At 36.4% G+C, this 72,089-nt stretch overlaps 4 protein-coding genes across 9 annotated transcripts; 3 read left to right on the forward strand and 1 right to left on the reverse strand.

Annotated features, from left to right (window-relative positions):
- Nucleotides 1-20,890: 20,890 nt before the first annotated feature.
- On the reverse strand, nucleotides 20,891-39,216 carry LOC109172845 (putative late blight resistance protein homolog R1A-3). 3 transcript variants are annotated; one of them, XM_019322068.1, is made up of 4 exons: nucleotides 38,872-39,215; nucleotides 35,366-38,067; nucleotides 21,629-21,811; nucleotides 20,891-21,514 (listed from the first exon to the last, which is right to left on the reverse strand). In XM_019322068.1, the coding sequence occupies exons 2-4, from the start codon at nucleotides 38,036-38,038 to the stop codon at nucleotides 21,302-21,304; spliced, it is 3,069 nt and encodes a 1,022-aa protein (XP_019177613.1). In that variant the 5' UTR covers nucleotides 38,039-38,067; nucleotides 38,872-39,215; the 3' UTR covers nucleotides 20,891-21,301. The 3 variants fall into 3 exon arrangements, with proteins under 3 accessions (XP_019177613.1, XP_019177614.1, XP_019177615.1); XM_019322069.1 differs by lacking the exon at nucleotides 38,872-39,215 and having other exon boundaries at nucleotides 35,366-38,334; XM_019322070.1 differs by lacking the exons at nucleotides 20,891-21,514; nucleotides 21,629-21,811 and adding an exon at nucleotides 34,929-35,255 and having other exon boundaries at nucleotides 38,872-39,216.
- Nucleotides 29,631-55,071, forward strand: LOC109172848 (54S ribosomal protein L24, mitochondrial). Of its 3 annotated transcripts, none has more exons than XM_019322080.1 (3): nucleotides 29,631-29,655; nucleotides 51,459-51,679; nucleotides 54,303-55,071. In XM_019322080.1, the coding sequence occupies exons 2-3, from the start codon at nucleotides 51,480-51,482 to the stop codon at nucleotides 54,766-54,768; spliced, it is 666 nt and encodes a 221-aa protein (XP_019177625.1). In that variant the 5' UTR covers nucleotides 29,631-29,655; nucleotides 51,459-51,479; the 3' UTR covers nucleotides 54,769-55,071. The 3 variants fall into 3 exon arrangements, with proteins under 3 accessions (XP_019177625.1, XP_019177626.1, XP_019177624.1); XM_019322081.1 differs by lacking the exon at nucleotides 29,631-29,655 and adding an exon at nucleotides 48,240-48,249; XM_019322079.1 differs by lacking the exon at nucleotides 29,631-29,655 and having other exon boundaries at nucleotides 51,353-51,679.
- On the forward strand, nucleotides 44,505-49,249 carry LOC109172846 (serine/threonine-protein kinase AFC3). 2 transcript variants are annotated; one of them, XM_019322072.1, is made up of 12 exons: nucleotides 44,505-44,857; nucleotides 44,955-45,087; nucleotides 45,994-46,020; nucleotides 46,105-46,258; nucleotides 46,354-46,402; nucleotides 46,806-46,920; nucleotides 47,068-47,159; nucleotides 47,258-47,399; nucleotides 48,091-48,155; nucleotides 48,296-48,393; nucleotides 48,484-48,586; nucleotides 48,945-49,246. In XM_019322072.1, exons 1-12 carry the CDS (start codon nucleotides 44,744-44,746, stop codon nucleotides 49,080-49,082), a joined length of 1,230 nt encoding a protein of 409 aa, XP_019177617.1. In that variant the 5' UTR covers nucleotides 44,505-44,743; the 3' UTR covers nucleotides 49,083-49,246. The 2 variants fall into 2 exon arrangements, with proteins under 2 accessions (XP_019177617.1, XP_019177616.1); XM_019322071.1 differs by having other exon boundaries at nucleotides 44,506-44,857; nucleotides 47,255-47,399; nucleotides 48,945-49,249.
- Nucleotides 55,072-61,247: 6,176 nt separating the features above from the next.
- Nucleotides 61,248-64,829, forward strand: LOC109172854 (FRIGIDA-like protein 4a). Its single transcript, XM_019322097.1, has 4 exons — nucleotides 61,248-61,797; nucleotides 62,562-62,941; nucleotides 63,133-63,308; nucleotides 63,775-64,829. The coding sequence occupies exons 1-4, from the start codon at nucleotides 61,316-61,318 to the stop codon at nucleotides 64,651-64,653; spliced, it is 1,917 nt and encodes a 638-aa protein (XP_019177642.1). The 5' UTR covers nucleotides 61,248-61,315; the 3' UTR covers nucleotides 64,654-64,829.
- Nucleotides 64,830-72,089: the final 7,260 nt, after the last annotated feature.

The following is a 72,089-nucleotide window of genomic DNA, read 5'->3' on the forward strand; positions in this document are numbered from 1 at the left end:
AGTAGTTGTAGCTCAATGAAAGTATTTTTGAAATTCTTTTGTCATTATCATATCTATCAACTCTACCCAAAGTTTCCTCAACATCTCTCCATATTTCTAGCGACTCTTCTGTTGTCGCTAAAAGTTCGGCAATTACAACAACTTCTAGTGGTAATCCACTGCAACCAAAAACAATCCTTTTCCCAATCGTCCAAAGTTTGCTCCACATCTCTCTATATTCCACAGATGGAACCCATTTGCTTTGCCCAAACACTTTCCTTGAAAATAATTCCCATAGATTCTCTATAGTTTGATACTTCACATGGTAGGGATCTGCACTTAAGTATTTAGCCACCTTTGTGAACCGAGTAGTTAGTAAGATTCGGCTTCCATTAAAATTATCTGGAAAATATCCTTTGATGGCATCCCATGCAGCAGTGGTCCATAAATCATCCAAGAAAATTAAATACTTCTTGCCCATCAAGCTTGTGCATAATTGTTCAGCTATTTGAGCATCATCTATGTTGTAGATTTCACTTGTTATTGGTGAAATACAACGCAATAGACCAATGAGAATCTCTTTGAGGTTAGGAACCTGAGACAAAACTACCCACGCTCGAATGTCAAAGCTAGCAATAGTAATTGGATGTCTATAGACTCTTTTGGCTAATGTAGTTTTTCCTATGCCTCCTTCCGCAACGAGAGGGATAACTTGTAGTTGGCAATTTATATCCTACACCACGGCGCGCGTTGCACTATGCACCCAGATGCAAAACGACGTCGTTTTAATTTTTTTTTTTTTGAAATTTCCCGCCCCAGTGAATGACAGTAGTTTTTTCTTTAAAAAAAACCCGTTGTTCAAGAATGTACATAATGTTATACTAGAATACACATAATTGTATACATGAATGTACATAATTATATAACAAAATATACATACTCTTTTTAAAAGATAATACACATAATCTAACATAATACATAATAAACATAAACTTTTAACATAATACACATCAACTATTAACATAATACACACAAATTTTCTGATTCGGATGTACATAATTGTATAAAAAGAATGTACATAATTGTATAAAAAATGTACATAACTGTATGAACCAATACACATAACTGTATAAACAAATACACATAACTGTGTGAACAAATACACATAATCCCAGCAACTTCCTACCGTGCCTCCCAAAACGACGTCGTTTTGGGAGGCGCGCGGCGCACAGTGCTATGTGCGCCGTGGTGTAGGGTATAACGATTGCTTGTAGTTTTAGCACAGGGTTTTCAACATATTTCCGAAACTTGTGAATATTACTATTCCTCAAAATGGTGAATACTGATCTCATAAAGTGTGAATAACATAGGCGGTTAACTATCGTCGCTATATCACTGTGGAATCCTACAATTACTTCATTCTCAGGCTCTAAAGCACTTTGGTAGGTATCCCAAACCGTAATGTTCTTTTCCTCATCAGGGTCTAAAGCAGTTCCTTTTTTTATCATCAGCAACCATTCTTCAACTTCCTCAATTTCTCTTACCATTATTTTCAAGGTCCCACGAAGATGCCCACATTTAGCTTCCGAATAGACTAGTCCCAGTTTAGATTTTACTTCATACTTGTCATATATTCCAGCAACTTTATGTTCAAACCAGCCATTCCGCATTTTCTTCTCACACCCCTCCTCCAAAAATGCTTGCAGAATGCAGAGCTTGGCAGACAGCAACTTGATGGTTTCGAGCAGCCACACCTTCATTCCTCCGGCATCAAAAATCAAAAGTAGTTTGGGCTCCATAAGGTCTTGCTCTACTATTTTGATTAGAGTGGTTACAGCATCTAAAGCCATTCTATTGAACTTCTCTAAAGTGTTTCTGGAATTCCATCAATTATAGAGCAAGAAATTAAATAATGGAATGATTATAACAGATCAGAGATGATTGTGCATGCAATGCAAGATGGGTATGGTTAAAATCTAATATACTCATACTACTGGAAATTCTAAAATTTCCGACCACCTAAAAGTGATCTTAAATCAAGTCGAAAGCCTTGTTCCGACCACTTTTGGTGTCCGGAAAAACTTTTGTTGCTATTTCCGACCATTTTTGCTTTCGATTTGATTTAAGATCACTTTTAGGTGGTCAGAAATTCCATAATTTCCAGCAGTGTCAGCAAAACCATTGCATCTTTGAGCGAGCTAGTTTCTAAACTTCACGTGGTTCAACCAAAAAATGCAAAGTTTGTTACCATTACAAGTTTTAAATTTGTTTTTCAATTGTTTGTATGCTGAGGGGCTATTATATTTAAATTTCAATTGCATATAGAATCTGCTATATATTGTTTGTATGAAAATGTTTTATATTACAAATGAAAACATTTTCATAGCATTGTGTGCAATTTGACCAGCATGACACACAATACTATTTGTGCATTCGTGTTGTAGCTTTTGTGCATTTATGAAAAGTTTCAAAGGACTCACAAGAGGATGTAGTCTCACTAGAACATTAGCCTATATATATATATATATATATATATATATATATATATATAGTTATCACACAATGAAAATGAGATAAATGTAACGTTTATCCGTTACTATTATTATAACATTAGGATAAGTTATGATAATATTCAGTATTTGATATGTGGTGCAACACTAATAACCTAACAACTAGACTACCATTATGATTAGGAGTCTAGTTAGGGTTTAGGAGACCTAAAGACAATCAACCACAATGATGGCCAGTGGTTATATAAGGTCACTAGTCCTCTCACTGCTCACATTACATACCTCATACACCATCTAGAGAGAGCTGAGTAAAGTGAGAGACAAAGCACTTATCATCTCTGCAGCAGTCCGGATCGCTCAACCGTAAGAAGAACTATGGCTGGAGGTTAGTACGATCCTATTATCACATATAAGATTATGCATGTGATATTTTAGTCTAACAGTTGGTATCAGTTGCCTGTATAATCTCTGCCTAATTTGTTTAATTGCTTAAATATTTGCACATTTATATATTTTGTTATATAATTGAGATACATGTGTAAATATTCTTGAGTATGCAATTAAATTTGCTGGACTGCTGAAAATAATTTTCCGCATTAAGAATTAATTAAAAAAAATTATTATTGGATAATTATTTTGGCCTACTGCTTCGCCATTTTTTCTCATGCCGACATCCATTTTTTCTGTTGGCGCTGCTTACGGTAGAAAATTGAAGAAGATGATGATGTTATGTTAATGGGCCAGGTCTGGCCAAATTTGGGCTAGACCTGGGCTCATTAAGAAAAAAAGAAAATTATATTTTTTTTTAATCTGGGCCTGTTATGGTTTTGGATCAAACCTGAATTGATATTTGGACTACATCAATTCATTCAGATTAACATCTTCATCATATTTGGACTTCTTCTAATTAAATTATCCAATTGAAATTTTTTTATTAAGTCTATTATTAAATTATTATTCAACTTTGAATAATTATTCAGTTTTAATTTTTCAGTTGAATTTTAATTTAATAATGTTTTTCAATTTAATTGTGGAGTATTTGTGAGTAATATGCATAATCTGAGCATGCTATGTATCTCTTTATTGCAATAATTATTTGACTGTTATAATTATATGCCTAGAAAAGCATGCTCATTAAGAAAATTTTAGAGCCTTTTAGGTCTAAATTATATGTTATGCATGATTTAGTGCCTTTTAGGTGAATTAGTGCCTTTCAGGTTAGATTATGCATATTATTACTCACTCTTCAGTTATTACTCCACTCGTTCTCTTAGAAAGTACCTAAAGCACATAAAGTACATAAACAATTCGTAGTTTACCCTATTCAAAGCCTTATCCATAGGTGAAACTACTCTTTAGATCTATCAAACGATTTTACTTCAAAAATGAGAACACATGAATTAGGGAAGTTTCTTGGGGAGGAATACTAGTTCTATGGCCCTGGCTTAAACGCCTTGTTGCTACTAGTCTCCTTGCGACGCTACTCTGTCTAAGGAGTTGGTATTTAACCGAGCTTCGTCTCGACCAACTTTCCTGGGAGTATACCTAAAGATTGACTATCATATTTTGGTTTAATCTGTTTGTTTATTAGGTTTTCTTGCTAATGTGATTATGTTCTTTGGTTAATTAAAGAGTAGCCACATCATCTTTAATTTTTCCAAAATTACATATTAAGTTTTACTCACATAAAGTTAATGCAAGAATATTGTAATTCACTCTGCGTGATATGGCAAAATTTAGCCCACAGGCAATTTTGTTATATTTGTAGGGTTAATTAGGATGAAATACCATACTATGATCATAATTTGCCCATAGGGATTATGTATCGGCATATAGTTTTGGTAGTTTTGTCATTAAGGGTGGAAAAATTAAAATCGCACCCATTCCGTTTCCACCATTCAGTTTTGGTAAATTCATTATGCGTAAAAATTTAGCCCACAGGCAATTTTTATGGCATCCGAATTTATCTTTCGCATAATTTTACATTGGTAATATTATGTACTTCAGTATCTCTCTCTAATTTTGTGCCTCGAAAATATTCTAACCAAGCATTAATCATTATTCTTTACAGCAACTCATCCTGTCACTCAAGTTCCAGCTATTAAAATTCCAATCCTTAATGAAGAAAATCACAAGGAGTGGAAAGATGCAATTCTCAGACAATTAAGATTATTAGAGTTGGATTACGTTGTTCTCAATGAGGAACCCCCTGAGGTTACTGAAGAAAGCACTGGCGAAGCCAAGCAGCTTCGCGCTCGATGGGAGAAATCCAATCGATTATGTGTGGTCTTCATTAAGTCACGAATTTCCACAAAAATTCGTTTTTGCTTTGAGGACATTAAGAAAGCGAAACATTTGCTCAAAGCTATCGATGATAACTTCATTGAATCAAAGAAAGTTTTGGCAATGACTCTAATCATGAAGTTGAGAAATTTGCGTCTTTCCACTGTCAAGGGAACGCGTGAACACATTATGCAACTCAGGGATATTGTGGCTCAATTAAAGGAGTTGGAAATCATTCTACCAGATGATTATTTGGTGCTTTTTGCACTTGATACCCTTCCTCAGGAGTACAATCCTTTTAAGATTTCCTACATCACACATAAAGAGGATTGGTCTATCAATGAGTTGATAACCATGTGTGCAATGGAGGAACAAAGGCTTGTGGCTAAGCTTGGGTATGTTCCATCTTCTTTTGTTTGTTTCAAATCTAATATGTCAAAGTTAATACTAATTCTTGGTGGATTGACTCTGGTTCAACAATCCACATTGCAAACTCTTTGCGGGATTTGACAAAATTGAGACAACCGACGGGAACTGAGTGTAGCATCTTCTCTGGAAACAAGATTGCGTCACCAGTTGAAGCTGTCGAAGTTTGCAATTTAGTTTTGGACAATGGTTTTGTAATGATATTAGAAAAGACATTTTATGTTCCTAGTTTTTCTAGGAACTTAGTTTCAATATCTAGACTTGTACCCTTCGGTTATTCTTTTGAATTTAATACCAATAATATCAAGTTATTTCGTTATTCTACTTGTGTTGGTACTGGTACATTGTCTAATGGTCTTTTCCGTCTTAAATTAAAGAATGATTCAATTTACAATTCTTTACATGTTCAAAACGGCACCAAACGGTGTAGTATTAACGACAATTCCTCAATGTTGTGGCATCGGAGATTAGGTCATATCTCCCTTGAGCGTATTAAAAGGTTGGTAAAGGATGGAGTACTTTATACTCTAGACTATACTGACTTTGAGACTTGCGTTGACTACATTAAGGGTAAGCAGGCAAACAAGTCAAAGAAAGGTGCCAATAGGAGTTCAATGTTGTTGGAAATTATTCATACTGACATATGTTGTCCTGATATGACAATACCTGGTCAGAAATATTTCATCACCTTTATTGATGACCTCTCAAGATTTTCCTATGTGTATTTACTTCATCATAAACATGAAGCATTGGATGCCTTTAAATCATTTAAAGCTGAAGTTGAAAACCAATGTAACAGGAAAATACACATAGTAATTAGGTCTGATAGGGGTGGTGAATACTATGGTAGATACACTGAGAATGGACAAGCACCTGGTCCCTTTGCTAAGTTTCTTCAAGAGCATGGGATTGTTGCCCAATACACCGTGCCTGGTTCTCCAGACCAAAATGGTGTAGCTGAAAAAAGAAACCGGACCCTTCTGGATATGGTGCGGAGTATGCTTAGCAACTCTAAGCTTCCTAAGTCGTTGTGGGATGAAGCGCTTAAGACAGCAACGTATATATTAAACCGTGTTCCAACCAAGGCTGTCCCTAAGACACCGTTTGAGTTATTTAAAGGTTGGAAACCGAGTTTGCAACATATGCGTGTTTAGGGATGCCCGTCTGAGGTGAGGATATATAACCCACACGAGAAGAAACTTGATCCAAGGACGATTAGTTCTTTCTTTATTGGATATGCACAATCTTCTAAGGGTTATAGGTTCTATTGTCCATCTCATACTACTAGGATAGTGGAATCAAGGAATGCTAAATTTCTTGAAGATGACTTGATTAGTGGGAGTGATCGGTTTAAGGACTTAGTTCCTTCCTTCGATCATATTGACTCTCAACCTTCTACGTCATCTGGTGGGGTTGTACTTATCCGTAGTGCTCCTTTAGTTCTGCCTGCAGATATACCACCTACCGTCCAGATTCCACAAACTGTTGAGGATCAACCTTTGAAAGAACCATTTCAGGACTTACAGCAACCGCCTGAACTAGATTTCGAACCAATGGTTGAACCAACTCAGGATATACAGCAAGATTCTGAGCCAATGCAGACTGAACCAATTCAAGAACTGCCACCAGTTCCTGAAGAGGTAGTTGACCTGCAGCCTGTGCAAGGCAGTGGAGGTCCAACATTAAGACGGTCTACTCGGATAAAGCGATCAACAGTTCCTAGTTATCCTAGTTATTATGTTTCGTATCTACAAGAATCTGACATAGGGGCTGAAAATGATTCTGAAACATTCTCTCAAGCCACAAATTGTGCACAGTCTGACTTATGGTTAGAAGCCATGAAAGATGAAATGAATTCCATGAAGGACAATGGAGTTTGGGATCTTGTTGAGTTGCCTAATGGGGCCAAGGCCGTTGGTTGTAAATGGGTCTTTAAGGCTAAAAGAAAGTCATTAGGCAACATTGAGAGATACAAGGCCCGGCTTGTTGCCAAGGGATTTACTCAAAAAGAAGGAATCGATTACAAGGAGTGCATTTCTCCTGTATCAAAGAAAGATTCACTTCGGGTCATTCTGGCATTAGTTGCACATTTCAATCTTGTGTTGCAACAAATGGATGGGAAAACTGCTTTCCTAAATGGTGATCTAGAAGAGGAGGTTAATATGAAACAACCTGAAGGTTTCTCTTCTAGGGGTGGTGAGCATTTAGTATGTAAGCTTAAGAAATCCATATACGGTTTAAAACAAGCCTCCCGTCAATGGTACATCAAATTCGATGGGGTAATTTCTTCATTTGGTTTTGTTGAAAATCCCTCAGATAACTGTATATACCAGAAGGTGAGTGGGAGTAAAATTTGCTTTCTTGTTTTATATGTGGATGACATCTTACTTGCCACCAATGATAAGGGGATGCTTCGTGATGTGAAACAATTTCTTTCTAAAAACTTTGATATGAAGGATATGGGTGATGCCTCTTATGTTATTGGCATTAAAATTCAGAGAGATAGGTCCCGGGGTATACTGGGTTTATCTCAAGAAACCTATATAAACAAAGTTTTAGAGAGATTTCATATGCAAAATTGTTCACCAAACGCTGCTCCCATATCTAAGGGGGATAGATTCAGTTTGGACCAATGTCCGAAAAATGATTTGGAGAAGGAATCCATGGAGAACATCCCTTATGCTGCAGCAGTTGGATGTCTTGGATATATTCAAGTCTGTACGAGGCCGGATATTGCTTTTGCGGTTGGAATGCTAGGGCGTTACCAACACAATCCGGGGTTGGACCATTGGAGCGCTGTAAAGAAGGTTCTAAGGTATCTCAAAGGAACCAAAGGTTACAAGCTTGGGTTTAGGTAGACGGACAATTTAGATCTTGTCGGTTATTCAGACGCGGACTTTGCTGGCTGTGTTGATTCTCGAAAATCAACTTCAGGGTGCGTCTTCATTATGGCCGGTGGGGCTATCTCATGGAGAAGTGTTAAACAGTCCTTAATAGCTACTTCTACCATGGAAGCCGAGTTCGTTTCCTGTTTCGAGGCTACTTCACAGGGTGTTTGGCTAAAGAATTTTATCTCTGGGCTTAGAATTGTGGATTCTATATCTAAGCCATTGAAAGTTTAATGTGACAACTCAGCTGCAGTCTTCCTAGCTAAGACCACAAAAGTGGGAGTCGAATTAAGTACATCGACATCAAGTTCTTAGCAATTAGGAATCGTGTCAAAAATAAAGTTGTATTCTTTGAACACATTCATACTGAGTTGGTGTTAGCAGATCCCTTGACTACATGCATGCCTTCAGTTAAATTCAAGGATCTGGTTCAGAAAATGGGACTTTCATACTTTTGATTTGTATATACATTCAGTTTCAATAATAAAATTCTTTGGCATTAAGACATTTTCTCAATTAAGTGTGTACACCTTCATTTGCTTCATATTGATGAGAAAATGTACTTCAGAGACTTGGAATAAACATAAGGTTTATTTCGTTGGGTTTTGTTTCCTAATTAAGTGCTCAATGGCAGTTTGCATTTGATCATAATGGATACTACTCGTGCTAATGAGAACATATCATTATGGTTGGTGTTTTTCTGTTATTGAGTGGTAGTGCTTGCACCAAGTGGGAGAATGTAACGTTTATCCGTTACTATTATTATAACATTAGGATAAGTTATGATAATATTCAGTATTTGATATGTGGTGCAACACTAATAACCTAACAACTAGACTACCATTATGATTAGGAGTCTAGTTAGGGTTTAGGAGACCTAAAGACAATCAACCACAATGATGGCCAGTGGTTATATAAGGTCACTAGTCCTCTCACTGCTCACATTACATACCTCATACACCATCTAGAGAGAGCTGAGTAAAGTGAGAGACAAAGCACTTATCATCTCTGCAGCAGTCCGGATCGCTCAACCGTAAGAAGAACTATGGCTGGAGGTTAGTACGATCCTATTATCACATATAAGATTATGCATGTGATATTTTAGTCTAACAATAAATATATATTAGTACATAAATATTTAGCAGCAAAAGATAAAGGAATTGAGAGGGCAAAACGTAATGCTAAACTATGTATGAAAGCAGAAAAGGAATTGAGTGATGTTGGAGAAAGTATGAAACATGCAAACCTTAATTAGGTTTAGGTTGATGAAGATGAAGATTGGAGATGGAGTTAGGGAATTGGGTTTGGGTAATATGAGATGAGATAGAAATGGTCTGAGTTATGGAGTAGAGCAGAGAAAATATGGAAACTTAATTGAACTAATCTCAGCTGTTTCTGAATTGAAACTCAGATGATAGATCTGAGATGAGAGTTATTGAGCGAGCAGAGATGAATTGAGTATATAGCAGAGAACGAGAATGAGATTTGAGAGAGATCTGATCTGAGGAATTATTAATAGTGGAAATTAAGGTCTACAGTCACCAACTCAAAAGTCAACTGATGGTATGATTGGTATCTTTGGATTTTTATATGAGGGAACATTGTTGGTTTTACGGCTTCGGGTAGTCGCTCGCTGGCCAACATTATCGTAAATTTAGAATTTTGTGTGAACAAAAAGAGATGTAGTTAAGAATAATGTCGTATTATTCTAAAGAGTTTCTTCTTCCTCTACATGATGATCCCGTGAAGATATTTATACAAGAATGCAAGATTCCTACAAGAAAAGTAGGGCTGAAGTGGAGCCAGATCAGTTAGGGAATCCAACTTCATTAATGTCGCAGATACCTAAACCAGTAAAGAAACTACTTGCATTAAGTGAGGAAATAAATCTCCGTGAAATCTACTTGTAACCGCCTCTGGGTGAGCACTCAGTCGGGAACGCTATGACTGCCTGAGGAGATGACCCGAGGAGGGGCTACGACACACAGGCAAGGACACACCGACCGCTGAGTCCTCCAGGGGTACCCGGTCAGGGACACACCGACTACTGAGCCTGGTCGCCCATCCGAATCCCTAGAGGGTATCCGGTCGGGGACACGCCGACTACCGAGACTGGTCGCCCAATCGAGTCCTATGTGCGAACCTAGCCGAGGACACACAGACTACTAAGCCTGGTCACTTTACCCGAGCCAGCCAACCTCCATTCGGGTACGCGCCCATCCGTTGGACAACTGGTTGCTAGGGATATGATGGCGGGTTACGATCTGCCGGGCGCTCCACGTGACAAATGGGAACCGTGGGTGTCACCTTTCTCCCTAAATTGCCAAGTATCGTGCGACGCTCGAACCCGACTGCCTTGCCTCATACTCTAGACCGGGTGTCCGATTCGGGGGTATCTATCAAACATGATCTCACATGGAACTTCCTCTCTCTCTCTCTCTCTCTCTCTCTCTCTCTCTCTCTCTATATATATATATATATATATATATATATATATATATATATATATATATATATATATATATATATATATATATAAGGGATTGTGATCATATGAGAACGAACATTTTCATGAGTCGATGAGAACTATTTTTATCCATTAAAAAAAATAAATATATGTATGAGATTAATTGGAGAGATTAAAAACGAGCATATACATAGGCGTTATGATATGTGCATATTAACCTTGTGTGCATATTAAGTATGTGTTGTGTGCAATATAGAGACATGCTTAATATGCAGACATCATAATGTCTAATATAGGCACGCGCGTTTTTGATCTCTCAATTAATCTCATCCATAGATCTATTTTTCAAATTGATAAGATGGGCTCTCATTGACTCGTGGGAGGAGGGTTTTCATGGGATCGCAATATGTGTACCAATATGAAAAATGTTATCATTAAGTGTACCAATATGAAAAATGTTATCATTAAGTGCACCAATGTGAAAAATCAAAAATGTTATCATTAAGTGCACCAATGTGAACTGATAAATTACTTGCACTATTAAGGGTAATTGTTTCGTTTTAAGTGATTACTTCCACACTTATTGGAAATTTATATAGTAATGAAGATTAATGTTTCAGATGAACTACCATGAAAGCTTAAATAATATTTGGAGTTGTGGAGTTATAATATTATTATAGTTTGGTAGAAAGTTAATTGGGAAATATGAAAATTTCGTACGATTGGAACCGAAAAGTACTCAGTTCTGCGTCTGAAATGTTAATATCCGAGAGTATAATTTCCGAGTTGTTGACTTCGATTTGTCATTTACAAGAGGTAGAATTAACCATTCGAATGATGAGTTGATGATATGCAGGATTCGTTGTTTTTAATGATTCGTTGGTGTTAACGAATCGTTGGATTATGTACATACTTGACAACTCGTTGGCTTATATGTACATACATGCAAATTTATCGACTCGTTGATTTATATGTACTTATATGCAATTCGTTGGTTATAATTAACAATTCGGGTGATTTTAACGAATCGGTGCATCAGTGCATGATTCCAATTGTTATTGGATGGACCATGGTCCAAAAGTACACCGTTTGATCTTTTAAAAAAAAAATTCGGAAGTTTAATTTTAACAGTGTTAGTGTTTATTGTTGTTTCCTTCGTTCGCCGTAGCCATTGTTTCCTTTTCTCATCCTCCTTCGCTATCATTGTTTCGTTTTCTCCTCCGCGATTTGCTTGTTCACCGCAACTTCTTCGTTCGCCGCAATTTGCTTCATTCACCGCGATTTGCTTCGACTCTTCGATTTGCATCTTCCTCTATGATTTTTCTCTTTCCTAGAATTGCTTCTTCTCCGTCATCATGGATAATATCAATTTTTTAAACAACACAGTTGATGCGATTGAATTAGATAATGATATTACAAGTATGTATATTGTCTATATGCAATTTAGGTTCGTTTTTATTTTGAATTTTGATTAATATTGAGTATTTTTTATATTGTGGAAGATGTAAATATGAATGTTTTGATTCATGTTGAACCTATTTCTCCCATTGATGTTGAATCAATTCCAAGTTTGTCTTCCATAATGCTTTGATCTATTGTGCCTAGGGTTTGTTTCGTTGGTTGTATGAGGGTACATAATTTTTATTTACAGGGTACATAATTTTTATTCACAGGATACATAATATTTGTTCACAAGGTACATTATTTTTGTGCAAATATACTACATTGTTGAACATGCATATTGTGTTTATTAGATATATTATTTAGGGAAAATTGTAAAAAATGCCCCTATATAATATGCCAATTATCAATGTCACCCCTGAATTATGAGTGGTGTAAATGTTGCCCCTCAATTATCAAAATGGTGCACATATAGCCCCTCCCATAACGGACATGCATGTGGTTCCCCGTTAGTGTACGACACCGTTAAGTCGGAGTAAATATGTAATTTAGTTGTTTTTTCCTTCCCTCGATTCGAAGTACCAGTGATGGATAGCGGTGGGGAACCACATGTCCGTTACGGGAGGGGCTATATGATGTGCACCATTTTGATAATTGAGGGGCAACATTTACACCACTCATAATTCAGGGGTGACATTGATAATTGACATATTATAGAGGGACATTTTTTACAATTTTCCCTTATTTGTATCCATAGTATGTTGAGACTTATATGCTAATTACTTATATATATTATTAATAAACATCAAAAAAATTATTTCATTAGAAATTCATAACAATATTGAATAATTAAATTTATAATAAAAGAGTTGATCAAATAAAATATTTAAAAATATAATTACAAGTTGCATAAAAAAAATCTAATATTTAATATATATATATATATATATATATATATATATATATATATATATATATATATATATATAAAATTATACTTGATATATTGCTCGGCATCATGCAAAGAACTATTATTTGCAATAAGAGACTTATGGAGAATTAGAGAAAGTTAGGGATAAAAAATTCATAGATCGAAAAAATAAAAATCAATATAAACAAGCAATAATGAAGTAAAAATAATATTATTTCAAATTTTTAGATGAAGATGTAATGTTGAGGAGAGAGAGAAAATTGGTAGAGTTTAGGTATGAGGAAAATATAGGATATGAAGAAAAAATAATTTTATTAAATTTAGATAGGTTTATAAAGTTTAAATATGAAGAAAAAATAGAGTTTAAATAGAGAGAGGAAACATTCAAAGTTGTTAGAAAGAAAATTTTGAAATCTTGGGGTTGATGGTTGGATTTCAACTATTTATATTTGAGAATGAAAAGTCCACAAAAGTCTTAAAATTAAAAAGCCTACAAAAGTTCATAACTTTTTGAATACCACATGACTTTTAAAGACTCTCAAAAAGTCTTAATCGAATACCACACGACTTTTAAAGACTCTTTAAAAATCTTGATTGAATACCGCCTGACTTTTAAAGACTCTCTAAAAGTTTGAATTGAATACCCACAAACTCTTAAAGTTCATAAAAGTCTTTAAAACTCTATGAAAGTCATGATTGAATACACCCCCTAAATTCTCGGCACATATGGATCCAAAAAACGCATATTTTTTGTTGTGCTTGCTCTCTATGTATGTCCACATTATTACTTGTTATACCACATAATTAAGTTAGTGGCAGTGGTAGGATGTTATATTTGCATTTGAGCAAAAAAAGTTTTTAATTATATTAAATTGTTTTAATATATATGTTGTTTTAATATATATGTTTTAATATATATATTAGATTTTTTTTTAAAAAAAAATCCTTTAAAAATTGAAGCAAATCTAAAATAACTTCCAAAAGAATTTAATTATTATATTTCTAGATCAGAGTAACATCTTAGCTGTTTACTAATTTTTTTTAATAAAATTATTCTCGAAAAACACATTCTTTGGAATTAATTTTCTAAAAATCTAGCTAATTATTAGGAAAATACCAAACAACATCTAATTTAATAGTCGAAATGGCAGGGCAGACTATATAATCTCAAATTTTTTTATTTATCAAAGAACCATTTGTAATATTTAATTGGTCTATTAATTAAATGTTAGCATGTTTGGCGTGATTATTATTATATGTAGGATTCCTTATTGCATGTTCTATTATGAATACACAATGTTAGAATATATTAAAATGCATATGCATGATCTCTGTCACCGTTTCCAACTCGCCAATTAGAAATTGCTATGGGATGAACTCCAGATATTAAGACCCACCATCAGTTGTGGATGTACTCTGAGATGTGAATGTGGTGAGAAAATTGAGCAATTGAACGAACAGGTTGAGAAGGATAAACTATCCATCTTTCTCATTGGTCTAAATGATAGATACACTGGTGCAAGGAACCAGATTATGCTTATGAGGCCTCTACCGGATGTGTGTGATGCATATTCCATGATTGCACAACAAGAAAGGCAATTCCATATTGGGACTACTGGTTTTGCCAGTCAATTACACCAAGCTGGTGAGAATGGAGCCACTGGTAATGTGATGATGACCAGAGCACCAAGTGGCTACCAACAGAACTACAAGAAATATACAGCAAGAAACAAGAAGCCCATATGCACCTTTTGTGGATTCACTGGACACACAGAGGACAAATGCTACAAGAAACATCGTTTCCCACCTGGTTGGAAGCCAAAATCAAGAAGTCAGGGATCTGTTAACCAAGCTCAGGGACCACTGATGATTCAACAACAAGGAACTGGTGAGAATCTTTCATTCACTCACAGTGATTTCAAAAGGTTTCTGGAGTTTGTTCAAATCCAGAAGTCACACGGGGAAAGGGGGACTCTAAGCACACCTCTTGATCAAGAAGTTCATGCCAATACCATTTCTGCTAATTTCATGTCAAGGACTCAAACTGAAGGTATAAAACCAACCCTTAATCTTGCAGATTTTGAAGGATATAGTTGGATATTAGATAGTGGTGCTACCCATCATATTGTGTGTAATGTGAATTTGTTGACAAACCAGAAGGAAGTTCATGATATACATGTCACTCTACCCAATGGACAGAAGGTCAATATTAGTTGCATTGGTTCTGTGCATTGATGTTATCACATCTGTGCTTGTTTTTATGGTTATTTTGAATCATCACAGTAATTAAGCTCTTTAATTTTGCTTATTTAATACATGTTTTCCTTGCTATTATCATTTAATTATGGTTCGCACTTGTTTTGAATATTTTACGGTGTTTGTTAGTATTTTTGAACCATTTTAGGTCAAAGATATGACCAAGGGGAGTTCAAGGATGAGTTTGGAGCAATTTTGGATGAGTTCGGGGCCCAGTGGACTCGACGCGTCGAGCCAAGGGCTCGACACGTCGAAATTTTCCAGTAGCTAATTAATTCGCGCACAGGAGGTCTCGACGCGTCGAGAAAATTCTCAACGCGTCGAATATGCGTCTGTTTCTGGGATAAAAACAGACGCCTAAAGTGGCGCAGCTGGGCAAAATTCAATACAAGCGCGAGATTTCTTTTCCTAATATCAATTGCGCGGACTTCAAGGCTCATATCTCCATATTAAAAGTTAGCAATTCAAGGAATCTTCCAAATTCTAAATATCATTAAAGACGACAATTTCTTTATTTAAATATAGGAATTAGAATTTGAGTCCAATTTGGTACAAGATTCCTATTTCATCTCAACTTTGTACCCACTATAAAATCCCTCCTTCCTCAACCCTAAACGGACGAAGAGACGAGACAGAGAGATTTTCAGAGATTCTTGGAGACAAGAAGGAGAGAAATCAAGAGCCACAAGTTGTCTTGGAAAGCAAGAAGAAGACTAGGGAGATTTGGGAAAATCGTCTGGTTAATTCTTGTACTCTTTTGATGATTTGTAATTCTTTATTTATATTTGCTATGTATGATTTAGTCATGCTTGGCTAAATTCTTTAGAGATTCTTGGGTAAAAGTGTTTATGAACCTATGTGCCTGAGCTCTCAGTTTCTTTAATATATTATTATTTGGGTTTAATACTTGTGTTGCAATCGCGATAATATTGTTTGATGCTTGTAATTAATGGCCATAGTTACTAGCTTCATAGCCATGTTTGTGTCACCAATGGGAGTTGGGGCATAAATTAGGGTACACACGATTGCACTTAATGGTTGGTCCTTGGGAAAGGGGAACTTATTAGGGGAAGTTTATTCTAGATTATTGCTCATCGGGAGATGGTAGTAATTAGGAATAATTAAATGTTGATCTTTGATCTTATTGGGTGTTTAAGCCATGGGAGTGGAAATTCACTAGGAATAGAGATTACGGGAGTAATTCGATTCCACTTTGCATTCCCATACAAATCTTAATTCCAAACTAAATATTGCAAACGATAATTGGCACTAGGTGATTAAATACTTGAATCCCATGAATCTCAACTTCTCTCTAATTGTTTTCAAAATCCTGAACCTCTGTTTTATTTTATTTATTTTATGTCAATCAATCATCTAAGTAATTGTTAGGATTAGCTCTAATGAATAAGTTAGTAACTAGTGCTTGATACAACCACTTCCCTGTGGATCGATAACTCGTACTCCGAGAATTATTTGTTTGCAAATATACTACGCATCATGCATCTATCTAAAGATTTCATTCTGCACAATGTGCTCTATGTTCCTGGTTTTCAGTATAATTTAATATCTGTGGGGGCTCTTGTTAAGAGCTCTAGTTGCACAATGAGTTTCCACACTAATCAGTGTATAATACAGGGTCCCAACCATGGCAAGATGATTGGAGTGGCTGAACTCCAGAATGGACTTTACCATTTGATTCTTCCTGCTAATCCCTCTGTAAATAGTACTGTTTCAGTTTTGAATAAGTGTACTTTGTGGCATGCTAGACTGGGACATGCTTCATACTCAAAAATTCAGTTGTTACACAATGTAGATCCAACAATTCTAGCAAATAAAAGTTTGATTTGTGATTGTTGTCATTTTGCTAAACAAAAAAGACTCCCATTCCAGTCCAGTAATTCTACTTCAACAGCCTGCTTTGAATTACTACACATGGATATTTGGGGTCCTTATATGGTAGCATCCATTCATGGTCATCATTATTTTCTTACTATGGTAGAGGATTACAGTAGGGCTGTTTGGGTGCACCTAATGAAAAACAAATCAGAGGTTAGAAGTCTGGTCTCAAGATTCTGCAAGATGGTCAAGAATCAGTTTGGATCACATATCAAGAGCATTAGGACAGATAATGGCCTTGAATTTAACATGTCTGATTTCTTTGATCAAGAAGGGATACTACACCAGACTTCCTGTACATACACTCCACAACAGAACAGTAGAGTGGAAAGAAAACATGGCCATCTCTTGTCTATTGCAAGAGCACTCAGGTTTCAAGCTCATTTACCTGAGAAGTTTTGGGGAGAGTGCATACTGCATGCAGCTTATATCATAAATAGGCTACCTTCTGCTGCCATTAACCAACAGATACCATATAAGCTTCTTCTTCAGAAGATTCCAACCTATCAAGACTTAAGAGTTTTTGGTTGTCTAGCTTTTGCTACTGCATTGGGTCCAAAGTCCAAGTTTGATGCTAGAGCAAGGAAGTGTATTTTCCTTGGTTATGCTAGTGGAACAAAAGGCTATAAATTATATGATCTCATATCAAAAGATGTTTTTTTGTCCAGGGATGTTTTCTTTTATGAAACAATTTTTCCCTTCCAAAGCAGTGACACCCCTGAGACACAGCCACCTGAAGTCATTCTTCCAGTTGACACAGCAATTGGTTCCCTTGTTGATCCTCAAGATAACTCCTATGCACCTTCAGGATTTCCTAATGGCTCTCAGGATAATCCCCAGGAGGGTTTTGATTCCCAGGTGAACCCTCATTTCAGTCATCAGTCAGACAGTGCTCATGATGCTCCTAGTTCCCAGCAATCAGGTGGTTCATCCCTAAGTAACACTCCTGAGTCAGTTGAGGAAATGCATGACTCTCCAGAACAACCTCAACAACCAGTGGTCAGGAGATCCACCAGGCAGAAAACCACACCTGCTTACCTGGAAGAATATGTGTGTCATAATTCTATACTGAAGACCTCACCCCATGACATTTCCAGGGTGATAAGCTATACTAAACTATCACCCTCCTTTCAATCCTTTGTTATGAATCTCACCTGCCACACTGAGCCTAGAAGTTACAAGGAAGCAGTGCAAAATGATCACTAGAAGAAAGCCATGGCAGATGAGATCACTGCTTTAAAGAACAACAACACCTGGGAACTGGTAGACCTACCACCTTCTAAGAAAACAGTTGGATGCAAATGGGTATACAAAATAAAGCACAAAGCAGATGGCACTATTGAAAGGTATAAGGCAAGGCTTGTGGCAAAAGGCTACACACAGACCTTTGGTGTTGATTACCTAGATACATTCAGCCCTGTTGCCAAGATGACCACTATTAGACTTCTTCTAGCTGTTGCAGCAGCAAAAGACTGGCATCTACACCAACTAGATGTGAACAATGCTTTTCTCCATGGGGATTTAGAGGAAGAAGTTTACATGGAACTTCCTTCTGGGTACACAGAAGGAAAAAGTGGTCAGGTTTGCAGGTTGATCAAGTCATTATATGGCCTGAAACAGGCAAGCAGACAGTGGAACACCAAATTATGCTTTGCTCTGCAAAATATGGGATTTACACAATCTATTCCTGACAACTCCTTGTTTACAAAAGGGGAGGATTCATCTTTTATAGCCCTACTAGTTTATGTGGATGATATAGTAGTGGCTAGTAGTGATTTGAATCTGATTCAGCAGGTCAAAAAGCAGCTCAATGATCAATTTCAAATCAAAGATCTTGGCCCTTTGAAGTACTTTCTAGGCCTGGAGGTAGCTAGACAGAAAAAGGGAATTGCACTTTCTCAAAGGAAGTATGCTTTAGAGGTGTTAGATGAAGCAGGTTTCACTGATTCCAAACCAGTCTTCAGTCCCACTGTTCCTACACACAAACTGAGTAAAGATGAAGGTGATATTCTTGATAACAATACTCAATACAGAAGACTTGTTGGAAAATTGTTGTATTTAACAATTACAAGGCCTGACATAAGCTTTGCTACACAACAATTGTCCCAGTTCTTGGACAAACCTACACATCTACACCTACAAGCTGCACACAGAGTCTTGAGATATGTTAAAAATGCTCCTGGACAGGGCCTTTTCTTTCCAGCATCTTCTGATCTACACTTGAAGGCTTTCTCTGACTCAGATTGGGGTGCTTGTGTGGATTCAAGGAAGTCTGTTACTGGCTTCTGTATCTTCTTTGGCCATGCTCTAGTTTCCTGGAAATCCAAGAAACAAGCTACAATATCCAGGTCCTCCTCAGAAGCAGAATATAGAGCTCTAGCTGCAACTACTTGTGAAGTTCAGTGGCTACTTTACTTGCTAAATGAATTTGGATTACATTTGAAAGCACCAGCTTCCATCTATTGTGACAGTAAGTCTGCAATTGCAATCTCTGAAAACCAGGTCTTTCATGAGAGAACCAAACATATCGAAATAGATTGCCACTTGGTTAGAGAAAAGCTTCACAAAGGAATAATCAAGCTCTTTCATGTTCCCTCTGGCAGTCAGCTTGCAGATATTTTGACAAAAGCTCACTGTCCAGCCACATTCCACAACTATGTCTCCAAGCTGGGATTGCTTAATCTCTACAATCCAGCTTGCGGGGGGGATCTCAAGAGATACACCAGCTTTCATCAATGGACAGCAGCAAGAGTCAAACAACAGTCAAGCCATAAACAAATCTGTTTAGATTCTGTTATGTTAGTTATTACTGTTGAATGTATCCTTTCCTTTCAGTCTGTTATTTTCCGTTTATTAGTTAGCAAAAGGTCATTGTATAAATACTCTTGCCTTGTATCTCTATGAAATAATAATAAAAACAGAATATCTTTTCCTTCTTTCTTCCAATCTTCCTCTCTTCTTTCCAGATCTCCAACATAAGGTATATAATTCATGTTCATAATGCACAGAATTCATATTCATAATACATATACACATAAAATTCTATGCATTATAAACATGAATTCGGTGTATTATGTTAAGTGTTTATGTGTCCTCAGCTATATAATACATAGAATTCATGGTCATAATACATAGAATTCATGTTCATTATATCGTGTTTATGTGTATGTGTATTATGAACATGAATTATGTGCATTATAAACATGAATTGGTATTTGTTTTCTCCATCAAGATTTTCACCTCAACATGCTTAAAATCTTTTACTACTTGCAAGGTTTGATGGAGTTGTTGACAAGTTGCAACTACAGACTCTCCCCTCTTAGCCACCATATATATAAACTACCACATCTCTTTAATTTATCCTTCCAATAGTCTAATAAATTGCCCTCCCCCTTTAACTAATTGCTTAAATCACATAAATTTCAAGTTTTCACACTACTCCGTTGATATTTAATAGTTTTGTTGAGGTTATTGGAGCAAAATTAACTAATTAAGTAATTTTAGGTTTCCTAGTTTGGCTTTAAGCCTTTCTTTTATATACTTTGTCACTTTTAATTAGTTGTTGTAACAACTACCTTTTGGACAGTAAAATAGTCCTTGAGACAACACAATTCAGCATTATTTAAGTTTTATTTTTCAATATTCAAATTCAAATTATTAGTTATTGTCTTATATTGGTCTTCTCTTTTAAATAAGTTAATCTCGACTATGATAAGCACTCAAGTCGATCTAAAAGAAGAGTCCATCCTGAAATGCTAGTACAATGACGCCAATAGGTGAGAGAACCTCTGAGTTTAAGAATCACCCAAGGTCATTCATGAATATATGCAGGTTTCATTGGCACCAAAAAGCTAAGCATTTCAATATGTTGTAAAAGAAATATTGAATTGAACAGTGGATTGTTACAACTGAGACATGATGTCATTGGAACAGAAAAACATCATAACACACACAACTTAATTGTTCAGATAAAATGGAAATCAAAAATACAACATCATCTTATATTGGTGCACCTCTGAGCTGCACTTGAAGAATTCACTGCAAGAAATCCTTTTCGTTTGTTTTCTCCCGAAAGCGGGATGATAAACATCTTTGTTCAAAATATCAACATGGTTATACAAATTCCCAATCAAAGAGACAGACAGACAATTGCAAAAGATCAGAATAATCTCATTAGTTTCATAATAGTTTCATAGGTATATACATACATACCTTGGCTTTGGATCATATGTTTATAATAAGCTAAAATTTAAAAATTCCTCACTCACTTTCTTCTTAACACTTTCGCCTTCAAATCTTTGAATGCATTCAGGGATTTCGACACCTTCTTCTTCAGATTTTTCATCACTCTCTTCCGAGCTTTCAACCTTTCTTGATCAGAGCTTCCAACACTTAATTCTTTATACCTTCCCATTCTTTCTTCTTTAGAGCTTTCCACACTTTGTTCTTCATAGCTTTCATTATTTGGCAATTCAACCTTGAAAAGAAATTGAAAATGAGTACAAAAATAAATAATTTAATTAATTAATACATGCAATTAGAAGGTAGAAAACTAATATTCTGAAATAATGAAAATGAATTAGAGAAAAACCATCGAGCTTCCAACGAATTCTTCTTTAGAGCTTCCCACACTTTCTTCTTCAGAGCTTTTCACACTTTCTTCTTCAGAGCTTTTCACACTTTCTTCTTCAAAGCTTTTCACACTTTCCACATTTTCTTCTTCAGAGTTTACTACAATTTCTTCTTCAAAGCTTTCATTATTTGGCAATTCAAGCTTGAAAAGTAATTGAAAATGAGTACAAAAATAAATAATTAAATTAATACATGGAATTAGAAGGCAGTAAACTAATATTTTGAAATAATGAACAAGAATTAGAGAGAAACCTTAGTTCTAACTTCACGAACATAAAGTGGACAATCTGTCGTTCCCTCAAGCAATAACTTCTTTGCAGAGGAAATCTGCATTGCAGAAGTCACAAGAGAAGAATAACAGCATTCTAACACAATCAACTTCAGTGTTCCAATATTTGCAAAATTAATTGGAACTTGTTTTAATTCCCAACAATATCTTAAGACTAGGCGCTCCAAAACTGGGAAATGATTAGAATTTGCATTCCAATATTTGAGATTTGAACGTGAAATGAGAAGTGCCTTTAATTCCCGAAAGCCCTGCTTCGATGGTTCCCACTTTGAGCCACAGAACGCAAAATCTTTTAGTTTAAGCACCTCAAGGTGTGGCAACTTGGCAATTGTGTCCATCTCTTTCCATGGGAGATAAGTATAATGAAGTGTCAACTTCTTAAGGTTTGGCGGAAAACCAATTGGAAGATAAAAGCGCTCGACTCTTCCTACTTCAAACTTCAACTTCTCAAGTAGATGTAAATACACAAGGCTCCCTAGATAGCTAGGCGCCAGTTGGCCTTCAATGTAAATCCCAAGTTCCTTTAGGTTTGGAACCATTCTGAAGTTTGGTTTTCTATCGTAGCTAGCAACTTTCAACCAATAAAGAGTTTGTAAATTTTTTTTTGACTGAGCGAGGGAGATATTGTGAACATCTCTTGTCAACATGCAAATGCCTTAAATGCCGCAAACCCAAAATATCACATGGCAGTTGCAAAGGACATTTTTCGATCCACGAAGTAAGTATGAGAGATTGCAACTTTTTAAGCTTGCAAAATCGGAGCTTGTAAAGAGAACCAATGGTACTTAAAGCCAAGTATCTCAAATGAACCAAATTCGTTATTTCACTAGGCATGCATTGTGACCATTTAACTAATGATAAATCCAATACTCTTAGCAATTTCAAACATGGGTATACAAACCTACATTTTGAATGGTATACATCTCTACTAAAGCAGAGAATGGAATGGATTTTATCAGGAGTGTAGTTCCCATAACTCGCTTGAGTGATTGGCCAATAACTTGTTTGACAGCTTAACCAACGACTAGCTTTTGGAGCATGATTGTCATTGATAATGCACAAAGCATTCCCCTTTATTGCTTCTCTCACACAAACCTCATGCATTCGATCATGAACCTTACATGATTTAACTTTGCCATCAATACTCAGCTCATTAATTTGAACTAGATTTCTATTAATGAGATCATCCAAGTAACTCTCTGCCACTTCTTCCAAACTCATATTTTTATGTGGCATTAAAAATCCCTCCGCAAGCCATAAGTTGATTAGTCTCTTAACAGGAATGACATTGTCTTCAGGAAACACACCAAAATAATGAAAGCAAGGTTTCAAGTGACTAGGTAAGTAGTTGTAGCTCAATGAAAGTATTTTTGAAATTCTTTTGTCATTATTATATGTATCAACTCTATCCAAAGTTTCCGCAACTTCTTTCCATATTTCTAGAGACTCTTTTGCTGTTGCCAAAAGTCCAGCAATCACAACAACTGCTAGCGGTAATCCACTGCAACCAAGAACAATGCGTTCCCCAATTAACTCATATTCCCTGGGAACACATTGGCTTTGCCCAAACACTTTCCTCGAAAGTAATTCCCAACGATCCTTTAAAGTTTGATACGTCACATGGTAGGGATCTGCACTTAAGTATTCAGCGACCTCTGTGAACCGAGTAGTTACTAAGATATGGCTTCCGTTAAAATTCTCTGGAAAACATCCTTGGATAGCATCCCATGCAGCAGTGGTCCATATGTCATCCAAAAAAATTAAATACTTCTGGCCCATCAAACTTCTGCATAATTGCTCAGCTATTTGAGCATCGTCTATGTCGTAGATTTCACTAGTGATTGGTGAAATACAACGTAATAGACCAATGAGCATCTCTTTGAGGTTATGAACCTGAGACACAACTACAGATGCTCGAATTTGAAAGCAAGCAATAGTAGCTCGATGTCCATAGACTCTTTTGGCTAATGTAGTTTTTCCTATGCCTCCTTCCCCTATGAATGGGATAACTTGTAGTTTCTGCTCTGGATCTTCAACATATTTCGGGAATTGTTCAATGTTACTATTCCTACAAATGGTGAAAACTGATCTCATCAAGTGTGAATAACAGAACCGTTTAATTATTGTCTCTATATCACTGTGGAATCCTACAATCACTTTATTCTCAGGCTCTAAAGCATTTTGGTATGTATCCCAAACCGTGACTCCCGTGATGTTCTGTTCCACCAGCTCTAAAGCAGTTATTTTTATTTCGTGCAGGATCCATTTCCCAACTTCCTCAAAATTTCTTGCCATATCATACAAGGACCAACTAAGATGTTGACAAGCCCCAGCTCCATATCCCTCAACTCCATATCCTTCCCAGTTAGCATCCGCATATACATTGCTCAGTTCAGATTCTATTTCGTAACTTTCATATATTTTAGCAACTTTATCTCGGACTTCTTCATACAGTATCTTAGCCCAGGTGTCCCCGTCATTCATTTTTGTCTTACAGTCCTCCAAACAGGCTTGAAGGAAGCAGAGGTTGATAGACAGCAACTCGATCCTTTGAAGCTGCAACTCCTTCATTCCTCTGGCATAAAAAATCGAAAGTAGTTCTGGCTCCACAAGGTCTTGTTCTACTATTTCGATTAGAGTGGTTACAGCATCAAAATCCATTGAATGAACTTCTCTAAAGTGTTTCTGGAACTCATATCAAAGTTATTAGTCTCAATTATTGAGCAATAAATGGAATGATTACAACAGAGATGGATGGTGCATGCAAGATGGGTTAAAATCTAATATGCTGAATTATATAAAGTATCCTCAGCAAAATCATTGCATCTTCTAGCTAGCTAGTTTCTAAACTTCATGTGATTCAACAGAAAATGCGAAGTTTGTGATTCAACAGAAAATTTTCATAAACACTGAACACACAATTAAAAATCTAGGTCAAAATTAATAAACTTTATATTGAATAAACATCTATTATAAAAGCAAAGGAATTGAGAGGGAAAACATAATGGTGAGTGAGTTATGCTAAACTGTATCAATGTAAATAAAGGAATTCTTCAGTCAAGCAAGAGAAAGTATGAAACATACCTTGAAAATGCTAAGGTCGAGATGGAGTTAGCGAATTGGGTTTGGGTAATATCAGATAAGAGATTGAAGGTCTGAGTTTGTTGTTGAAATTATGAAGTAGTGTTTCTGAAACTCAGATCAGAGCATTTGTTGAGCAAGAAATGAGACGAGTATAGCAGCAATATAATGATGACATAAGGTCTGAATTATTGATGGGATTTGACTTTTCATACAGCAATGATGAAAGATGGGATACGGTCTGAATTATTTATGGGATTTAAGTATTCATTTTTAGAGCTGTCAATGCGGGTTAGCGGGGCGGGTCTCGTCAAAGTCCGCTAAAGCCCGTCTTTTGGCAGAGCGGGCTAAAAGACCTGTTTTTAATATAAGCCTAGGTAGGCGCCAATCGTTATATCCTACACCACGGCGCGCGTAGTACTGTGTGCCGCGCGCCTCCCAAAACGACGTCGTTTTGGGAGGCGCGGACGCGCGGTAGGAAGTTGCTGTGATTATGTATATTTGTTCATACAATTATGTATATTTGTTCATACAATTATGTACATTTTTAATACAATTATGTACATTTTTTTTATACAATTATGTACATCCGAATTAGGAAATTTTTGTGTATTATGAAGAGTTGATGTGTATTAGGTTAAAAGTTTATGTTTATTATGTACGGAGTATTATGTTAGATTATGTGTATTATATTTTAAAAAACAGTATGTATATTTTGTTGTACAATTATGTACATTCATGTATACAATTATATACATTCATGTATAACATTATGTACATTTTTGAACATGGGTTTTTTTTAAAGAAAAATTAACTGCCAAACACTGGCGCGGGAAATTTCAAAAAAAAAATAAAAAAAAATTGAAACGACGTCGTTTTGCATCTGGGCGGAAAATGCAACGCGCGCCGTGGTGTAGGATATAAATTGCCGGTAGGGGCAGCCCGCTCTACCGTCCTTAGGACCGCAGGCCCCGCCAAACTCCGCCATTTTTTTTAATATTTATTTACCATGTGTCCCTAAAGTTTAAACTCTAATGTGTCTATGTCTGAGTTGTTGAGTTTATGCCAACTTGAACTAATCTCAGGTGTTTCTGAATTGAAACTCAGATGAGATGAGATGAGAGTTATTGAGAGAGCAGAAATGAAATGAGTATAGCAGAGAGGATGAGAGTTGAGATAGATCTCATGAATTATATATGGAGTTGACTTTAAATGCCAATACTCTAAAAAAGTGAGGATTAATTTTATTCATTATGTTGAAGGTTTTAGTAAAAAATATGGGTTAATTTTATACGTATTGAAACTTTAAAGTCTATAATATTTGGGATCGATCGAAAAAGTAAGTTGCAACGAAATCCACTAAATTCTCGGCATATATGGATCGAAAAAACGCATATTTTTTGTTTTGCTTGCTCTCTATGTATGTCCACATTATGACTTGTTATACCACATATAGTGGCAGTGGTAGGATGTTATATTTGCATTTGAGCAAAAAAAGTTTTTAAGAGTGAATTCCATTTTTGGTCCTGTTATAGGGGCGTTTCTAATTTTATTCCACCTTAATTTTTTTTGTCATTTTATAACCATTATTATTGAATATGTTCCACTTTTAGTTCCACCGTTAGTATTTTCATCAAGAGGTCGTGTAATCTAAGGGTATTTTGACCTTTCTTCTCATCCAAGACTATGTTTGACTAAAGAAATGAGAACATTAAACCTAAAACCTATGAAACCTCGCCGGCCCATGTTGGAACGAACGAAACGATGTAGCTTTGGCTTCCCATTCTCGTTGTTCGAAGAGCCATCTTCGAATATCGGAGGAGGAGGACGAAGCGCATGTATTAAAAGAGAAGTCAAACATAAAAAGACCAAAATACCCTTTGATTATACGGCCTCTTGACGGAAATATTAACGGTTGACTAAAAGTGGAACACATTCAATAATAGTGGTTGTAAAGTGGCAAAAAAAATTAAAGTGGACTGAAATTGAAAATGCCCCTATAACAGTAGGACCAAAAAAGGAATTCACTCAGTTTTTAATTATATTAAATTGTTTTACTATATATATTAGATTTTAAAAAAATCCTTATAAAATTGAAGCGAATCTAATATAACTTCCAAAAGAATTTAATTATTATATTTCTAGATCAGAGTAACATCTTAGCTGTTAACTAATTTTTTTAATAAAATTATTCTCGAAAAACACATTCTTTGGAATTAATTTTCTAAAAATCTAGCTAATTATTAGGAAAATACCAAACAACATATAATTTAATAGTCGAAATGGCAGGACAGACTATATAATTGACACCACTCAAATTTTTTTTATTTATCAAAGAAACATTTGTAATATTTAATTGGTCTATTAATTAAATGTTAGCATGTTTGGCGTGATTATTATTATATGTAGGATTCCTTATTGCATGTTCTATGATGAATACACAATGTTAGAATATATTAAAATGCATATGCATGATCTCTGTCACCATTTCCAACTTGCCAATTATTTGTACACTTTGATAAATATTTAATTGAGAAAATGATAATTTTTACCCTTAAATTATAGGGGTATAGTTTTCTTTTTCCCTCCCTTAGGTTGATGAAGATGGAGATGGAGTTAGTGAATTGGGTTTGGGTAATATGAGATGGTCTGAGTTGTTAGAATTTGTGAAGTAGACCAGAGAAAGGGTATGCCAACTTGATGGTCAAGAGTTTAATTATTGTTAATATCCTCTTGGCTGAACCTATAATATCAAGTCTTCTTAGTACGATTTATACAAGAGTGGGGTTTACTCAGTGCGCACTCTTGAATAGTGGATGTGAGTTTCTCTCATAACCTAAAAAAATAATGCAATCAATAATTTTACAAAAAATGTCCCCTCCCTGAGTTTCGGCAGAAAAACTTCTTTATGTCTTTGCTAATTGGATCCTACAATCACTGAATTCTCTTGCTCTAATGTATTGGCAAATTATATCGTGGACCCTGGTCCAATACACAGAATTATTTGACTTCATATAAGGTATATAATTCATGTTCATAATGCACAGAATTCATATTCATAATACATATACACATAAAATTTTGTGAATTATAAACATGAATTATGTGTATAATGTTAAGTGTTTATGTGTCCTCAGTTATATAATACATAGAATTCATGGTCATAATACATAGAATTCATGTTCATTAATCATTATATCGTGTTTATGTGTATGTGTATTATGAACATGAATTCTGTGCATTATAAACATGAATTGGTATTTGTTTTCTCCATCAAGATTTTCACCTCAACATGCTTAAAATCTTTTACTACTTGCAAGGTTTGATGGAGTTGTTGACAAGCTGCAACTACAGACTCTCCCCTCTTAGCCACCATATATATAAACTACCACATCTCTTTAATTTATCCTTCCAATAGTCTAATAAATTGCCCTCTCCCTTTAACTAATTGCTTAAATCACATAAATTTCAAGTTTTCACACTACTCCGTTGATATTTAATAGTTTTGTCAAGGTTATTGGAGCAAAATTAACTAATTAACTAATTTTAGGTTTCCTAGTTTGGCTTTAAGCCTTTCTTTTATATACTTTGTCACTTTTAATTAGTTGTTGTAAGTTGTAACAACTACCTTTTGGACAGTAAAATAGTCCTTGAGACAACACTTTTAATTAGTTTTAATATTTGATTTGTTTGTTTTTTATTGTTTTATTATTTATATTTTAAATTTTTCAGAAATTTTAATTATATAATATACGGAGTATATTTTTTATTAAATTTTGAATAATTTAATTACAATTAAAATTAAAATGATTAAAATAAATAAAGTAACAACAAAAATTAATTTATATATTTATAATTATCATTTTAATTAAATGTAGGTGTGTTTGTTTTAATTAATTTTCATAATTATAAATTTATAATTCAAATAAATGGTGGGTCCACAAATAACTCATAAAAAAAAATTAAAAGTGATGTAAAGAAGAGTTTTTTGTGATTGAGTGAGATAATGGAGGATGAAGTAGATGCTGGGGCCACAAATAACTCATAAATAATTCTAACTGATAAGGTTGCTCAAGATCTGAATTATTGATGGGATTTAACTTTTCATACAGCAATGATGAAAGATGGGATACGGTCTGAATTATTTATGGGATTTAAGTGTTCATTTAATCATTTTGTTTAGACACTCATTATGGAATTTAACCTTTTTTTTTTTAAACACTCCTAATTTTTTTTTAAAAAGTATTATCTGTTCTATACATATTCTCGGACTAAAGTAGTACTCCGTATCTGTTTTGTGATCACCCATTTAAAATAAAGTAAAAATTTGTGTGATACTATCTCACGAGTCTCAATCAATAAAACGAATCGAATCTTTGATTAATGATGTCAAAGATCTAACCCATTAATCAAATATTTGATCCATTAAACAAAGATTCGATCCGTCTCATACGAATTGAGACTCGTAAAACTGTCTCACACAAGTGTTATTATATATGTTATATGGAGTAATATACTCAAAAATAGTATCTTTCTGGCCCCTTCTGTACTGTTCACCAATATATATATATATATATATATATGTATATATAGAGAGAGAGGGAGAGATAGAGAGAAATAATTAACCACTAAAAGTAAAATTTGCTCTTTTTTAAAAGTACAGAGAAAAACAAACTAATTCATCATTCCATGGTTAGGGATAGAAATATGATGGAAAACAACTCAATAGTATTTGACAACTCAAGACTTGAAAACATGCTGAATCAAACTGGTGTGAACCATAGTTATTGTGTTCACATTGGAACTACCACCGCACCACAATAAACATAAAATTACCCGAATGCTATTAGTTCAATCATTTTGTATGATGGCACTTAGTATTCCATGTAGCTTTAATAGGGTGTTGCTATTTGTACCACCCTTTGACCAAAAATGGTATAAACTATCATTGAAAATGTAAAAAGGTTGTAATTTATAATAAATATATAGGTGGTGCAAATAGCCTAATGGGTGGTCAAAATGCTATTTGCACCACCCCTATTAAAACTGCATTTATTATTAGGTCAAAATTAATTCAAAATTTAATTCTTAAAAAAAAACAAAAAAAAAAAAACTATGTGTGACATGAACACTGCAGAAGGTCAGACGTATTTAAGCTGTGACTCTTTGTGTAAGGCAGAATCAGATGGTGATAATCTCTCACAAGTACACACTTCTGAATTTTTAAATAGCTTGAGATTGTCTGGACTTCCTAATCATTCGTTGACAATAAAGGTTGGTGCACCTGTTATGTTACTGCGAAACATAGACCACTCGCTTGGTCTTTGCAACGGTACGCGCCTGATCGTTACAAGATTGACGGATCATATTGTGGAAGCAAGAATAGTTAATGGAACGCAGCAAGAAAACAAAGTTCTTATACCACGAATGTCTCTCACCCCTTCTGATACGAGATTGCCGTTCAAGTTCCAACGTAAACAATTCCCGTTGATGCTAGCATATACAATGGCTATCAACAAAAGCCATGGTCAAATACTAACTCACGTTGGCTTATTGTTGAAAAACCCAGTCTTTAATCACGGTCAATTGTACGTGGCTTTTTCCCGAGTCACTCATCCTGATGGCCTTAAGGTTTTAGCTCTAGACAAGGATGTACAAACTTCTGGTACTACTACTAATGTCGTCTACAAAGAGATTTTCAACAATGTGTAATTCAAAACAGTTATATTATGTATTCTTCTTTCACCAATATAACAAAATTGCTACATATCTACATATTACGTATATATTCCGTTACAATCTATAGCTAAATTATTACACATAAAGATAATGAGACCAATTAATTCAATTCCGAAACATTCATACAAACCTTAATTCAACGTTAAAATTTACACTATCGAATATGAATCAAATTATAATTCATATATTATAACGAATACATTCCGTGCATCGCACGGGTGCAAATACTAGTAATAATTAAAACCATTGACCGACTTTTGTTTAGTACACCAAACATCAGAGTACAATAGTTCAAGTGGTCTATTATAAAATGGAAACTTGTGACTTTTGTTACTTAGGCAAGACTTACAATGGATATCAGAGTTAGGCCGAAGGGAAATATTGACACTTCTGAACACATTAGCAAGTGTTTTATTTGATGGGTAACCTAGAGTATGATGCCAATTTGTAAGAGAAGACTTGATAGCCGCATTTATTTGTGGTGGAAATGAAAGTGGAGCAATGTACACATCATGCACGTTCCTCCCTCGCAGAAGTAGCGCCCCCGTGGATCGATCCTTCACAAACAAATGTGTATAAAAAAATTCAACAGAAACATTATTAGACTTACAAAGTTTGGAAAAGAGACAAGGTTTCTTTGTAATTGGGGAACACAGAGAACATTAGACAAAGATAAACTACGGTTAGATGTAGGGAGGATGGTTTGACCAGTATGAGATATTGACAGGGACATACCATCACCCAGATGAATCTCGCCTGGCCCACCGTATTCAGTAGAGTGTAGTATCGATGGATCTGAAGTGGTGTGATGGGATGCACCAGAATCAAACAACCAAGGTTGTTGATGATGAGCAACAGAATGGGATGCAGCAGGAGCCATGGTGGTATTCACCACTGGTTTGGTGTCAAATCTTGCTTCTAGGGAGACATTATTATCTCGTAGGAAGCGTTGCAGCTTACGACACTCACGGGTCTCATGACCCATAAGATTACAAAACTTACACATTATATTCCGACGTTGTTGGTTGAAATTCTGGGAGTGCGAAGACTGCCCATTATTTCCTCGATTTGATTTAGGAACGTTCCGGCCATAATTTGAGAATCCATATTGCTTTTGCGTTACATTTGTCGTAGCAACTATAGATTGTCTTGCAACATCCTTCTTTCGTTGTTTCCTTTCAAATTCAACAATCATGACTTTTAATTTAGAGAAGGTAATGGGTTCTGGTCACACACGTAGGGCAAGAACAGCGTGATTATACTCCTCATTTAACTGAGTGAGAATATGAACAACCAGATCTTGCTCACTAATTAGATGTTGAGTAAGTGCCAGCGATTCAGCAATGGTGAACATTTCATCAACATACTCTTCAACGGGGTGACCATTTTGGGGATTGTAAGTGAGCTTAGTTTTGAGAGGCACAATGCGAGATGGTGAGGAACTAGCAAAGGTGGTTGTTAACCGGTCCCATGTGCCTGCCGAGGATACCGCCGATGAGATCAACGGTTGAATCGTATCGAAACAGCTCCCTAAAATAGCATTTAGGATGGTTTGATCTTGTCTGAACCAAGTGGTGTAAGCAGGGTTGATTTCCTTCTGAGCAGTGTCAAAGAATTGAGTAGGGGTCGGGGTTGTGCCGTCAATATAGCCAAGCAACCCCAAGCCAATGAGAGAGGCTTGAACTTGTCTTCTTCAAACTTGGAAATCGAAGGATGTTAATCGAATGGGAAAATTAGTGGGAGTACTATTGAGTTGGATGACATGGGTGTCTAAGGAAGAAACCATGGGGAATAGAGGAAAAAAAAAATATGATAATTTATTCTCGCTAGAGTATGACTCTGGATACCATATAGAGACAGAATGAACGATGCATTTAACAATAGACAATGGAGGCTTAAATAGCCAATAATACAACAGAACCACCTAAGTCGTCTATGAGTTGTTAACAGACTTATTCTAATCCTACAAACTAGGAGGAACTAGTCTAGCTATATAGTAGACTAAACATATTATGCCTTCTTAAAGTATTACATTTTAATATTGACCCGACTCGACCCGACATGTCTCACGGTGAGACGATCTCACACAAATTGTTGCAATATAATAACTATACATACACGTGTGCTTATGGCCATGTGTGTATATATTTATTTGTATTTAGGGTCTCTTAGTGAATTAAACAAAATAACTTCAAATATAATCCCAAGCAAATATTCTTACAAAAATGTACCGTACAAGTTTTGAATACAATTTTTTTTCGAAAAGTTTTGAATACATATAATGAGAAATATTTGGCTCGTTTGGTAAAATAGTTAGGTTATCAGTCAATTTTAGCTTATTTGACCATAATTAGTTATTTGACTTGGTTAAACAATGAATATGAGTATTTGATTAATTAACTTTCTGTAATAGCTTATTTCTCCAAAACACTAAAATTCAAAAAGCTGTTCAAAACAATTTTTTCAATCAGCTTTTTAAGAAAATCATTTTGTATGTAATCAACTATCAGCTAAGAACTAATTTACCAAACATCTCTATATCAGCCTATCAAATAATCAAACTCAATAGTGAAGTTTTTGGAGTGGTTTTTGATGTGTCAACAAGGAAAGAGATTGAGGAAGGAAAAAAAAAAAAAAAAAAAAAGGCAAGTCTGACGTAACCAAAAAAAAAACACACAGATCGCTCACGCGCTCGGTTAGGCGCGACCTGTGCACCACATGCACGCATAATCACTTTTCTCTTCCATTTTCTCTCTCTTGCGGGTCCTCGCTTGCAAAGAGATCCAAGACGTTCCCTCTCCTCCCTATCTCTCCTTCACATAAACTATATTTTTCTTAAAAACCGTAAAAGAAGAGTCGTCCATCCATAATACTTGTCCAATTCCTCCAATAGGTGAGAGAACCTATGAATTTTCTATTGTTAATTATTCTTAGTTAAAAAGATCAAATATTCAGCATGTTGAATAATTGCAGCAAGAAATGCATGGTGTCATTTGGATCGGAATGCCTATAGCTACTCCTAAGATATTTTTGAGAATTGAAACAAGTTCCAATTAAATATTGAAATTTACTGTTGAGAATTGAAAAAAGTTCCAATTAAACATTGAAATTTACTGTTGAGAATTGAAAAAAGTTCCAATTAAACTTTGAAATTTACTGTTGGGAATAATTGAAACAAGTTGCACTTAAACATTGAAATGTACTGTGTTAGAATGTTGTTATTTTCTCTTGTGACTTAGAGCATCTTCAATGGTTGTGATTTTGAGAAATTTTTGCAGGTGTAATTAGTAAAGAAAAGATGAGATGAGAGAGAAAAAGAAAAATAATAATAAAAGCAAGTCTGCCAAAAAAAAAAAAAAAAAAAAGAGAAGAAGAAGAAGAAGAAGATTTTACACGCCCACGCAACTCAAGCAATCACTAATCTCCACGCGGACCTCACATTTTCAGACCAAAAACCGCTCCTAAGAACTTCATTTCTTCTCTCTCTTCCACATCATCTTTATTTCCTCAAAAACCCTACCAAAAAGTATTGGTGGAGATGCTCTTATGCAAACAACATTATTGAACAGAAGCTCTGAAAAAAGACGGATTATGCACTTCATGATCTCAGAACTAAGATTTTCAAATATTAGTGTTGTCTTTTGATAGTATGGATTAAGTTATTTTCTTTTCTTGTTCTCACCATTTGGTATTACATTTATAGCTTGCAATGCCAAATAATGAAAACTCTGAACAAGTTAATCTTGAATTTTCATCTTATCAAAGTCATGAAGGCCAGGAGAAACTGTTTAAGGGTCACTCAAGGTCCTTCATGAATGCAGGTTTCATTGGCACCAAAAACATTTCAATATGTTGTAAAAGAATACTTAATTGAACAGTGAATTATTACAACTGAGACATGGTGTCATTGGAGAAGAAAAACATCATAACACACACAGTTGAACTGTTCATATCAAATGGAAACCAAAAATACATCATATATTGGTGCACCACTGAGCTTCACTGGAAAAGTTGACTGGGGAATTGCAGCAAGAAATCCTTTCTGTTCGTTTTCTCCCGAAAGCGGGATGATGAACATCTTTCTTCAATATATCAACATGCATGGTTACACAAATTACCAACCAACGAGACAGATCACCACCAATCAGGATTGAACTGGACAAGTGGCGTATACTAATTATCAACTTCATCAACTTTAATTTAGACAATGCAAGAACTCATGAAAGCAACACACAACTTATTCAGCAATGAGGACCATATTAAGTTGAGCCAGGAACCTACACGTTGAAAGATAAAGTCACTTTCTTCTTTCCTCAGTCAATTCTTTCAATGCATTCATAGATTTCGGCACCTTCTTCTTCATATATTTCATCACACTCTTCCGAGCTTTCAATCTTTGTTTAGAGCTTTCGATACTTTCTTCTTCAGAGCTTTCAACACTTTCTCCTTCAGATCTTTCAATAATAGGCAATTCAACCTTGAAAAGTAATTGAAAATGAGTAAAAAAAGCAAACAATAAATTAATACATGGAATTAGAAAGCATAAAACTAATAGTTTGAAATAATGAACAAGAATTAGAGAGAAACCTTAGTTCCAACTTTACAAACACGAAGTGGAGAACCTGCCTTTCCCTTAAACAATAACTTGTCTGCAGAAGTCACAAGAGAAGAATAACAACATTCTAACACAATTAACTTCAACGTTCCAATATTTGAAAAGGTAGGTGGAACTTCTTTCAATTCCCAACAATATCTTAAGACTAGGTGCTCCAAAACTGGGAAATGATTAGAACTTGAATGCCAATGTTTGAGATTTGAACGTGAAATAAGAAGCGTCTTTAATTCCCGAAAGCCTCGCTTTGACGGTTCCCACTTTGAGCCACAGAAGGCGAAATCTTTTAGTTTAAGCACCTCAAGGTGCCGCAACTTGCCAATTGTGTCCATCTCCTTCCATGGAAGATAAGTATAACGAAGTGTTAACTTCTTAAGGTTTGGTGGAAAACCTGTTGGAAGACAAAATTGCTCGATTCTTCCTACTTCAAACTTCAACTTCTCAAGTCGATGTAAATACACAAGGCCCTCTAGATAGCTAGGCTCCAGTTGTCCTTCAATGTAAATCCCAAGTTCTTTTAGATTTGGAACCATTCTGAAGTTTGGTTTTTCATTGTAGGAGCTGGCAATTTTCAACCAATGCAGAGTTTGTAGATTTTTTTTGACTAAGCAAGGGAGATATTGTGAACATCTCTTGTCAACATGCAAATGCCTCAATTGTTGCAAACCCAAAATATCACATGGCAGGTGCAAAGGACATTTTTCCATCCACGAAGTAACTATGAGAGTTAGCAAATTTTTAAGCTTTAAAAATCGAAGCTTGTAAAGAGAACCGATGGTACTTAAAGCCAAGTATTTCAAATGAACCAAATCTGTTATTTCACTAGGCATGCCTTGTGAGCATTTAACTAATGATAAATCCAATACTCTAAGCAATTTCATACATGGGTATAACAACTTGCATTTTGAATGGTATACATCTTTACCAAAGCACAGAACGGAATGGATTTTATCGAGAGTGCAATTTCTATAACTCGCTCGAGTGATTGGCCAATGACGTGTTTGACAACTTAACCAATGGCTAGCTCTTGGAGCATGATTGTCATTGATAATGCACAAAGCATTCTCTTTTATTGCTTCTCTCACACAAACTTCGTGCACTCGATCATGAATCTTACATGATTTGACTTTGCCGTCAATACATAGCTCATTAATTTGAATTAGGCTTCTATTAATGAGATCATGCAAGTAACCCTCTGCCACTGCTTCCAATCTCATTTTTTTACGTTGCATTAGAAATCCCTCTGCAACCCATAAGTTGATTAGTCTCTTAACAGGAATGACATTGTCTTCCGGAAACACACCAAAATAATGAAAGCAAGCTTTCAAGTGACTAGGTAAGTAGTTGTAGCTCAATGAAAGGACTTTTGAAACTCTGTTGTTATTATCATATCTATCAACTCCACCCAAAGTTTTCTCAACATCTCTCCATATTTCTAGAGACTCTTTTGCTGTCACCAAAAGCCCGGCAATCACAACAACTGCTAGTGGTAATCCACTGCAAAGATGAACAATGCGTTTCCCAATTAAATCATCTTCCCAGGTAACACTTTGGCGTTGCCCAAAAACTTTCCTTGAAAATAATTCCCAACTATCATCAAAAGTTTGATACTTCACATGGTAGGGATTCGTACTTAAGTATTTAGCCACCTTTGTGAACCGGGTAGTTACTAAGATTTGGCTTCCATTACAATTATCTGGAAAACATCCTTGGATAGCATCCCATGCAGCAGTGGTCCATATGTCATCCAAAAAAATTAAATACTTCCGGCCCATCAAACTTCTGCATAATTGCTCAGCTATTTGAGCATCGTCTATGTTGTAGATTTCACTAGTAATTGGTGAAATACAACGTAATAGACCAATGAGCATCTCTTTGAGGTTGTGAACTTGAGATACAACTACCCATGCTCGAATTTGAAAGCAAGCAATAGTAATTGGATGTCCATAAACTCTTTTGGCTAATGTAGTTTTTCCTATCCCTCCTTCCCCGACAAGTGGGGTAACTTGTAGTTTCAGCTCAGGATTTTCAACATATTTCCGAAACTGTTTACTGTTACTATTCCTCAAAATGGTGAAAATTGATCTCATCAAGTGTGAATAACTGAGCCGGTTAATTATCTTCTCTATATCACTGTCAAATCCTACAATTACTTCATTCTCAGGCTCTAAAGCATTTTGGTAGGTATCCAAAACCGTGATGTTCTCTTCCTCAGGCTCTAAAGCAATTCTTTTTTTTTCCGCTAGGATCAGTTCTTTAACTTCCTCAATATCTATTACCACTTTTTTCAAGGTCTGATGAAGTTGCTTACAACCGAATTTCCTAGTAGCTCCCAAATATACTTTAGAACCTATTATGCAATTGCATCCCAAATATATTTTTCTCAGTTTATATTCTATTTTGTAGTTTTCATAACTTGTAGCAAGTTTATCTCGGATATCTTCATACAGTAACTTAGCCCAGAGGTCCCCGTCGTTCATTTTCGTCTTACATTCCTCGAAAAAGGCTTGCAGAAAGCAGAGGTTGAAAGACAGCAACTCAATCGTTTCAAGCAGCGACTCCATCATTCCTACAGCATCAAAAATCGAAAGTAGTTCTGGCTTCACAAGGTCTTGCTCTACTATTTTGATTAGAGCATCAAAACCCATTATATTGAACTTGTCTGTTTAGAGTGTTTCTGGAACTCATATCAGAGTACACTATCAGTCTCAATTACTATACTCAGCAAGAAATTCAATGGAATAATTATAACAGAGAAAGAGATAATAATGGTGCATGCAAAATGGGTTAAAATCTGCTAAATTATTAACTTTGAACTTCCCCTTGGATTAGGATTGTTATGCCGTGGAACCGTGTCCAAGGTGGACAGGGTTCTATGAGGTAGACACAGTTCTAGAATTCTATGTTCGTAATTATAAAATTGTATGTTCATAATTTTTGAACTTCATAATCATAATTATTGAACTATATATTCACAATTACAGAATTTTTGTTCATAATTATTGAACTCTATGTTCATAATATAAAACTCTATGTTCATAATTTTTGAACTTCATATTCACAATTATTGAACTCTATATTCACAATTACAGAACTCTATTATTATAATTATAGAACTCTATTTTCATAATTTTTAAACTCCATATTCACAATTATGAACAGTTTTGGAACCGTGTCAGAGGTTCCAGATAGACACGGTTCCACAGCATAATTTGCCCCTTGGATTATTAGGGGTAACACTTGAGACCTGGGTCGGATCTTTGGTTAGTGGATCCGGTCTTTGGTTAATGAATCGGCATTATTAATTAAAGATCCGACCCATCTTACAGATTTAGATTCGTGAGATGGTCTCACACAAGTTTTTGTAGATTATTAAATTTAACCAATACAATCTAGTGAACGCACAATCAAAAAGAGATAAACATTTCGGAGTATAAAAAGGTAAAGGAATTGAGTGATGTTGGAGAAGTAGGAAACATACCTTAAATTAGGTTGGTGAAGATGGATCGGAAATGGAGTTAGTGAATTGGGTTTGGGTAATATCAGATGAGAGATTGAAGGTCTGAGTTAGTTGTACTGTTGAAATTATGAAGTAGAGTAGATTAGAGTCTCTGAATTGAAACTCAGATCAGATGAGAGTTATTGAAATGAGTATACTGGTATAGCAGAGATGGGATAAGATCTGGTGAATGAATTATTGATGGGATATTGGGATGAGTAATTCTATACTTCCTATGATTTGGTATGAATACATGTGAATATACAGTTGTGAATTGTCATTTGGGGTAGAAATGAGAATGAATGGTTCTGCAGTTTTTAAGACATCATTTAGGAGATAAGGTAAGTATAAATATTGAAGTTTTATGTATTACTGTATATTTGTATATATATGTGGTTTTGAAATTATGCTAACTCAAAATTCTGTATGAATGCATTTAAAATGCTTATTGAGATGATTGTCCTAAATAATCTTTAGTTGCATTTGCAATCAATGTTATGTTGTCAAAGGAAATTCTTAATACTCTTTCTGTGTTTGCTTTCAAGTTCAAAACTAAATGTTCTTTAATCTACTTTGCAGCCATTCTTTAATCAAGTTAAAAAAAAAAAAAAAAAAAAAAAAAAACTTAATATTCTTTTTGGAGTAAACATCAACTCTTCAACCAAACAAGTTTATATTGCATACCTCAATTTTAATCAAACACAAAAATCTAACATTACCAAGAATCTGACATTCCATAAGATAATCTGACATTTCGTGAACCAAACGAACCCTAAATGTCTGAATCATTTGACAGTGATACCTAGAAGCTAGGTGAAAAAGATGCAAAGTGAACACTGCAAATTTGATTTTGAATTTGGTTGAATATTGATCATGGATTGAGACACTAATTATTGATATAATATAAATTTGTTAGAATGATTTATTTAAAGTCCAAAGTGCACTAAGATGTTTTCCTTTTTGGCTTTTTAATATGTTAGATTTGATCTTTTCCCTTTGTCTTATTTGAAGATTCAGGTATTATTTTGATAAAGAAATTAAAATTATATTTTGATCTAACTGTTCTTTTCTCATTATTGTAGCAAATAGCAAATATAAATTCAAGGATGGAACTAATACCTATAGAGGATGGAACTACAACCTATATATATGGATGAACAATTCATTCACTCAAGTTACCAAGCATTTTCACCTATTAAATCTCAATTTTATGCCTTATTATTGTTATTGATTGATTGAGTGATGTTTCATGTTTTTAATTACGGGGTATTTGTAAATTGATGTAGCTTTATCAAAGTTGATGGGTTTTAATAATTACTTTATTTTGAAATTATGATTTTTGCATAACTATATTCAAATTATCTACTCAAATTCAGATTTATTTATTCTAGGAATAAGGGTCAAATAAGCCATCAAACTGCATACGATAATATAATTAGGCCATTGAACCTAAAAAATCAACCATTGGGTCCCTAAACTATCCAATTTCAAACAATTCTTCGAATTTGAAGATTTTCAACCGGTCATCCTCCCAAATTAATTATTTTTAAAAAAAAATTAAATTTTAAAAATTAATTATTTAATTTAAAAAAAAAAAAAAAAGGACTCCGGCCAGAGACGAAGAAGGTTCCTTTGTCTCCGGCCGGATTCCTTTTTTTTTTAATTTAAATAATTAATTTTTAAAATTTATTTTTTAAAAATAATTAATTTGTGAGGATGACCTGTTGGAAACCTTCAAATTGGAAGAATTATTTGAAATTGGTTAGTTTAGGGACCCAATTATTGGTTTTTTAGGTTCAATGGCCTAATTGCATTATCGTGTGCAGTTCGATGACTTATTTGACCCTTATTCCTTTATTCTAATTAACAAATTTTAAAAATTCGGGTAAAAGTACCCGAACCCGAGATAGATCCGAACCGACCAGCCCGAACCCGAAGAAAATTATTAATATCTCGATTCGGGCTCGGGTATTCAAAATTTTCAATCCAAAATTTTTGGGGTACCCGAAATTAATCTCGGGTCGAACTCGACCCCGACCCGTGCCCACCCCACGCCCAAACTGGTGGACCATGATCTAAAAATGACGCAGTTTCTTTAAGTAAAGAAACAGGGACATAGCAACAAATGTGTAGATTTGACATGAATGAGACAAAAATGTGTTGATTCAAAACCCTAGACAAAAATGTGTAAAGTACTAATGTCATTACTTCTTTTCAAAACCCTATTTGAAATTTGTTTTTTTTTTTGCTTTGACGGAAAATGTCACAAACTTTTCACATTCTTTTTTTAAAAGTTTTTTTTTTACTATTTTGCCCTTGCTTCTTTTTATAATTTCAAATGTATCATTTATTTGTTTTGTATGTAATTTTTTATTTTGTTAAATACTTATATTTAAAGTTTGTATTATTAAATATAAATTATACCATATTAAATATCTCATTGGGACGATCGAAACAAGACTAATATTGAATATATATTAATTAAAATTTCAAATACATCACATATCAAACTAATTGAGACAGAAGCTTTCTTCGTCGGACGAAGGCTTATTTATTTATTTTTAACAATTGTTTTGGTATTTTTATTTATTTATTTTTGACCGCAAATTTATCAATTAAAACTAATACGGAGTAACGATAATTGATCAAAAACAAACAAACAAAAAAAATTTCGAGGGGAGAGAAGAAGGTATTAATTTATACTTAGAGCATCCATATTAGTTGGGGAGATTTGGGAGATAATGTAAGAATGATTAGGAAAGAGAGTGTGGGAGGGGAGAGAAAAAAAAAAGAAAAAAAAATAACAAAACAAAAATTGAAAAAAAATAAATAATAAAAATTTGACGTGTCACAGCGCGCCTGACGCGCTACACGGGCGCGTGCAAGACATTGCGCACAGCCAGTGTTGTTTTTATTTTTCTTTTTTCTTTTTTCTTTTTTTTTCCTGACATTATCCTTGAATTTGCAGAACAAATATTTTCACAAATAACCCCACCCCACCCCACATTTGTTATTATCCCCACCCAAGATAATTCATCTGACAATAACTCCATAATATCCACTGATATGGATGCTCTTAATACCTTCTTCTCTTTCTTTCTTGTCAGCTTTTCTACTTTTTTTGTCTTTGTTTTTCTTTCTTCTTTTTTTTTTTTTTTTTTTTTTTTTTTTTGTTAAAGAGGGTAACCTGATTACCTTCTTCTCCTAAACCCTAATAAGAAGAAGGTAATCAGATTAGTACTTTACATATTTTAGTCCACCTTTTTCTTTCTACCTATTTTTGTCTCTTCCTTGTCAAATCTACACGAAAAAGTCAACAACCCCATGAAACAATGACCATTATATTTAACAAAAATCTCGTATTTGTGATGTGCTAAAAAATGGAACTACAGTGTATCTAAAATGAAACTAGATAATATGCCTCACACATTGAGTATATATATATATTGTCAAATGAAACTGTAATTGAATTGAAATTATATTTTAATTGTGTTGAAATGAAACTACAGTATGTATAAAATGAAGTTAAATATATAACATGTCTCACATATTGAGTGCATATTGTCAAATGAAATTGTAGTTGAATTGAAATGATACTGATGGGAAATATATCCCCAGAACCGTACTATATTATACCGTATACTTGCTCGGTATACGAGCGAATCACCAAGAGGAGCCATTTTCGATCACATGCCGACCCAGATCTAATCAACCCGACCTACCGTATAGCTCCAGCTATGGCTTAGTCAGCAGTCCTATTTCCCGGATCTCGGATTCTTCCCAAGACCCGACCTTCCTCACTTTGAGAGATAGATAGCAGTCTCGTTAACCCATCCCGACGGCGATAAAAGTAATTGTGTCTGGAACCTTTAGACCCATGCAAAATTTGTAAGGCCTCTGGCTTGCCCCTTCTGTACGAGTAGCACGTGTCGCACATGTCGAGCTCCCAACATGTGTTCCCCCAACTCTCTTATAAATATCACATTAAAACTAAATGCAAGGAGAAAGGACTTTTAGGTGAAATTTCTACTTAGCCTTATCAAGTTCAGGAACCTCTGGCCTTACGTCATCAACCGAGCATAAATTCTTAAACCAACAAGTAGACCACTAACAGACCTACCTACGATCTAACCTTATATGCTACGCATTTGTGGAAACTGTATAATTTATCACATCAAATACTTTAGTTGTGTTGAAATGAAACTATGGTATGTATAAAATGAAACTGAACTTCATGTCTCACATATTGAGTGTATATTATCAAATGAAACTTTAGTTGTGTTGTAATGAAACTACAATGTATATAAAATGAAAATAAATAACAATTTCATATATTTGAGTGTATATTGCCCAATGAAATCATAGTTGAATTAGAATTATACTTTAGTGGTGTTGTAATAAGACTGTAATGTGTACAGGGACGTAGCCAGCAAATTATTTGAGTGGGAGCGAAGTTTAAACGACGTTAGAAATGTCAATTACGTACCAAGTACATTATAAATTATAATAGAATGTTTTTGATAGATTACACGATAGTTAGAGTCGAAATAAAAAATATACTTGAGTGGAGTGAAAATGTGAAAATATTTATGGCAAAATATGAAACATAATCAATTAGATAAAATAATTTGAATAACATTATATTCATAAATACTTTTTAATTTTAATTTTTTTTAGTTAGATCAACTTTAAGTTTTTCTAAATTAATTCGAATACAATGAAAAATAATATAAACTTGTATACTACATTAATAATTAAATGATTCATAAAAAATAGACTAAAAAGAATATTTAATTTGTTAATTAAATGATTTATCAAATTAGACTTAAAAATATTTAATTTATCGATAAAAAAAGTGTCATTAAGATTTGAACCTATAACCATGTTATACTTTTTTAGTAATTTAGAGTTCAATCAACTAAGCTACTCAAACTATTAGTAATTTAAATATAAATATATATTTTATATAATATTTAATGCTACACACACACACACATATATATAAAGGGGTGGGGTGGGGGAGTGGGGGCAGCTGGCCCCACGGCCTCCATACTAGCTCCGTCCTTGAGTGTGTATGAAATTTAATAGCAGGTCTCACATTTTAAGTATATATGTCAAATAAAACTGTAGTTGAAACAAAATAATACTTTAGTTGTGTATACCGAATTATTATTATTTTTCTAATTAAAAGGAACACCATTGTTTTAGACCATGTTTCACAATAAAATTTGCCGAGTTAATACACAATATAGTTCTTTTTTTGAAAGTTACTGATTCTATTACATTGTAGTATCTCATTGTAGTACCAATAACACCTCCACTGAGGGTCGAACTCATAATCTTCCAAATGGAAGTCCAACTCGGGTACCATTAGACCACATAGTGGTTTAACTCAATTTAGTCTAACAGTCAACTAACAAAATTTTTAACAAAGGACTAAATTGTGTAAAATCATCAAAGTCGAAAATTAAATTAAATATAAAAAGTTATTTTAGACTAAATTGAGTAAAAAAATCATTTAAGACTAAATTGAGTAAATCACTATAGTCATTGATATTAACTCAAAATTTGGTTAAAAAAAAAACCTCAAAATTTGCGAATATGCGGAGCCTCCTGAACATATATAAACAGCCTCGCCTCCGTACATGGTGATGCAACCTATTACCTAAACAGAACCGGAACAATCTCTCAGGACACCGTCTTGACGGTGCTTTCGTTGTCCTAATATCTCACACTTCCACGACTTACCTGAAATATCGAGAAGAATAAATCAGGAATTATTCATCGTGATTGTTTGTTTTGGTTGCAGAGGAAACCTGGTATATTAAACGATTCGTTACATCTCAGCTGTGAAATGGTGGCGATTGACCCTGAAAACACGGCGGTGGAGGAGAGGGAGCAGACTAGGAAGCGGCGACGTTTGACATGGGACGTCGCCCCGCTCTCTCCGGAAAATCAAGAAGCTGAGGTTCGGTTCTTAGAGTTAGGTTTAGGGTTTTGGTGGCGAAAGCGAGAGGGAAACAGACCTATGGAATCTTAGGCGGTGCGTTTCTTGTTGTGTGTAGGCTGAGGAAAATGATAAGAAAATCCAGAAAGTAGAGCCTCCATCTCGGTTGCGGTACTTATCGCCTCCGCTTAGGGATGATGATCGCGATGGCCATTACGTCTTCAGTCTCGGCGAGAACCTGACTCCAAGATGTTAGCCTTCACGTCCTTAATTTTTTATTTTTTTTAAAATATTTTTCTTGAGTATGAATGTATTTGAATAATTTAGTATAGTCTATGAGAATCGATTTCATTCCTTATAAATGTTTGCTGAACATTGCAGTCTGTGTGTGAAATTGTTGTTGTCTTCTTTTCCTATACTTTCTGCCATTTAGTTTATGAGAGTTATGGATTGTTTTCAGGTTGTGCTGTGTGTGCACTGAAATTGCTCTTTTATTTTTATCAAAAATCGTATCCATATTGCCAAAAACTATTAGAACATTGTCCAAAGTTATATACACACCCATCACATGTGTGTATATTAATTACCCTAAATATAGAAGCTTTTGCATTACATAAATATAGTATACTGCTATTGGTACTACATTCTATTTCTCTATATTAAACTTTATTCATGTGTTCATATAAGCTTGCAGCAAACTCTGTGTCTGGCCAAATTGTTTTCTCATAGAATTGAATAACTGGTGACATAAATTAAATTCACTGATTCTTATGCTACATAAACTGACTTTTTACTACTTAATTTGATATATGGATGCTGCAAAAGGAAAACTACTAATTTGGGTCTTTCTCCTTATCCACACTTCCCCATTTTACTTGGCCTGTAGCTATTTCCCCCCTTGTTATGTTATGCTGAATCCTTGTTAAGATTTTGATTTTGTTCTTTGTTTGTTTTTTAATTTTAAAAATGATGAATTTGTGTCATGCTTATGTTCTTTATGTGACAACCAAGTAAACTGTTACAATATTAGGCTTTTGACATATACAGATATACTAATATGCTTATATTTCTCTGAAGATGATCTTTTCTGTTGCTTTGCAATGTTTAGTTACTCCCAAGCTGAGTGGAATTTCTATTTCTGCTCATATGTTTTGCAGATAAAATTCTCAGCAAAATGGGTGAAGGTTAGCTGTCGTGTGCCTGCTGAAAAAAAAACAATATGTTATATCTCATTATTGTATCAAATCAGCAAATTGCTAGTGCTGTAGGCACCTTTGGGCGGGTTTTGGAATGTTGGGACCGTCAAACTCGAGAATATGCAGCTATTAAAGTTGTACGAAGCATTAAAAAATACCGTGAAGCAGCAATGATTGAAGTTAATGTGCTCCAGCGACTTTCCGAGAATGATACAGGCAATTCACAGTATGTTTGTCATAGCCAATTTTGAAATTTTTACTTTCCTCAATTTGGTATTTGCCTTTTCAATGCTTGGCCTAATTTTGCTGCTTCTATTACAGTTGTGTGCAGATGCGGAATTGGTTTGATTATCGCAATCATATATGCATTGTAAGTAATAAAATACAATATTTCAGATTTTTTTTTTCCTGCAACATTGTTCCTCTACTAGTCTTGTTTTGTAGATAGTGGTAGATTTTCTTGAATACTTTCTCTTGATTTTCTGAGGTTTACCTGAAAATGGTTGGGGTTGATGCTTGGTGAAAATATCTGCTCCTATAACTAGTCCTGCGTGTTGATTTCTTATTTATCTTTTTTCTTTGGACGAATTATCCCTGCTTGTTGACTTTTTATTCTCTCGTTTAAGTCAAATATCTTGTTATTTTACTGTTGTGGGATTTATGGTTACCTGATTTCATCTTAGTAGCGTTCGTTTAAGTTTTATGGTCTTCTTTTCAACCATTGAGTACTTAATAAAGATCTTCCTTCTGCTGCATCTGAATGGTTATATCAGGTGTTTGAGAAACTTGGGCCAAGTTTATATGATTTACTAAAGAGAAATAAGTACTGCCCATTTCCTCTGGATCTTGTTCGGGAATTTGGTCGCCAGCTTTTGGAATCTGTAACATGTGTGTGGATTGTTTTTAGCCTTCTTTATCTTCTTGTTTATCTATTCAATTACCCTGAACTCCCTTAACCTGTTACTTTGACCAGGGGTATTATCCTATTCCTGTGTGTTTCATTAACTCTATGCTATCACTTACCATATTTAACAGATATGCATGGTTTATGTTTAATCCACACCGACTTGAAGCCAGAAAATATACTCCTTGTGTCTTCTGAATCCATAAGGCTCCCAAGCTACAAGGTATTTAGCATTTTAGCCTTCTTAAGTTGAAGAAAACCAAATATATAATAGTATCTAGGCACATTGATTTTTCATACAACTTTTTAATTTTACAGAGGAGTTCAGTTGATATGAACTGCAGGTGCTTGCCAAAATCTAGTGCTATTAAGCTGATTGATTTTGGCAGTACCGTGTTTGACGATAAGCTTCATAGTTCCATTGTATGCACAAGGCACTACAGAGCACCAGAGATTATTCTAGGTAAATTGTTACTGAGGAAGAGATATGCATTCCTTCTGTTTTTTTAGTTTGTATTTTATTTTTTATATATTTTTTATACTTTGGATATATTCATATATCTCCATTCTCCTATTTAATTGGGAATAGTTCTAAAAGTTAACAAGGTTGTCAAATAGTATTTCAATTTTTAATACAAACTTTTTAAAATTCCAAGATACTGGAATACTATATGGAAGTTGAAGTACCAAGTGCAATCGGAAATTTTGAATTTTTATAATAATTAATAATTAGATTAGGATACTTAAATTTTAATGCATTTGTCATTAACAGTAAAAAGTATTACTTGTTGCCTGTGTCATTATTTGGAAGATGACAGGTGATTCATTATTTCTTGATGTCTAAGTGGATTTGTTGTTATTTTTCATTTGTGTATGATATTATACATCAGTAGAGTCAGTAGGAAATGGTTGGCAATAAGGCTAATGGGAATGGCTTATTTGCGATTTTGAGTGTATGGCTGTGTCCTCCACTTCAATTTATGTAGCTTATGGGCAGGAGTGTATAAAAAGAGATTAACCTGGTTGCTAATCACAGTCAGTTTGAGATTTGTACTCAATTAGTAGAAGGGCACATTGTGAGATGAGATGAGGCATTTTAGGCACTGACAAACTAGTACACCACTCCTAATTTCTTCTTATGCACTTTATTGCAGGTCTAGGATGGACATATCCCTGTGACCTATGGAGCGTAGGCTGTATACTTGTTGAACTTTGCTCGGTTAGCTCTGCTTTTATTTTGCCACTATCTCGTACTTTGGCTTTGATATATTTGCAATTCGTGTATTGGTAATTTGGTATAGCTGAGAGAGAGAGTCAGAGAGCCATAAATCATATATTCTCCGATAAATGTTGTTCCAGGGTGAAGCTCTTTTTCAGACACACGAGAACTTGGAGCATTTGGCAATGATGGAGAGAGTGTTGGGCCCCCTGCCTCAGCACATGATTCAAAAAGCAAAGTAAGTTACTTCATTTGATTGCTTAGCAAAATGTTGTTTGTTATTCCATGGTTGAGTGGCTCTGTCTTACCATTTTTTTTTTTTTTGCAGTCAAGGTGCAGATAAATATTTCAAGAGATCAAGATTGAATTGGCCTGAAGGTGCAGTATCAAGGGAGAGCATCAGAGCGGTAAACAAGTTGGATCGACTTAAGGTCTTGTTTCGTTCCCCCCACTCTCATTTTTTTTTTTTTTCCCGAAAGAAAGAAGCATTTCATTAGTCCAACTTGTCAGAAGCAACTACATCAAACAAAGAAGAAAAAGGAATGGCAAACCATTCCAAACAGTCTGACTTTGAAATAGCGTTCCTAGCTAGCAAATGGGCTGCTATATTCGCAGATCGTTGCTAACACTTGAAAAGTGTTTAGCTAATTCTTTAATATCATTAACAAGGGAACCTAAAACCGAAGAGCTACCAATTATCATCCCCCACTCTCATTTGGTTAACATTTTGCTTGCTCCCTTTCTGTCACCGTCTCCATTCCAATCACAATAAACGCGTTGTTAATGCAGGATCTTGTATCACGCCATGTAGAATCCTCAAGATCACCCCTTATCGACTTGTTACAGGGCTTATTGAAGTTCGATCCATCTGAGCGACTCACTGCTGAAGAAGCACTTAACCATCCCTTCTTCAGAAATCCAGCCTAACCAAAGTGCTTATTTTGTAATTCCTAATTGATTTTGTTAGAGGCTTCAGCCTGGGATTTTGATTTTTTATCATGTTCATTTTAAATGTATTGTACATTCATTCGATTGACTTACATGTTTATTTCAATAATTAGGAACATAATAGGAAACTTCAGAGTTGGTAAGAACCAAATTTGTAATATTTTGATTCGAGATGTTTTACTTTCTAGATCATTCTTTTCAGAGTGTTGAATGAAGTTAGTTAATTTACCCCAATAAATAAAATACAATTTTATTATCACATTTATTTTCTCAATAAGTTAATACTAATTAAGGTCTCATAATTTTGTAATTTATCCAATTTAGTATCTAATTTTAAAATTAATTGAGTTACATCTTCAACTTTTAAAATATTATCGAATTTTGTATTTTTGTTAATTGACATCTCACTACGTTGTATTTTTGTTAATTGACATCTCACACGTTGTCTAAAACTCTAAGTAATGAGTATTTGTAGTAAAATTTTTGAGTTAATTCTAACAATAGTCCTCCGACTATTGTTTGATTTTTCAAATTTAGTCCTCGTCTTTCAATTTAGATAAAATAAACCCTTGACTATCATAATTGTTCCACCATTGGTCCTTCCGTTAACTAACTGTTAAATAAATGTTAGTGAAGGGATAAAAATATAATTTCTTCTACTGGGTCATTTCCTCACCCGTCCAAACCCACCATAGCTAATGAATATAGAATTTCCCCTTTTCTCTCTCAATTTCTCTCTTTCTCACCCTAAATTCTCTACTTTCCCTATCCCTATTTCTCTGTTTATTGCCTGAGCCCGCTGCAGAGCATGAAAAATCAAATATGAAATTCTTCTCTCTTGAAGATGACGGATTTACTCCGGAAACTTCACATCGACGGTGGCGTAATCTATCACCATCATCACCCGCACCACCGCCCACCACCGTTTGATAATCTTCCGCGGTTTAGAGAACTGGACTCCGCTTTGACTCCGGCTTCGTCCTCCTCCGAAACGACGCCGGCTTCGCCCTCCTCCGAAACGACGCCGTCTTCGTCCGCGACAATGTCCAGGATTGGGGAATCGAATGCTGTGTTAGATTCGGTCCCAGCGGTCCTCCCTCTTCCGTCTCCCTCTCTTTTTCGTCTGATCTTACACCCTCAACCCAGCGGAGCAGAACAGGGGAGTGGTGGTGTTTTCCTGGCGGATTAATGCAAGTGACCGAGCTGGTTGGTGGTGACCTCTAGTTTTCCGATCGGTGATTGGCAGCGGCGAAGACTTTAGCTTTGAACAAAAGTGTTATTGCAAATTGTCGTTTGTGGTTGCCACATGTCAGTTTATGCTTCTTTTAAAAAAATATATATATTTATTGGTCATAGAGAATTTGTGCACCCAAATTAAAGCAAACCCACTTTACACTTTAGATTACGAATTTCTGGTGGAATAAACTTTGCAAGATTTTGTTTTTGGATAAATCTTATTATACCATCGACGAAGACTTTGCCTCTTCTCGTCATGACGATTGGTGTGTAGCAGCGAAGAGACAGAGACGGTGATCTCCCCTGTCTCCGACGAATAGAACAACAGTCCGGCGAGGAGGGGTCTTGACCGACGACGGGCAGCGGCAACATCAACTTTGACGAGCATCTCCTCCGATTGCATGGACGTGGCAGTGGTTTAGCTTGGAAATTGTATGGTGAGAGGTGTTCATGTTGTATGGTGTTTGGGTGTTCATTGCTACTGTCGAACCAAGGATGCAAGAGAGAGATCGCTGGAGAAGGGAGGAAGAAGAAGTTTAACAAAAAGACCATTTTAACCCTTATATTAACCCCTAACAAACGGATCTTTTAACGGAAGGACCAATACTGGAACGAATATGATAGTCAAGGGCTATTTTGTCCAAATTAATAGACAAGGACTAATTTTGGAAAAACGCAATAGTCGGAGGACCATTGCTGGAATTAACTCAATTTTTTTTTAAGTATGAGACTTTGGTACAATGTAATATCTACTTATGACTACTTATGAATTACCTATTTTACCCTTGTTTTCTTTTTTAATTATATTACTCTTATTAATTTGTAGGAACATATATGTCTTTATACTGGTTATTTCATACAATTCCAAATTTAACCAAACAATAGAATTAGTATTCACAGTAATTCTTTTTCTACCAATCAAACAATGAAATTCATCTTCTTAATAATTATTTTTTCATTAAATTTTAATTCACTTCCCTTAAAATATTTTTGCCGAACCAAACGAGCCGTAAGTGAAATCGTTATTCGTTAGAATCGGCATAGAAAAAAGGTTTATCATTGTATTCTCCTAAACCTTAAAACCTAGCAACTAGTAACAACTGATCTGAACCCCAAGAGGAGAGAGTTTGAAACTTGGAAATGGCGTTTAGATCCAAGGAAACGATGAAGAAGCTGGTGAAGAACTTAGGGGGCGAGAAGAATTTGCCGGCCAGAGCCAAAGAACGGCTGGAGAAATTGCCGCCCAAGACTACGGTCGTCATGGGCCGCGCCCACCGCGGCCTCTACGCTGGCCGCCATATCCAGTTTGGCAACCAAGTCAGTGAAGACGGTGGAAACAAGTAATCACTTAGTATCCCCTCACCAATTTCTTTCATATCTGCTCTTCATTTTCTTTCATGAGTCTTTTTGGTTCATTATGTGCTTGATTTTGAGCTTATCAGCCTTCACATGGAAGTGTCAAGAGATTTTAAGTTATGTTATTGATTATCATAACGCTCTATTAAATAAATTGGGGACAATTATTACTTTGTATTGTTAGGGATAGGGAATAGTGTGTGGTTGTGAGTGTTATTTTGCTGAAATTTTTTATTTCGTAGTCTGAGTACAGATGAGAATAAGATTCAGGACTTGGTTAATAATCTGATGATCTATGTTTCTTAGTTGACAATCAGTTGCCGGAATAGGATATTCATCTTTTCTGGCATTCAAGTTGTTTTGCAAGGTGGATATCAGTAGAAAAGTAGGAATGGTTACTAAGTCCATGGAATGTTCTTGTAATTATGGCCAATGTTAGGTATGTGAGCAGTGCAGAACTGTTATTTCAAATCCTAAGCTTAAGTTGTATTTTCAAGTTTCTGTCCCATTATATTCATTGCCTTTGGAGTAAATTGATCAATTTTACATACCAAATAGAAGTCCTGAAGCTCAATGTCTCCCCCAGATGAACTATATACCCAAGAGAAGTCATCAACTGGTATAGTTAGAATTTTCCTTGCCCGATCATCAGTGAGAACTTCATAGTTGTAGGTACCTTGTTGGATTTCATATCTTTCTTGGTATTCCAAAATTCTAGGTAGAAGCATGGATGAAAAACAAAGATGCCATCTTTTCTTCAATCTATGGATTTGCAGTGTATAAAAAGAACCGAACAACAACTTGGGCATGCGTCCTGCTTCTTTAACTGAAGCGAAATGACTCAAATCTTCTTCCCTCCTTAATGAACCCCCATTTGTGACAAAAGTTGTGAACCAGCCTTGTCGCATGCATCTCTCATTTGTTTGGTGCAAGTGGATGTATGAAGATGAGTTCAAGTTTAGGAGAATACATCAGTTTGGTTTCCCCTTTTGCTTCCTTAAACATAAACACAAGAAACTGTGGGTTTAGTTAGTACAGTCATGTTCTTTAGTTCCTGATACTTTCATTTTCTTTTGTTGGGGTTCCTAGTACTGTTATTATCTCTCTTGGATTGGAAATAACATCCGGAAACTAACTGATTTTACTGATTGCTACTTCGGTTACCCAAGAACTTACTATCTGAAAAATTGAACGCTTATTTGAGCGTGCCTGCCTAGTGCCCACTATAAGAACGAATATTTTTCACCTTCCTTTTTCGCATTTGAAGAAAACTTTCTAGTTCTTGTAGCTTTTATCAGTACATTTTGTTAACCTGGAAGGTAGAAATTTATCATTTCTACTAATTCTTCCATTTAATATTCACATGCATTATTAGGACCACATGGCCACTAGCAGTAGAAGACCTTGGAGTACCATGTGGTTGTGAGAGTGTTATATTGCAGAAATTTTTTTATTTCATTGCGCAAGTACAGATGGGAATAGGGCGATGTGGTTACTAAAGCTCTTTAGAAATCTGTTGATCTATATTCGTAACCGACAGGCAGTTGCCTGAATCAGATATTCAGCTTTTCTGGCATTCTATCACTAGAAATGTTTTCTTTGGTATAGCAGTACAGAGTAGTGATTTTGTATCCTAAGCGTAATTTGTTTATTCAAATTTATCTCCCATTATATTTGTTGCCTTTAGAGTAACTTCATGAATTTTACCTATAAAGCAAAGTCCTGAAGCTCAATGTCTAGACACTGGCCCTCCTTTAAGGAATGTAAAATAGCAGTATTTGGCTATTAGGTGCATGTTTAAGCTTCAATATTTTGTTCTCAAATTTCCCATTGTGAAAGTTAAATCTGACTGACTTATCCTGTAATGCACTAATGCTAGTGGCGGACAATGAGTAATTTTATTATGATGTTTTGGCTTCTGAAATGTAATTTGGACTTCTAGTACTTGTATTCTTACGAGTGAAAGATCATTTTAATGTCTTCAAGTACTTGTTGAATACACAGTTGTGCTTACTAGTGTAAAAGTTCATTTTCATGTTTTATCTACATTAGTTTGTTGAATCTTCAACCAGTTACCAATACAATACAATGTTCATAAAGCTTTGCTCTTGACCGTTGTGGCTTTCTCTTTTCTTTTCTAGATTTGTCTTCCAAATCCTGTGTGTTGGTGGCAGCTAATGAGTAATTTGATTTTGGTGTTTGGTAAATGGCTGTTAGCTGATTGGGTTAGTGGATTTGACTAGTTGATAGCATTAGCTGATTGTAGAAAAGTATCTGGTAAATTAGCTGTTAGTTGTTAGCTGATTACATACAAAATGATTTTCTCAAAAAGCTTATCGAAAAAGCTACTTTGAGCAGTTTTTTGAATTTTAGTATTTTGGAGCAATAAGTTGTTACAAAAAGCTAATTAATCAAACACTCATATTGATTGTTTAACCAAGTCAAATAACTAATAGTGGTCAAATAAGTCAAAATTGGCTGATAGGCTAACTATTATACCAATCAGGGCCTCTGGTGTTTTGGGTTACTGAATTATATGCTTTTGAACCTTCTTGGACACTTATAAATTTCCTTTCTCAAGGAGACTTCATTTGAATATTTTGACAGGACAAGGAGGAATTGGAAACCCAATGTGCAGGGGAAGCGGCTCTTCAGTTACATTCTAGATCGCTTCATTCGGGTTAAGGTGACTACTCATGCCCTTAGATGCATCGATAAAGCTGGTGGCCTTGATGAGTACCTGTTGAAGACACCATATCACAAGATGGATGCAGAATTTGGCCTATTTTGGAAAGCTAAAGTTGAAAAGCTGTATGAAGAGCTAGGCGAAAAGAAAGTCTTCACTTCACTCGAGGATGAGTCGAAGATCAAAGAGAAATTCAAGGAACTAAAATTAGTTGAAAAGGCTCATTGTAAGGAAGCCAGGTTAAAAATGTACGATTGGATACTGAAATCGGAAAAAATAGAGGAGGGAGGAGACACCCCCGAAGCAACTAACAACGAAGCATCAACAACCAGGGAAGCTTTAGCCTCGGACACCGACTTCCATAAACAGATGGTGGCCAATGCTTGAATGCAACCGAGGTTTCCTATCCAAATATCTTTCACCGCTTTGGTTAGTCTTAAACTAGCATTCATTGCAGATTTGGAGCTTGTTTTTCTCTTGCTGTATTAGTACTGATGTTGCGCTTGAAAGCTAGTGGCTATTTTGCAGGGAGAATTTGTAAAAGTCATGTTAGTTCATCAAGCTTTTCAGCGATTGTTGAGCTGTAAAATATGGCAACCAGATTTTGATAAGTTAGTGGATTTAAAGATGAAACCAAGCAAGAATAACAATTTTTTTACCTTTCAAATTATGATCTATAGCTTTCTATTAGAATTTCTTCAATGTTGTATAGTATCGTGATCTATAGTACTGGGTATAATAATGTATATCGATTCGATATTATTAAGACAAATTGCAATAGTGCTAATATTACTTAGTATAGTCAGGTATATCATATATATATATATATATATATATATATATATATATATATATATATAATTGTAATGAGTATTATTGACATTTTAAAAAAAAATCTTGGGAGGGGTGAGGGGAGGAGGGCGGGGATAACAAATGACTAGTGTGCTGAATACGACTAAATAAAATTGATAAGGTTTTCACAATAGTTACATACGATATGCTCAGCTGAGCACGAATTACATTCTAGTAATTTGTTTCTACTTGGCTTGGACCATTGTTCTTGATCTAAGAAAATGCTTCTTTGCAAGCAAGTGCTTTTGTTAGCAGACAATTGGTATCATAATATGATAGAATAGTAGTATGCCTAGCGAGGGCGCGAACTACATGCTGACAATATGTTTCCACTCGTACATGGCTTAACCTCTTATTCTTGATTCAATAAAATGTTTCTTAACAAGGAAGTGCTTATGTCAGTGGAGGATCGATGTCACAGTTTAGGGGTTCGTTAGAAGCCGCCACGAAGTATTCGTCCACTTTGTGGCGGCGGCCTCCGAAAAATTTCTTAAATTATACACATTTATATTATTTTTTTAGTATAATGTTTCAGCTTGAGTTCAAATTGACAAAATTTTAAGTTTGCAATTGTAAATTTAAAATAATTAAAATAAAAATTATTTTTAAATAATTATTTTTGTGATTAGAGAAACTTCTCACCTCAACTTTATGGTAAAGGAGAAATAAATGGAGCAAAGAAAAAAAATATTTTAAAGAAAAAAAATATTAAATAGACCTTTTAATTTTATAAAAATATAAAAAATAATAATTAAATCTCTAAATTTTGAAAAAATCATAATAGCTCTATTACATTGTAGTATCTGTTCATATACTTTCTCAACTTACTGAAACACAAAGAGCTAAAATAACGCCTCCACTAAAGCTCGAACTTACAACCTTCTAAATAGAAGTCCAACCCGGGTACCATTAGACCACAAAGTCCTGGTCATAATTAAGTACATTAATTTATTAATTTATCAATTTTGTACTTTTGGGCAAAATAATATCTTATCTATCCGTAATAATCCGTAATTAAAAAGTTATATTTTACCCTTTTTCTCTTTTTTAAATATGTTTTTATGTTTTTATTACTATGGAGTGATAATAGTTAATTTCAGCAATGGTCTCCCGAGTATGATGATTTTTCAGATTTGATCCCCGTCCTTTAATTTGGACAATTTAACCACCCGTCTATTAATTTTTTTTCCAATTGAGGTCCTTCCGTCAATGAGTGGTTAAATCCGCGTCAATTTCAGGGGCATATTGGTACTTTTACTTACTATGCGTATTTCTCCCCATCTATACGTGAAATAAAATAAAAAAAAAATACTCATCTTATACGAGAAATACTCAAATACCCATCTTATTCTCTAAAATCCCCACATTTGCCCAACCCTAATCGCAGAGAAAGAAGAATCTCGAGGGAAGGAAGCAAGCTAGGTAATGAAAATCCCCAAATTTCCCCATTTTAAACCATAATCGCAGTCGCTGAGAAGCTTGGGAGAGAACGAACGAAGAACATTGATGGAATCGAGAGGGAAGCAAGCTAGCGTTGGTCGCAACTCTGCTCCAGCAGGTAAGTTTGGTTCCCCGACTTGTTTTTATGGTGTAGGAGAACGAAATGGTACATGTGGGGTCCGAATGTTTGTGTTGTGTTGTTTAGTAAATAATTTCTGTGTTGTCTGTTGTATATGATGCTTAGTATAGGTACATGTGAGGACTTTTTTTGTGGTTGAAAATGGTGTGTGGACCAATGTTTGTCTGATTATGCATATGTTGGGGACTATTGTTGTTGTTTTTTTTTTTTTCTAAAGCATTTACTGTAAAGTGGACTTCCATGTTGTATGCATTACAGTGGACCATTATATGTTGTCTAAAGTGCATTGGAAATTTGAATCATTGATTTCAGGGATTTTTACTCTTAAACTAAGACATGGAGGAATGATAAGTCAAGATTTACCAGCTAAATATTTAGGAGACAGTGTTAGTGTATTTAATGATATGATAGAAGATGAGTGTGGGTTAATGTGTTTAAAGGAGAAGGTAGGGGAGATTGGTTATGCAATGGATGATAGTTTGAGGTACTTCATGGTCAGAAATGGGGTTGCAAGAATTGGTTAAAGACTTTGATCTTTGGAATTTACTTAACCAATGTTGTAGTCCTAAGGTCTTAGAAATCTGGATGGTAAAAGGAGGGTTTGGTGATGATGCAGATGTTGGCAGTGCAAATGAAGAGGAGTATGATGGCAGTGGGTCTGAGTGGTGTGGCAGTGGAGATGAATGGGATGGTACTGATGAGGAATACAATTCAGATGAGTTAGAGGATATAAGTGTGCATGATGATGAAGAATTTGTCAAAAATATAGATATTACTGCAGAGTTTGGAGACTTAGGTCATGTACAACCCCAACTCCCACAACCCATACAACCCCCACCAGTAGATGATATTGTCAACTACTCTGATGAAGGGAACATGGTAGGCAGTGATGGTGAGGGTTTATGGATCAAATGGCAAAAGTTTTTGAAAGAATCTGAACATACTTGTCCTAAATTTGAGTTGGGACTGACCTTTAAAGATAAAGGGGAGTTTAGAGAAGTTATAACAAATTATGCAATCAAGGAGGGGAAGGAAATGAAATATCACAAAAATGACAAAGTTAGATGTGTGGTGAAGTGCAAGCATGAAAGCTGTCCTTGGCAGGTTACCCTTATGTTTAATAAATATGATAAATGTTGGAGGGTAACTGTGGTAAAGGACAAACATGATGGCTGTGTAAGGTGAGAACGAAGACTCTTGGACTTGGTTTCTACAGTTTCTAAAGAAAGATTTGAAGATTGGTCCCTTAGTACAGAGTGAGTACACACTAATGTCAGACAAGCAAAAGGGCATCATACAAGCTTGTGAAAGTACCTTACAAGGAGTTAGGCATAGATTTTGTGTCAGACACTTGCACAATAACATGAGGGTGGATGGTTGCACTGCAAATGCTATAAAGGATGCCTTGTGGAAAGCAGCAAGAGCCACAACTCTGAATAACTTTTCAACAGCATTACTTGAGTTAAGAAAATTGGATGAAAATGCTTATGTTTGGCTTGGTGATAAGCACCCATCTGAGTGGTCTAGATCCCACTTCACTACAGCTGCCAATTGTGACATCCTAGTGAATAACATCTCAGAATCATTCAATGCAATGATTTTGACAACAAGGGAAAGTCCTGTTATTAATTGCTTGGAAATAATTAGGAAAAAGATCATGCTAAGGCTATTTGAGTCAAGGACTAAAGCTGCTGAATGGACTGGATTACTTTGTCTAACTATTGTGAAAAAAATTGATGACATTGAGATAGATGCAGGTGGAATGATTGGCTATCAGTGTGCTCCCATGTTGTTTGAGATAATTGGGACACATACTGGGCAGTATACTGTTGATCTAGGTAGAAGATCTTGTTCCTGTAGGAAATGGGACCTAACTGGAATCCCTTGCCCCCATGCTGTGTGTGCAATATGGATGAAAAGTGGGAAAGGACCTATTTGGCATTATGTGGATCCTTGCTACTCAATTTCCACATACTGCCAAACATATGATGGATGTATAAAACCAATGTCAGGTCATGAAGAGTGGCATGCAACAAGTAGACCACCTCATTTGCCACCAGTGTATAATGCAAGGCCTGGAAGGCCTAGAAAGCTGAGGATGAAGTCTGCAGGAGAGATAAGTAAATGTGGGCAGTATTTGTCAAGGAGCCTTGTTAGTTTACACTGCACCAAATGCAAAAAGAATTGGGTCATAACCAAAGAAAGTGTCCAAAATACCCAGTTGCCAGGCCTGCCAATCAGGTTAGATACTTTCAAATTTGACTTTAAATTTGTCTTAACTTGCTGTGGGAAATAACATAATCAATTTGCAGGTCAAAAGAAGAAAATCAAGTTGTAGGTCAAAAGGAGTACATGCTGCTGTTACAAATGAAGTTGCTGCTCAGCCCCAATTCCATGATGCTGCTCAGTCCCAAGTCCATGAAGCTGCTCAGCCCCAAGTCCATGATGCTGCTCAGTCCCAAGTCCATGATGCTGCTAAGCCATCTGTAATTATTGAATTTGATGTAATTACTCAACCTGAAATTCAAGAGACTCAATGGGAGATACCAGATGAAATTTTGGATGAACAATGGCACCAAATCCAAATTGAGGCAGCTGACACTGTTAGAGGTATGTTATACTACTTATCCATGTGCCATCTAAATGCAAATATTTGACTCTTATGTATTGTAGGGCCTTCACTAAGTTTCAGCCTGTCTATTCCAGTCAGTGTTGTGGGAGAATCAATGCATGCAAATGTGCCTTGTAAGTTATACTACCAGTCCATTCATGTGCACTTACAATTTCAAAACAAAACTTATAATTTCATCTAATCTATTACTATGTGCAGATCAACAACACAATAAAACTGATGGAAACCACCAAGTAACAGGAAAAAGAAAAGGTCAAAGTGATGGAACCAAGTCTACTAGGAAGAAATTACCAATCAAGAAGCATCGTACAAGATCAACAACCACATTGAAGTCTAAATTCTATGGGAATGACAAAGATCCAATCACTTTGGATTAAGTGAACCACTATAATTAATGCTTTTTTGGATTAGTGACTTTTATGAATTGTTAGGTCACTATTTGGCATGTGTTAATGTATGCTTAGACAATTGCCTTTTGATTTGTAATGGGATTTATATACCAAATATGATGTGTTTTGGGGTCTACAGACCTTTAGATATGTAATGGGATCTATCTACTATGTTTTGAAATACATTTGTCAGATTATGACATACAGATCAATGATACAGATGATCTTGTTTATATAATATTTTTGTTATAAATGGTATTTGGCCTTCAGATTGCAATATGCAGTGTGCAAATATGGTATGCATTTTCAGATTGCATTATGCATTGTCAGAAGCAGTTTAATACACAAAACTATAACTGAATTTTGATTGCATTGTGCTTAGACTTACAATTGTCAAATTACAAATACAATTCTTCAATAAGCAGAACTACTAGCTAACATAAGGTTATTCTTTCCTCTAGCTACGTTCACAGCTATAACTACAAATAACACTACAAAAAACACAATGCATACTGCTATAACTACACAAATCCTAATACCCTTGCCATGTCCACAGTTGCTTCTTTTGACATCAACATTAGTTTGTAGCCTCATTTTCAGCAGTGCAATCTCTTCTTCATCTCGATTGATCCTTCTCAATAAACCAGGAATAATTCTTCTTGACCTTGCGCACACTGGAGGATCATGCCATCTAACAAAACCACACCTTTGACCTCCCTACACCAAAAGCCCATAATTGCATATAATTTTGAATTCATTTGCCTTACTTAACAGACATTGTGCCTTAAAATAATACTTAACAAAATGTATTGCTCGAAGAAAAAACAATACATTCACACTCAGATTTTCGAACAAAAAAATAAATAAATTGTTTCAACTGCAATAAGAACCCTTAACTATAATGAAAGCACTCACATTTTCAATAGAACATTGCCAATATCTTCTACCGGGATTATCATTCGTCCATGATGTTTGAAGCTTCAGACGTTGCCCACACTCACAATTTGGAATGGAAACCAACTCACCATAGATGTATTCCTGCATTCTTGAAGATGAAGAGCTCTCACTGCTATATCTTCTAGACATCTCGCTGCTAATTCGCTGGAAGGAAGAGGAAGATGAATTCGGATGAGGGCTTCGGATGAGGAAGATGAATTCGCTACTTCTAGGGCTTCGTTGTGTATTTATTCCCGTATATATGGTGGAATAAAGAGTACAAATACGCATAGTAAGTAAAAGTACCAATATGTCTCTGAAATTGACGCTGACTTAACCACCCATTGACAAAAGGACCTCAATTGGAAAAAAAATTAATAAATAAGTGATTAAATTGTTCAAATTAAAAGACGGGGATCAAATCTGAAAAATTATCATACTCGGTGGCCATTGCTGGAATTAACTATAGTGATAATGTATAATATTGTAATGCACAAATATAGGGCATTTAGATGAACTGAAACACTCGCCGGAGTCTCTATTGCCATGGCTACCGAAATCTCAATCAACCCGGAACCGATCCAATCCTTCTTCTCCAAGCTCGAGGCTCGTAAAGCTCTACTATCTACCATCGCCGACATCCACAAAACCCTAACATCCCATTTCTCCGCCGTCGACCGAGCTCTCTCCCGAAAATCCGAAACCCTCGACGCTCGGTTCAGCTCCTTGCGGCAGAATACCAATAATGCCCTCACCGACCTCAGGAATCGCGAGGATGGCTTCCCGGAACGCGAGATTTCCATCGCAGCCCGGGTCGAGGTGCTCAAGGCGGCGGCGATTGCGGAGATCGAGAGCCCCGATACGGCGGGGAATTTGAAGGAGAAGAGCTTGCCGGAGATGATGAGATTCTACTGCAGAAGAATGGACGCCAGTGGGCTCATGAAGTTTCTTTTCCAGAACCGGAGGGATTCCGCTGCTTTGCGATCTGAGATTCCTAATGCTGTCAAAGAATCAGTCGACGCCATGAGGTGTTTCATCTTTGCATTTATTCAATTGGTTCATTTGGTTGGAATGTTGGATATGGGAAATGTCTATAATTATGATAGGCTTGTTAAAATGCTTTGAAACATGGAAGATATCTTTTGCTCTCTGATTGTTGTCTTCAGTTAATGTTATGGTACTTTCAACAGAAGGATTAGTTTCCATCTAATTATGATTATTCATAAGGAAAATGATTTAGATGATAGGCATTTAAAATGAAAATTAAGTCTTTTGTTTAGTAGGAAATTAAGCTTGATGTTGAGAGTTGGGAACATTGAATTCCATAGTGCCATGGATAGCCCCCTGATACTTGTGGGGAAACAATTTATACTTTTGATACTTCTTCACCTTACTTGTATATAGACATTACCAACGTGGTACTTTCTTAAAGCTATTGAAACGAACCATAAGTTCCTCAATGCCATTCGAGTGAGCTTCTCTGCACGAAAAGAACAAAAAGTCTCAATTAGTGTAGTGTGCATCTCTGCATCCCTTTCAAACTTATTCTGTTCCTTCTCCAAGGAACTGCAGCTAGCAGGTTGGAATTTATCCCCATATTATGTGAATAGATAGGATTTGACAATCAACACAATATGTCATGCTTGGTATGTGAATTTGTTTTTATATCCTTACATGAAATTTCTTTTTGTTATTTCCTTTCGAAGTTTTTGTTTTTGGGTGGGGAGAAGGAAGTATTGGGTTATTTTGGGGAGTTCAGATCTTGTACAGCTGACGTTTGGGTAACTTTCAGGTTGGTTTTGGATGCTGCTGAGGACTATGTGAGGATGAAGGTAGAGGGGAAGTCTGGAATGGCAGATAGGAGGCGAGCATGTGGCATGTTAATTCAGTCTGTGGTACCAATCAAGGAGGGAGGTGGTGTTGTGGCGAAGACTTTAAAGGAAAAGGCAGCAGGTGTTCTAGAGAAGTGGAAAGGTGTTCTTAGAAGTGGTGGGGAGAGGTGCGGCGGAATCAGGCCAAATGAAGCATCAATGTTTTTGCAGTTAGTGGTTGGCTTTGGACTAAAGCAGCAGTTTGAGGAGGATTTCTTAAGGAAACTGATAGTGCAATTTGCCTCTAGGAGAGATATGCCAAGACTTACTATTGCTTTAGGTTTTGGGAACAAGATTGCAGGTGGGCTTCTCATGAACTCTATTCATGTCCAAAAAACAATGGTGGAAAATTTGATCTAATGCTTAAAAAAGGAAAAGGGAGATTTAGAAAAAAAAAAAAAAAGACAAAAAATTCTTGCAGCTTTAATTTTCTTGTGCTTCTCATCTTTAGTTTATGTTTGTTGATGTATTGAAGTTGGTTTTCCTGTTCAGATATTATAGATCAGCTTGTGAAGAGTGGCAAGGAGCTTGAGGCAATATATTTTGCTTCTGAGTCTGGATTAACTGAACAGTATCCTCCAGTTTCACTTCTTAAGTCAGCTCTAAGGACCTGCAAAAGAAATGCTAAAGACACATCAAAGAGGGGCAATTTTAGTGGAGCTGCAGTGGTGCGTTTGTTGTTTTCCTTCATCCTACTCTGTTTCCTTAAGTTTGCTGTTTGTTGATTCTTAACTGAATGTTTGGGTAGCACCAAAGAACAAAGATTTTCAAATATCTAACAGGAACTAATCCATTGCCACAATTACACACTTAAACTTTTCATTTTTTCCTTCGAGAGTAGGGTACAGCCGGAGAGGTGAGAGGGTAGCTATTAATTTCAGGTGATGTCATTTTACAGAAAAGTCGTGTTAAAAAAGGAATTATTACTATCCTTTGCTTTAAAAACTTCTACAGATATTCATATTTTTTTGGGTACATTTCAGGAAAATGGGGGTCGCGCCTGAAATCTCTTACCTATTTCGATTTGGCATCATTCATATTTCTATTTTAAATCTGCTTCAGCATTCTTTTCTCGACCTTTTTGTTTATTTGCTTGCTATGTTCCTGGTTTGATTTGAGTGATTGGTCTTTTAGGAAAGGGCGAACAAATTGGAGTTGGATGCCACTAGGGCAATCATGCAATGTGTGGAAGACCTCAAGCTTGAAACCCAGTTTCCTTTAGATGGACTGAAAAAACGGGTAGAGCAACTTGAGAATGTCAAGTCAGGAAAGAGAAAGAGCTCCTCTGTATCTGCAAGCAAGCCCCCAAAGAAACGGGCGCTTGGAGGTGGAGGTGGAGAACGAGAACGAGAAAGAGGCGGAGGAGGAGGCGGTGATGGTGGTAGACGCAGTGCCCCTTCATCCTCCCGGCCACCCAAATCTGGAAGGTTTTCTGGTGCTTCAGCCCCTGCCTACCCTAGAAATCCTCGAGCACATTTGCCCCCACCACACCTGTCCAGATATTCCGGACCATATGGTTATCCAAACCACCAACCCATATACGAAGGGCATGTCCCCCCCTCTGCATATGGACCACTATATAATGAAACTCGTGCACAGAGCCACGCAGCCCACGCTGCATATTCTCAACAGTATGGATATTCTACTCCCGATGTCGCAACCGGTCCACCAAGGGGTGCTCCACATTACGCAGAAGGAGCACAAGCACCAGGAACCTATGAACAGTATGGGTATTCTGCTCCGGATGCCACAACCGGTGCACTACACACTGGTCCACACTATGTAGCGCAAGCGCAGATAAACTACGGGGGAAGTCCAGCTGCACCTTCTCAACAACAATACATGTATTCTCCTCAGGACGCACCAGGCGTGGCTAGTCATGAAGCAGCACCAGGATCGTATGGAGGGCCGAGTGATTATGCTACATATGATTATAGTGCTGCGGCCGCTGCAGCTGCAGGTGCAACTGCAACTGCAGCTGCATACCCCCCAAGTTCATACCAAACACAGTAGTCTAGAGTACACAGGGCCAAGATGATATTTAGCTACTTGTGTTCTGCTGCTAATGTTCTGCTGTTCCATAAAGTGCCCCATGTCTTTTAACTTATGAAATACTATTTTGCTTTATATAAAATGTTTGCAAAGATTACTATTTTGCCTCAAGAAAGGTCAAAGAATATGAATTCATTTATTGTTAGCAAAGATTATGGGTGTTTGATAAATAGCTGTTAAATGATTGGGCTAGTGAATTTGACTAGTTGATAGTATTTGTAGAAAAGTGTTTGGGCTAGTGAATTTGACTAGTTGATAGTATTTGTAGAAAAGTGTTTGGTAAATTAGCTGATAGTTGATTACGTAAAAAGGTTAATTAATTAAATACTTGTATTAATTGTTTAATTAATCAAACAGTTAATATTGGTTAAATAAATTAAAATCGTACACTAAAGTGTCATTCCACACCATGAACCATTTCTGATTATTCATGCCCCACCATGATCTTTAATAAGTAATATTTAGAGCCCTGAACCATAATTTTTTTTTCGTCTATAACTTTTTACAGGTTACCGGTAATAATATTGCTGACATGGAATTTTTAATTAGTTTTTTTTTTTTTGGTATTTTTCTTCTGCCGCCTTCGTATTATAATTTCTTTCGTATTTTTCTTTTTTCCTAAACATATTGGCCTGCTTTACGTTTTTCGCTTTTCGTTTCTCCGATACTAAACCCCACAGAGCAGGCTTGCTCTATATAAACTAATAAAAAATTTCATGTCAGTAATATTATTACCAGTAATCTGTAAAAAGTTTTAGACGGAAAAAAATTTTTATGGTTTATGGCTCTAAATATCACTTATTAAAGATCATGGTGCGGCATGAATAATCAGGAATGGTTCATGGTGCGGCATGAATAATCAGGAATGGTTCATGGTGCGGGATGGCACTTTAGCCAAAATTGATTGATAAGTTCAAAATTGATTGATACGTTAATTATTATTAAAGGAGTTAAAATTATCTAAAATTGATTGATAAGTTAACTATCAAAGGGAGGATATAAGTATTAGATAAACATTTATTTTTTTTTTCCCTCTCGCTAGGATTTTCTCTCCATCACCTCCCTTCTCGTCTAGGGTTTCTGGTTTTCTTGCCTTCCGAACTGCACCGATTACTGCAGCAGTTTCCGGCAGAAGAGGAGAGCGACATAACAGCGATGGCATCGTCAAGCAGTAGTGGAGTTGTAGGCCTATCAATGAGGTGGGCGGACATGGTTCTGGAGGATGAGGACGTCGGTGTCGAGGCGGCGCCGATGGACAACATAGCAGCAGCTGCAGTTGCGGCATTGTGGACTCTGATTGGTCGGTTTTTGACGCAACGGTTCATCAAACTTGAGTATATGCGACAGGTTATGGCTTCGGCCTGGAAGCTGGTGAAGGTTGTGCATATCGCGGAGCTACAACCTAATATCTTCCAGTTCATGTTTCATCACAAAACGGACATCCGGAGAGTTCTGGACGAGGGGCCGTGGTCCTTTGAGAACAGTACGTTGGTTTGTAGAGAGTTGAACGACGGCCAATTACCAGGGGATGTCATCCTCGACACGGTCGATCTATGGGTCCAGGTTTATGATTTGCCAATTGGCTATAATACAGTACCAGTGCTAGAGCATATATGGAATTTTATGGGGATTTTTCTCAAGTGTGATGAGCGACAATTTGGGGGGGGGGGGGGGGGGTGCTCTTAAAACTTTCTATCGTATCCGTGTTTCTATCCCCATTGATAAGCCACTCAAGAGACGGATGAAGCTTATTCGTCGTGACAAATCATGGGGGGGGGGGGGGGTAGGTAAATTTCAAATACGAACTGTTGCATACCTTTTGCTTTTTCTGTGGTTTGTTAGGGCATTCGGACAAGTTTTGTCTTAAAGCTCGGGACTCGGCGTTACCACCCGACCATTACCCTTTCGGAGTATGGATGCGTGCCGGACAGGCGAGGAGACCAAGACCAATCGGGGACCCTTGGTTGCTATCGTTGGAGGACCCGGTGTAGCGGGTGGAGTCTGAGGTACGTCCGGCAGTGGCAACATGCATGGCGGAAGGTGACACAGTGCATGCCACGGATGAGGATGATGGCGTCACGACGCTAGCAAAACGGCGTCGTCAAGATGAAGGGAACGACGGTATGGGGGGTGTGGCCACAGTTTCGGATGTTAACATGATTGATCATTCAAAAAACTTGCTTCAGGCGGGTTCTGGTCTCCAGACCCACCCATCACAATGAGTACTCTAAGTTGGAACTGTCGTCGCTTGGGCAATCCACGGACAGTTCATGAAGTTGTGGACCTGGTGTCCCGGAAGAAGCCTGATTTTGTATTTCTTATAGAGACCAAGGTGGGGCGAATACATGCTGAACTTGTTCGTGTCAAGCTTGGTTATGAAGGACTTTTCTATGTTGATTGTGTTGGTCTGAGCGGCGGTTTAGCGTTACTTTGGAAGAAGAATAATACAACAAGATTACTGAGTAAGTCAAGGACTCATATTGATGTGGAAGTTAATATTAGTGGTTTCCCGAACTGGAGGATGACTTGTTATTTTGGTTTCCCAGAGTGTATAAGGCGGATGGAGTCGTGTGATTTATTAAAATCGTTGGCAACACGGTTTGAGTTACCCTGGATCGTGATTGGTGACTTTAATGATCTCTTGTTCCAATATGAGAAGAAGGGGGGCAATCCGCATCAGAATAATCTCCTACGCGGATTTGGGGAGACTATTGAGCAGTGTGGTTTGTCCCAGCTATACCTATGAGTGGTTATCAGTTCACTTGGGAAGCAGGCAAAGGCACCCCTAGATGGATCGAGGAGAAGTTGGATAAAGTGTTTGCTACCAATGAGTGGCGGGATATTGTTAATGGGGCCACGGTTTCCAACCTGTTAACAAGGAAGTCAGATCACTCGACTATCTATATGGCGATCCGACATTTTGGGCCAGGGGAGGAGGAAGAAAGATGTTTCGTTTTGAGATGGCTTGGCTATATGATGAAGGGTGCAAGACAGTAGTGGCTGAATCATGGGAGGGGGGAAGGAGTGGAGGTACACAGAATTGTATTGAACATTGCGGGAATCGGCTGACCCGATGGGGTGGTGACTGCTACCACAGGTTTGGTGAAAAAATTGAGCAGCTCCGGATGGAACAGCAACGGCTCAGGGGATGCACTGATCCAGCTTCCCTAGCTGAGTTCAACCGCTTAGAGGAAGCATTATGCCGTGTGGAAGCTCAGGATGATGTATACTGGAGGCAGCACTGGCTCAAGGATGCTGATGCGAACACGAAATTCTACCACAGGTATGCCTCTCACCGAAAAAGAAAGAATATTGTGGAGAGTGGGTGGAAGGGGAAGATATGACGAGTGTGGTTTTGGAATATTTTAAGGAAATCTTTGCCTCTAGTAATCCTATGAATGGTGATCTTTTATTTGATAATGTTTCCCCACGAGTCACTCAGGCACAAAATGAATCGCTAGTACGACCTTTTGAAATAGATGAAGTGAAAGATGCTCTCTTTGCAATGTTTCCTGATAAGGCACCAGGCTCAGATGGTATGAATCCAGATTTTTACCAGAATTTTTGGGATATTGTGGGTGGAGATGTCTCAAATTTTATTGTCAATTGTCTGAAAACGTGCTCTTTCCCCCTGGTCTTAATAATACTGATGTGGTGTTGATCCCAAAGAAAGATGCCCATGAGCTAGTCTATGATCTTAGACCGATTGCACTCAGTAATGTGATTTATAGGGTTATGGTCAAAATGATTACACACAGAATGAAACCTTTAATGGACAATATTATATCTGAGTCACAGAGTGCATTTATACCTGGTAGACTGATTACTGATAATATCTTGGTGGCCTCGGAAGTAGGACATTATTTGAACAGGAAACAGTGTGGGGCTGTTGGTTGGAGTGCCCTTAAATTGGATATGGCAAAGGCCTATGATCATATGGAAGTGGTCTTTTTTTTGCGTGGTATGCTTGTGGCTCTGGGTTTTAATGACAAATGGATTGATCTTATTATGATGTGTGTCACTACAGTATCGTACAACTTTCTGGTGAATGGATCGCGTAGTGACTCAATTATGCCAACTCGAGGTTTAAGGCAGAGCGATCCGTTATCTCCCTATCTATTTATTATTTTTGCTGAAGGCCTTTCTTTGTTATTACAGCAAGCACAGGTGTAACACCCCGTGTTACGGCCTCTAAAACCAATTAGTTAATTAATCAATAGCCCAAGAGAAAGAATAAATTATAATGATTAATTAGGGAAAAAGGCCCACCATAGTCCGTTGGCCCTCATATCTAAACCCAACCCCTAATCCCAATAGGATTAGGCTCTAAATAAGATCCCTAGATCTATAAATAGGGAACTTAGGAGGCACCTAGAATCCCCACCACAATAATCTCTCACCACCCAAAGAGCTCCAAGAATTCCCCTAGGAGAAATCAAGAAATCAAGAAAGCTTAAAGAAAGATCCTTCATAGCCAAGGAATTAATTAAGGCTAAGAGGTAACCCATGTCTCAACAAAACCTATTTTCATAGCTATGATTCCCCCTTAGGGTTTCCCCCATATTATTGTGATTGGCGAGATATGATGATGATTATTAATGTTTGATGTGATGATCCCATGAGGGATCTTGATAATCTTGGTATTGGGAGATTCTTGATAATTATGGTGTTCTTGATGATTATACGGAATCCTTGATGATTAGGTGTTGTTCTTAATGATTGTGTGATGCTCTTGATGTTTATGTGCTATTCTTACCGAATCTTGCAATTAGAAGACGAATCGTATTCTTGTTGATATAAAAGTGATTAGAACCCTAGGTTGTATCGTATGATATTATTCTTGGTTTATCGGGTGGGGAAATCGCATGTTTGGGTGTTGATTATGTCTAGAAAAGCATGATAGGTTATGTGCCGTTCGTTCTCGTATTTGATCCGTTAATTGTCTACGTGTGTCGTTAATTGCGTTGTAAGGTGTCTAAGCATGGTTTCGGGTTCCACAATGGTTCCCGGGGCGCAAAAGTGATGAAAAGAGTCAGTGGGGGGTAGGGGACCCGCCACCTACCTACGGCCGTGAAACACCGCCCGGCAGCGGGTAGCCGGCGGGCGGGCAGCTGCCCGCCGGCGACCCGCTGCCCGGAACAGTACTTTCCGGCGGTCAGCCGGCGGGTGGCCCCCACCCACCGGCTACCCACTGGAATTTCCCCCACCTTGGGTTCCCGGCTTCCCCGTTTGATGTTCCCCTGTTCCCCGTGGTGTCCCAACGGACTCCGTTTATCGTGCCTATGTCTAGTTTGATGTTTCGGGTACCATTCGTAGGTTTATGAGTCTATTATATTGCATGCTAGTTGAATTGGTATCCCGTTGACCTAGGTGGAAGGAGTATGAACCCCTTAGGACTATTCTTAGTATGTGATGGGTCACGCATAGGTTTTGTTATACGTTTTCTCCCCCTTCCCAATGTGTAATGTGGGTTGCATGTGCTTGCTACGTGTTATGTGTGTGTGTTACCCCAATTCGGTTGCGATCGGATTGGTTATCCTGAGCTGCGGTTCAGAAGCTGGCTGCGGTCAGATTGATACTCTTGGGCTGCGGTCCACCGTTTGGTTGCGATCAAACGTTTCTATACGAGCTGCGGTTCGTCCTTCTTCCTGGCTGCGGTCAGATGACATTCTCTTGGGCTGCGGTCCACTGTTTGGTTGCGATCAAACACTATGATGAGCTGCGGTTCATCGGTCGGTTGCGATCGACCCCTCCGTGTTGCGATACGGGGCAGGGTGCTGCGGGGCCGTGTCAGAGCTATATGCGCTGACCCTCATGTATGGGCATGCGATTGGTCCTGTGGCGCCAACAAAGTGTGTTATGTGTTGTGACATGGACGAGTTGTGATTACGAGTGTCTTGGGGGATGTGACTATGAGATTTATATTGGGGATTGTTCATGTTGGGTTATGATCAATGTTTATGCTTTGCCTTATCTGTTGTGAACTGCATATGCTCGTTATAACTGTTGCTTGTGTCTGGCCTTATCTGTCGAGTCATTCCCGGTTTTAAAGCTAGAGTTCGTAGGATATATCTTCATGCTCAAAATGGTTTTCGTATATCTATATATATCTCTATATGTATGGTATTTCAACGCGTTGGAGTGGGTTACCAGCATCTCTCGCTGAACAGATATATTTGGCTTTCAGGCACAGAAGATTAAGTCACTGGAGCGCGCTAGAACTTGGAGTATAGAAGTAGATAGTTTTCCCTTTTGGCCTGCGTGCCACGTTTACGTAATTACGCCTTGAGGATATTAGTTAGTTAGCCTGTGCACTTGGGTTCTCTAGCCCAGGTCTGGCATAGCACCCCGTACGCTTGTATTTATTTCTTGGGATTTAATGAGATTCTACCTTTATTATAAGTTTTAAAAAGTCTTGAAAATCTGGGGTGTTACAACAGGATAGGGGTTCAATACATTGATGCAGAGTTGGTAGGGGTGCCCCCTATCTCTCATTTATTCTTTGCTTATGATAGTTTATTATTTTTTAAAGCAACTGTGCAGTAGGCTAATGAAATAAAGGGTTGCCTATCCCTATATGAGAATTTGTCTGGACAAATTGTCAATTATCATAAGTCTAGTATATGCTACAACAAAAATACAGCAGATGAGGAGAATGATGGTGTGGTGCAAGTGTTGGGGGTAGCCCAGACACCTAATTATGGGAAATATCTTGGTATACCCTCTTTTATTGGAAGAAACTTTTGCATACATTGAAGTTAAGATCAGATAGAGAATTGGATATTGGAATAAAAAAGATGTTGTCGCAAGCAGGTAAGGAAATCTTATTGAAAAGTGTGGCTCAAACTATGCCTACCTTCTCAATGAGTGTAATTTTGTTACCTGTATCTGTGTGCACTGTCATTGAGGGACTCATGAATCGATATTGGTGGGCTCAGGAACTGGTCATAAAATTCAATGGAAAGCTTGGGGTAAGTTATTTGTCCCTAAGAAGTATGGTGGTCTGAGTTTGACCTAAGAGCATTTAACGTAGCACTGTTGGGTAAACAGGCTTGTAGGCTACTTACCAATACTACCTCATTGGTGTCAAAAGTCTACAAAGCAAGGTACTATCCTAGGCACTCTTTCACAGATGCAGGACTAGGAAATAACCCTAGCCACTGCTGGCGAAGTATTATGGCAGCTAAAGGCTTGATTTGTAGTGGAGTGAGAAGACGAATTGGGAATGGAAATTCTACCTCAGTGTGGGGACGTCCTTGGTTACAAGATGAAGAGGACCCTATGATTCAGACAGAGATGCCACCTCAGTTGGCCAATGCTAAAGTGATGAATTTAATTGATCAGGAGACATGAACATGGGATCATCATTTGCTCACTGATATTTTTGAGCCAAATGA

The sequence above is a fragment of the Ipomoea nil genome, unplaced genomic scaffold (assembly GCF_001879475.1).
Source record: "Ipomoea nil cultivar Tokyo-kokei standard unplaced genomic scaffold, Asagao_1.1 scaffold0436, whole genome shotgun sequence".
Classification (NCBI taxonomy): domain Eukaryota; kingdom Viridiplantae; phylum Streptophyta; class Magnoliopsida; order Solanales; family Convolvulaceae; genus Ipomoea; species Ipomoea nil.

Coding starts and splice junctions, on each gene's coding strand:
- LOC109172845 (XM_019322068.1), bottom strand. CDS start 38,038: ATGGGTTTTGATGCTCTAATCAAAATAGTAGAGCAAGACCTTGTGAAG. Junction 21,812..35,365: donor TTTGTAAAGTTGGAACTAAG/GTTTCTCTCTAA, acceptor TTACTTTTCAAG/CTTGAATTGCCAAATAATGA. Junction 21,515..21,628: donor AATTCGTTGGAAGCTCGATG/GTTTTTCTCTAA, acceptor TTTCTTTTCAAG/GTTGAATTGCCAAATAATGA.
- LOC109172846 (XM_019322071.1), top strand. CDS start 44,744: ATGGTGGCGATTGACCCTGAAAACACGGCGGTGGAGGAGAGGGAGCAG. Junction 46,021..46,104: donor TCTCAGCAAAATGGGTGAAG/GTTAGCTGTCGT, acceptor CTAGTGCTGTAG/GCACCTTTGGGCGGGTTTTG. Junction 48,394..48,483: donor CACATGATTCAAAAAGCAAA/GTAAGTTACTTC, acceptor TTTTTTTTGCAG/TCAAGGTGCAGATAAATATT.
- LOC109172848 (XM_019322080.1), top strand. CDS start 51,480: ATGGCGTTTAGATCCAAGGAAACGATGAAGAAGCTGGTGAAGAACTTA. Junction 51,680..54,302: donor AGTGAAGACGGTGGAAACAA/GTAATCACTTAG, acceptor ATATTTTGACAG/GACAAGGAGGAATTGGAAAC.
- LOC109172854 (XM_019322097.1), top strand. CDS start 61,316: ATGGCTACCGAAATCTCAATCAACCCGGAACCGATCCAATCCTTCTTC. Junction 61,798..62,561: donor GAATCAGTCGACGCCATGAG/GTGTTTCATCTT, acceptor GGTAACTTTCAG/GTTGGTTTTGGATGCTGCTG. Junction 62,942..63,132: donor TTTTGGGAACAAGATTGCAG/GTGGGCTTCTCA, acceptor TTTCCTGTTCAG/ATATTATAGATCAGCTTGTG.